Source organism: Medicago sativa, chromosome 6, assembly GCF_051527215.1.
Source record: "Medicago sativa cultivar Bolivia chromosome 6, Bolivia_mono, whole genome shotgun sequence".
NCBI classification, from domain to species: domain Eukaryota; kingdom Viridiplantae; phylum Streptophyta; class Magnoliopsida; order Fabales; family Fabaceae; genus Medicago; species Medicago sativa.
In genome coordinates, this window is record NC_140754.1 from 34,786,799 (window position 1) to 34,858,887 (window position 72,089).

The window sequence follows — 72,089 nt, forward strand, 5'->3', positions numbered from 1 at the left end:
TATTTGTGCTACTGCATGGGCCATATACATAAAAATGAAGGATTTTGTAGTAACAAATGTGATTTGATTTGCTATATCTGATTACACTTTTCGCAAATTTGTCACAACCAAAATCGTATAAATTAATTTTCAAAGTTTTTTTTTGTGGTGTCCGGGGTTCAAAACTCAGACTTTGCATATATTATGCATTGTCCTTATCAAAACATTAATTCACTAGTACAAAAAACACATATTAAGTCAAGGTTTTTAAGTGGGTAGGCATCCACCAGATTTAAAAACATGGGTCCATAGGAGAATTTGAACTTCAATATCTATTAAACCGTGTAACCCCATTTAAAATCTATTTTATATTAAAATTAAAATAAAACAAACACGTATATCAAAATTAGAAACCCCTAATTCATTCAAGCCTCTAATCCAAAATTCTCACCCAGAACTCACCAAATTTTTTTTACTACACCTCGTGAAACCCAAATTCTTCAATCGACCTTCACCCTCACCAATCTTTCAATCAGTTTACTCATTCCGATTCACGCGTCTGAAGCCCTCACCCGATTCACGCATAGTTGATTGAAAAGAGGGTTGATTTACGCATCAACCTTCAGTTCTCGTCATCGTTAATTGAAACGCGTCGTTCCTTCAATCAGGTTACTTGATTCACGCTTCTGAAGCCTCTATTATCGCTTACTGGAATGCATTCTCTCCCAGGTTACTCAGATCCACGCTATTTAATGTTAGTTACTTCGAAAATTTTGCATTGGGTTGTTAGTTTTTTATTTCATTTCTGATTTTTGTTCTAATTTTACAAAATTTCAGATTGTTAAAAATAGTGAGTTGCTGATTCCATTCTCAGAGGTTTCCTTCATCGATTCCGTTCAGGTTATTGTCGTTTGTGGAATTGATTTTTAGCTGAATTGATTTTTTTGTTTCATTTGCAATTTTTGCTATAATTTTGATTTGATAATTTTGAGTAGATTGTTGATTTTTGTTCCTCTTTTTTATTCAATAATTTTGAATAGATTGATGAATTTTTGTTTCTATTTCATTTGTGATTTTCTTCTAAAATTGTGTATTAATCTTTTACCAAATTCATGAAGAAAAGAGATAAAGTTAATTTGTTGATGTAAGCATTAATCCCTTTTCCCCTTTAAATTTGTTGTTAAAGGATTTCGGTTATTGATTACTTGTAACCGGTTCAGAATTTTAATTAGTATCAACAGTCTTTTGAATTTTGATCTTATATTACATATGCTGATGTAGGTGGTTATATTTTCCAAAACTAGTATCAAGCCCAAAAAGTAGAGTGTAAAAAGAGTTGTTGTAACTAGTAAGATTCAGTTTGTTGTTGTAGTTGTTGCTGTAATTTTCTGGAAATTTATGTTTGTGTTCAATTGTGTGTCTTAATTCTGATGGTCGAGTAATTATGTGTGAAACCATAAGAAGATTGCGTATTAAGGTTATTATGCAATGAATATTGCTTATATATTTGAGGAGTTGTGCATTTGATGTGGTATGTGTGTTAAGGCGTTGAGATGTTGTTATGTTGTTGTTATCCTTGCTTCTAGTTGACGGATGGTTTTTTTTTTATGATCAGCAGGTTTGTTATGCATCGTTATATAGAAATGTCCATTTGACGGGTGTTGAGGTTTTATTGCATCATCTTAACTCTACTTTTCGTTTGCAGAAGGCTTGAAATTTAGAGCTATTTTTTAGGATCTGAATTTAAGAAATACTTTACTCGCATTCTAGAGGATGATTTGAAGGTGATGTTGAGTATTTGAAGAAACAAAGTGGCCCTGCATCCACATAAATTAAATCTGCTGATGATGCTACTGCTTTTGTTGGTGACAACAAAGTTGTTATTGTAAGTGTTCAACCATTGTAGTTTAATCTTAGAATTTAATTCATATATACCGTAACATCTTTTATAATGCGATGCATGAAAATAAAACTCTTAATATTATCTTTCAATGTTTTCAGGTCGGAGTTTTCCCTAAATTTTCTGGTGAGGAGTACGATAACTTCATTGCATTAGCAGAGAAGTTGCGTTCTGACTATGACTTTGCTCACACTTTGAATGCCAAACACCTTCCAAATGGAGACTCATCAGTGTCTGGGCCTGTGGTTAGGTTATTTAAGCCATTTGACGAGCTCTTCGTGGACTCAAAGGTATTTCTGATTTCTGCAGCTTGACTGTTCCATGTTACATATTTTAGTTTTTTTGTTTGTTGTTTAAAATTGTTTCATGCTCGTATGATTTCAATGTAGAAGCTCTACAGAAATTCATTGAAGAATCCAGTACCCCAATTGTGACTGTCTTCAACAATGAGCCTAGCAATCACCCTTTTGTTGTCAAATTCGTTAACTCTCCCAACGCAAAGGTAATATGCTATTTAAGTTATTTTTATGATTCGTAGTTGTTATTAATTTATAGAAGCATGTTATTGATATATTTGCCTTTAGCTTACCATTTTGTGTCTCAAAGCATTTTACAAACCTTGCTTCCTTTGTCTCTGTTTTACACCTATATTATCCTGTGTCCCGTAAATCTAAATTAAAGTTATAAAATTGGCAGGCTATGTTGTTCATCAACTTTACTACCGAAGGTGCTGAATCTTTCGAGATGAAATGAGGGTACAACATGTTAAAGATAGATCCAAAATAGTGTTTATGTATACAGGAAAGTCACAAGTATATTCGATTTACTAAGATTAGCATGTATTTCATGCCAAGTCTATGTTGTTTCGCATGAACTTGAATGTATTGAGCTAACCTGCAGTACCTGGTCTGTTGGTGGCTATCCTGGTCCTCAGGTAATACCAGTTCTTATGTTTTATTTCAAATTTCTTAGGAATTTGCAAACTTCAAAATATGAATTTAATTAAAAGATTTCTTGATATATCAGGGTCCTTATTATTGTGGTGCCGGGGCAGATAAGTCATTTGGACGTGATATATTTGATGCTCATTACAAGGCTTGTTTATATGCTGGAATTAACATCAGTGGTACCAATGCAGAGGTTATGCCTGGCCAGGTAAATCTCCTTCTGTTCCTTTTGTATCATGCGTTATGATCTATGAAACATTGACCCAGGAACATACATCGGCCACGACATTAAGTATTTGAATAGAACGAAACGTGTTGGACACCGGACATACTTTATTATGAAGTGTCGGTGCTACATACCTTGTAATTATTTGAATTGTTTTTCTTATTATTCTTTTATGAATATTGCAGTGGGAGTATCAAGTTGGACCTAGTGTAGGTATTGAAGTTGTTGATCATATCTGGGCTTCAAGGTACATCCTTGAGGTAATTTCATTTAACCTACTTTTTGGTTTTACACACAAACACACACATATAACATAGAACTATATGATACAGAAAGGTTAAGCTTCAGAAACAATTAGTTAGCAACAAATGTCACAGTGTCTTAATTCTGTAGAGGCAATAATGGCTTATTTAAGACTTTTGTATGTTCTAATTGAATATACTACACTTTGTTTGTTCTGACAGAGAATTACTGAACAAGCTGGTGTTGTACTCAGCCTTGATCCAAAACCAATTGAGGTACTGTTATGCTTTGTTTGAAATTATTTCTTACCAATTGAGAAACTGTTATGTTTTGTTGGGTATTTGTTAATTTTAGATGCTTTCAGATCAAAGACTTAAAGTAAATCTTAATCTCTGTTCTTATGGTGTCCTTTTTTTTTGGCAGATGGAGAAGCTTAGTGACACACAGTGCCAACCTGAGTCACAACTTAAGTTCATAACCGAGGCTTGGTTACAGGTAAATGAATGAATATTTGGTTATACCTTTGTTCAAAGTTTTTGAAATCGTGTCATTCAGAGGATTCATATCGAATGCGTTGAATGAACTTATGCAATGTGGAGTGAAAAAAACATTTGATTTTTAATAGGACAATCTATTCTTATGCATTGCTGACAGAAACTTGGAATATTAGATTATATTCTTATGCATTGCTGACAGAAACTTGGAATATTAGATTAATAATGAAGGTTTTCTTTCACCCATATTAAAGCAATATGAATTTCAACTTATTTAGTCTCTATTGTCTATCTTCCTTATCTCCATCCGTGTAATTTAAACAATGATTATGTGATGATTTTGTTTTGCATGACTTATGTTGAATTGTTTTGTAATCAATTCCTGCCCTAAGATTAAACATTTTGCGTATATAACAGTACATAATTTATGTGATATGTTAAATGCTATTTTTCATTTTCTCTCTAGATTTTATCATTTGATATGATTGTTCACAATCAAAAAATTAGCTTCCGGGTTCATGACTCAAATCACTGTTTGATGACCTTAGTAATAAATTAGACTTTGACACTTGTTAGACTGTTGTGGAGTCATTTTTTTCATAAACCTGTCCCAAGGACAAATGAAGCTGTTCATTGAACTATTTTCTGAAGCTAAGTGAAGTGAGAATGTCTTTGACTGTTTTATACTAGATATCTGATCTCTCACTACATTCTGTTTCACGCTGCAGATAGTTGAGTGCAGGCGGGTATTGAAGTGGACATATGCATATGGATACTATTTAGCCGAGCATGAGCATGCTAAAAAGCAGTTCTTTGAGTACTTGCAAGGTTTATTATTTTGTTTTTTGTCGATTCCAGTTTAATTAGAATCTTATGCTTGAACATTAAGTCAAAACACTTACGGTGGCGATTGGCATGGCATTGTTGTATGGCATTGTCAATTCCAGTTTAATTAGAATCTTATGTTTGAAGAGTGTATGGCATTGTTGTATGGCATTTGCTACTGTAAGCTTTATATTTAAGAGTGTTATAAAGTGGTGTGAATTTATCTATATTAGTAGGAATTCAATTGGTGAATTGAAATTTATATGATGTCTCTATATTGTGAATTTATAAGCTGTATAAAAAAAAAAATTAAAATATAGAGAGAATTTAAATGGGGTGAACCGATTTAAATTCCAAGATTTTTGACTCTTGTTAGCCTTTTTTAAATGGGGTCAACCGATTTAAATTAAAAGATTTTAGATGGGTTCAACCGATTTAAATTAAACGATTTCAAATCGGGTAAAGGGGGCTGACTTAAAATCAGATACACTTTTTAAATCGGCCACCTATAAATCGGATGTTCACCCGATTTAAAAAGTCATATTCACCTGATTTAAAAAGTGTTTTCTGCACTAGTGATTGTTGAAGTTTTTGATCTCACCCCAAACTTTCTAAAGATATAATCTTATAAGTTGTGCTCTGCATATATTTTCAGCAGAGCTCTGCTCAGAGACCTAGTATGGAGGGTCTTCACTTTCGCACATTAGATTATGCACAAGGGGCGAGTTTGACCAGGCCATTTTCTGTAGAGGAAGTGAAGGCAGCAGTGTGGGATTGTGAGAGTTTTAAATGTCCAGGTCCAGATGGGGTTACTTTCGGTTTCATTAAAAAATTTTGGGACATGTTAAAGGATGATGTGATGCGCTTCTTGTCGGAGTTTCATAGGAATGGTAAGTTGACCAAAGGTATAAATAGCACTTTCATCGCTCTTATTCCTAAGGTAGACAACCCTCAACGTTTGAATGACTTTCGTCCGATCTCATTGGTGGGTAGTTTGTATAAGATTTTGGCCAAGGTTCTTGCTAACAGATTGCGTTCAGTTATTGGTTCTCTCATTTCAGACTCTCAGTCTGCCTTTATTAGAGGTCGACAAATTCTAGATGGTATTTTGGTGGCTAATGAAATTGTTGATGAGGCTCACCGACTCAAGAAGGAATTAATTCTTTTTAAGGTAGACTTTGAAAAAGCCTATGATTCTATTGATTGGGGTTACTTACATGAAGTGATGTTGAAAATGGGTTTTCCGACACTGTGTAGGAAATGGATAAATGAGTGCATCGGAACAGCCACAGCTTCGGTGTTGGTAAATGGGTCTCCAACAAATGAGTTCTCTTTGAGGCGGGGATTGAGACAGGGTGACCCTCTTTCGCCTTTTTTGTTTTTGTTAGCCGCGGAGGGTTTTCATGTGTTGATGGAATCTTTGTCAGCAAATAATCTGTTCACTGGTTATAGGGTGGGAAGTGGTGATGCAACAACTGTTTCTCATTTGCAATTCGCAGATGATACTCATTCTTGGAGAAAAATCTTGGGCTAATATTCGAGCAATGCGAGCAATCCTTTTTTTATTTGAAGCTTTGTCGGGATTGAAAGTGAATTGTAAGGTTGGATCTATTCCTTTTGTTTATTTGGGGCTGCCTATTGGTGATAATGCTCGTCGATTGTCCTATTGGGAACCAATTATTAACCGTATTAAATCTAGACTGACGGGTTGGAATTCGAAACATCTTTCTATGGGAGGTCGTTTGGTTTTGCTGAAGTTGGTCCTGTCGTCTCTGCCTGTCTATGCTCTTTCCTTTTTCAAGGCTCCTTCAGGTATTGTCTCCTCTATTGAATCTCTTTTTAATTGTTTTTTTTTGGGGGGGGGGGGGGGGGGGGGGGTGTTGACCACAGGAAAATATCTTGGGTGGACTGGAAAACTGTTTGCAGGAGTAAGGAGGTTGGTGGTTTGGGGGTCAGGAGTATTAGGGAGTTTAATATTGCATTGTTAGGGAAGTGGTGTTGGCGGATGTTGGAGGAGAAGGATACTTTATGGAAAGGGAAAGGGAATCACACACTCTTCTGGACGGATGTTTGGGTTGGTGGGGTGTCTTTTAGGGACAGGTTCAGCAGGTTATATGACCTGACGGTGTTTAAGGGGGAGTCGGTATTTGATATGAGTCAGTTAGGTTGGGGTGAGGAGGGTGGGGCGTGGAGATGGAGGCGTAGGTTGTTTGCGTGGGAGGAGGAGTTGGTGGGGGAACTCATTTTACTACTTCATAATGTTACCTTGCAGGTTAATATGGAGGATAGATGGCTTAGGACTTTGGACTCTTCCAAAACCTTTTCCGTCCGTAGTGCCTATAAATTCTTAACTGATCAGGTTCCTATTGCTACTTCGGAGCCCATCTCATCAGTATGGCATAAGGATGTACCTTTAAAAGTGGTGTTGTTTGCTTGGCGGTTGTTTAGGAATAGATTACCTACAAAGGATAATTTGTTTCGTCGCGGTGTGATTTATCAGAACTCCTTGGAGTGTGTCACAGGTTGCGGTTCAGTTGAATCATTCGATCATTTATGTTTACATTGTAATTGGTTCGGGTCTGTCTGGTATTTAATTTATGGGTGGCTGGGTATTTATGTGGCTGCCCCTCAGTCTTTGTCATATCATTTTACGCAATTTAGTTTCTTTGGTGGCGCATCAAAGGTTCGCCAATCAATTTTACAGGTTATTTGGTATGCTACTATGTGGGAAATCTGGAAAGAACGTAATAACAGGTTGTTTACAGACAATACTTGCTCGGTGATACAAGTGGTGGATAAGATTAAGTCCCTCACATTTATGTGGTTGAAGGTGAAATTTACTAATCTTCCCTTTAACTTTCATGGCTGGTGGCTTAGTCCGTTCACAATGTTGGGCATAAGCTAATTGTTATTTCGGTTATAGTTTTATTTTTGTACAGTTTTCTTGTAAATACTTTTGGACTTGGCTGTTTCTTTCTAGTACACCTTGTGCTAGGAAAGATTCATTGTTTTGAGTAGTATATTCCATTTTAGCTTTTCCAAAAAAAAATAATCTTATAAGTTGTGACACACCTAAAAACTATAGAAGAGAGAAAATCAATTAAACGTTACTTTCTTGCTTAACTTTCTCAACCAATGATAGAACTTATCATTCCTGTCTCATAAAGCTTGTAGGTGGATGTTTAATCGGATTAGATAGCAAAATTATTTGCACCAAAAAAAAAAAAGATAGCAAAATTATAATCGACTTTTTCCTGCAAACTCCAATCAAGTTAATCAAAAAGGTCAATGTTATCCCATGCAAAGTGCATAACTTTTAAAAATAATAAACTAGGGCATAAAACTATATAAATGGCTTTGCTGATAGTTTTTAAATTAGAAACTATTATGAACAAACAAAACAGAAGAAGAAAAAGATTCCTAGAGAGTAATGTTGAGGAATCCTATAACTATGACAAAGAGTGATGACGATTGATATTATATATATATGTAAATAAATAAATACGACGAGAAATGATGATAACAATAACGATATCTATATTATTATGATGATGATGAGAGTGATGATGTTTATCTATGATTGTTTTATCTTGGTTTTCGGGTGTCAAACATTGATTACGTTTGAACCTTTTGAACCTTTGATATCTTATTTTTTCTTGGGAAGGGAAAAAATAAGCAAAACCCTTGAGAATCGAGGTCCGGGAGTTGTTTTCGCTACGGGAAGGTGTTAGGCACCCATAACGACTATAGTATCCTATAGGAACCGTCTTTACTTTCTACGCGCGCGCTTTATTTTTAAATGCTATTTGAAAAATGATATTTACACCTAAAAGTTTACTAAGTGAAGAATTGGAGGGAGATGAAGATGTTTAAATTTTTATTTTATTTGAATTGAAGGAATATTGTTTCCTTGCCTACTTACCCTTTTAAGGGATCAAATCCACCGTAGTTCTCTTCCAAAAAAATATTTTTTGTTTTTGTTGGTTGATTTTAAGTTTAAAAATTGGAATTTTGAAGAATGAGAGAGAGAGAGAGAGAGAGAGGCCTCAAGGGCATAAGATTGTGAAATTGTGAGGTTGAATTAGTTATTTTGCAAAAGAAAGTCAAAGTATGGTTAAAATTCATTAAAGTTTTTGTTTAAGAAAATAGAAGGAAAATCAATGGGATTTTGATCTCAAAGTTTATTTAAAAAAATGATTTGAGTGATATTGTTCATATTTTTTTGGAAAAAAGAATTTTTCTAAATATCGCGACTCCTAAGCATACATCTAAACATACATTCCCTAAGCATACATCTAAAGTAACCATGTGTTGTGTGTGCTTGTGTCGGTGCTCGTGTCGGTGTACATCATTAGAGTCCATTGTCCTTTACATCATACCCTAGTTACATGCTATGGTCTTGCAAGAATTTAAAAGCATAAAGTAAAATACAAGGATTCCTAAGTATTACATTCTAATTTTTGCATGAATTTGAAAATAAAGATCAAGAATAGAAGATGGAGGATGAGATGCTTTATGGAATGCATGAAACATGAAGTAAAGTGGTTAGTAGCACAAGACATATAGACTAGAAATTATAAGCAAAAGAAACACTAAAACAAGCTTGACAAAAAGTAATGAGACTCTTAACCTAAAAGTGGCAAAGTATACCTAAAATTTAACATAACATCAAGGCAAGTATATGGCTTATAATTCCCGCATATCATGGCAATTTTTAAAGGTGTTATTTCAGCCATAACATGAGGATCACAAAGAAGTATCAAGTCAAGAGTTATGACATATTCATATGCATATTTTCACACGTATTTCCACACTAGACTATTCACATAACTTGCAAAACAAGAAACTAACATTTAAACCCACAACACAATGGAAACAAGCACACATTCAGAGGCAAGAACATCAAGCAATCATATGTCAAGTATCCATGTCACATAGCAAAGTATCATGACCAAAATATAGCAAGATCTCTCCAAAGTTTTTGCAATAACAAGAAATATCACACATATATTTTTCAGGTTTTTAAAATGTAACAACATCACAAAAATATCAAGAAAAAAGGCAAGAACATATAGAAATATATTTTAGAATTTTATTATGAATTTTGAAAGTACCAGAGGTGTAATTAACAAGAAACGGTGTGGAAATAGTAAAAAAAACACAAGAAACGAACACAGCAAGGAAACTAGGCCCAAGTCCAAAGTTACAGATGGATCTTGGACTATCCAGATGCCTCAGAGCCGTTGGATTGATCCGAGTCCATCAAAACCCTAGATCTAAGGGCTGAGAAAGCATGGCGCATGATAACCAGGTTCAGGCACACCTAAACAAACAAACTCAGGCATACGTACCATCACAGGATCAATCTGACGGTGGAAAAGGGATAAGGAAAGGGTTTGGAGGTGAACCAGACTGGTTCAGATGAACCAGTTCGGTTCATCCTCCTATAAAAGCATGAGGACCGGTCTAAAACTCATTTCCCTCACTCGTTTCTCTCTCTAGGGTTATCTTTAGAGAGAGAAGCTCTCCACTCTCCTTCCTTCTCCGTCGTCTTCTCCGGCGGGTTTCACCGCCGCCGGTGAAGATGTTGGCACTGGAATCCTCAAAACACTCCGATCTAAAGCTCATATCGCTCGTTTTTTAACCTTAAACACGAATTCACAAACAAAAACCACAAGAACCTTACAAAACGGCGTAGATCTAGCTTCGATCTTCTCGGTTTTCACTCTTTCAAAACTTTTTCGAACAAAACTTGAATTGAAACTTTTTTAAAAGCCTGGATCTACGTCGTTTTGCAGAGACAAACACACATGCAGGAAAAATTTCGAAAAAGAGGAAGAGATTGAAGTGTTACCTCTTCGTGAACTTGCAGTTTCGAATAGAGAAGCTTGGAATAGAGCTTCGTTCCTTGCTTCTGGTGAGTTCGTAGCTTCAAAGATCGAAAATAAACCAATCTTTTCACTCTTCTTCTTCTTCGCGACTTCCGTGAAAATCTGTGAATTTGTTGTTGTTTATGATGAGAATCGATGAGGATTGAGCGATTCAGTGATAATCTGAGGTGAATTTGAGAATCTGGAAAGTTAGGGTTTCAGTTAGGGATGAATATTCATCGAGTTCTTGATGAACTTTGCTGTTTGATCTATCTTCTTCTCTTCTTCAAACTTTCGTGATCGTATTGGCTCTCGTGTTTTGCGATTGAGCCGGTGCTCGAATTGCGAAAGGAAATGCTCAATGATGAAGATCTTAGATCTCTGAGAGCTTGATTCTCCAAAGAAAAGATTATGTTGCTTTTTCTGGCTATGTATTCATGTTAATTGATGCAGGAACGGTGGATTTGGATGATGAATTCAAGTTTCTGGAGGTTTAGGGTTTCGGTTAGGGATGAATGTTCTTGAAGTTTTTCTGGAATTTTTGTGTTTGATCTTGATTTTGCTGAGAGAGAAGCTGGATTTGTGTTTGTGATGTGTCAATGAATGAATGGTGTCCTCTGTGCAATTGATGAGTTGGCTCCTTTTATAGGTGCCAAGTGCGATATCCTGGCCTTTCATAATCTGCCACGTGTACTTGGACTCATAACAAATTCTTGGACTGATCTGCAATTTCTGCAATTAACCAAACTGTAAAACTAAAGAAAAAGCTAAAAGCAAAAATTTGAAACTTAAAGGACTAAAATGTAAAACTGGTTAGAGGACAAAACTGCAATTAAAAGAAAACTAAAAATGAAAAAGGACTAAAATGCAATTTTTAAGACTTGGAGGACCAATATGAAAATTAAAATAAAGTTGAATTAAAATTGGTAAATGGAAAATAACGTAAAGTGAAACGATTAAAAATAACAAAACGGACTAAAATGAACCAACTATTAAATGAGGTACTTTAAAGTAACCTCTCTGCCAAAATTTTGTGTGAAATGACTGAAATGCCCCTAGGGGCTAAACTGACTCAAAATGACTTCAAGTGTGATTTTTTTGAAATGGATTTTAACATGAGATTGAAACAAGGACTTATTCAAACCAATTGAAATGGCTCAAACAATTTTCAAGGACTAAAATGAGTTTGAATGCAGGAAATGACTAAAATGCCCTTTTTCATGAATTTTGCAAATAATATTGAAATAAAATGCAGAGAAATATGCAAGTGATCAGAGATAAATTCAAATGACTTGAAATGCAAGAAAAGAAGAATTGAGCTAGTATTTTTAGGTCCAAAATTAGGGTATAACAGCTGCCCCTATTTAAGTTTCTTTGTCCGGAGAGTCAAGAGACGAAGTCTTTGATTTGACGGGACGAAGATACTTAAATATTAACATTTGCACTGTTTTTGGACATAAAAATACGCTCTCAGATTTTCAGAATATGAATGCCATGCAACGTTTTGATTCTGAATGCAAGACAAACGAACTGGAGTCTACAGAGCATGTCATATCACTGGGGATCTAGGTAGACATTGACAGGGTAGACAAACCAGGGGACAAAAGATAGGTACAAGCTGTTCTTTGGATCGAACTAGCCACTTGACCATGGAATACAAACAGAGGGTGAGCACAAGCTGTTCTTTGGATCGAACTTGCTACTTGGCTGGGAATAGAAATACAAGACAGGTACAAGCTGTTCTTTGGATCGAACTTGCGGCTTGATCGGAAACATAGACATATGGGAAGATACAAGCTGTTCTTTGGATCGAACTTGTCGCTTGATTGAAAATTCAAACAGATAGGTAGGTACAAACTGTTCTTTGGATCGAACTTGCTATTTGACCTGGAAGCATAGACAAAAAGTTGATACAAGCTGTTCTTTGGATCGAACTTGCGGCTTGATCAATATTACAACATGTAAGTAGGTGCAAACTGTTCTTTGGATCGAACTTGATGTTTGACCGATAACAAAACATAAGCAGGGTACAAACTGTTCTTTGGATCGAACTTGTCGTTTGACCAGAAACATAGGCATATAAGCAGGTACAAGCTGTTCTTTGGATCGAACTAGCCACTTGACCGATAACAAGACATATAACAAGATGCAAATTGGAAGTTTGATTTGAAAAGATACAAATTGAGAGCAAGTTGACATTGATTTGATTTGAAAATAGACATGACCATTATTGTTGGCCCAAAAGCAAATTGGGAGTGGATTAACATTGACTTGAATTGAATTGAAAGTTGACATTGAAGGAGACATTGAAAGTTGAAAACAGTCAGAGACATAGACATTGAATTGGAGAGTTGAAATTTAGTTAAATTGGAGGTTGAAATTGAATTGAATTGAAAATTGAGATTGAATTGAAAGTTGAGATTGAACTGAATTGGAAGTGGAAATTAAGTTGAATTGAAAGTTAAGGTTGGAAATGCAACATGTATGTATGGTATAACAAGATTATTAAATGTATGAGCACATAAAATGCATGATTATGCATGTATGAATGCTTGAAATGCCTGATTGGTTTGTAGTTTGACAGTGAAGTTTCACAGAGATAGACAAAACTTTGGAAGATTGGGCACGTAGTGGCTCGTGCTATAACATATTCATACGGAAATCCTCTTTGGAGAGACCGTCGTTGAAAGACGTATCAAAACCATGGCTGAGGGCAATAGAAACTTGTGGAGGAGGGATCTTTGGAAGATTCTTGGATACAGGTCGCCGTTGTTAGGCGTGTCAGTGCTGGGTAAACGTTGGATGTTCGCATCTGTGGTCAATGCTTTTCATATCATTTCATTCTTTCTTTTCTTTTATTTTCAATCCTATTTTTGCTTGAACCGCCCTTTCGGGTTTTCGATTCACCGGGAATACATTCTTTTCATTGCCCAATTTTTGCCTGTATTGCCTTCATAGGTTGTCAATCAGCGGGGTGCTCATTTTTGCCTAAGCCGCCCTTCCGGGTTTTCAACTTAGCGAGCTTTTCATTTGTATTTTTTTCAATTTTTCCATTTTCATTCTGTTTTTTCATTATTGCCATTGACCACAGATCATCCTGGGGAACAACCTGCTTGTAACGTGTATTGAAATGGACATTGATATACATTTATTCATGCATGTTTCACTGGAATGTACCATATTGCTCATGTTCGCTTTCAAAATAGACGGAAAAGATTTTTCAATTTTCAAAAATGTTTGTTTCAGACGTTGATATTATCAAATAGAAAGGAAATATTTTGTATATAGCATTGAAAATAGAAAGAAAAATAGAGTTTCAAACAATAGCATAGGCTCAAATTGATGTAGAAGAGTGAGAGTCAGCCAAAGGCATGACTTCACGGATTTACAAAGCTTGGAAAATGGTAATTTTATTGGTTGGTGGTACATTGAACACGATGACCGCTACATTTCATACAAATTTGGAATTCACAAGTACAAAAGCTTCTGATGAAGACAAACATTGACAGCTGCAGATGCCCCAAGGAGTGATGATGGTTTGCCAGATATAGTTACTTGTCTTTTATTATCAATCTCATTTTTGCATGAACCGCCCTTTCCGGTTTTCGGCTCATCGAGACGCTCATTCTTGCCTGAGTTGCGTACAATCTCAGCGAGCTTTTTCATATTCATTTTTTTGTCCCTAACTTTTGCCTGGATCGCCCTTTCGGGTTTTCAATCCACCAGGAAGCGCATTTTTGCCTAGGCCGCCCTTTCGGGTTTTCGACCTACCACGCTGTTATTTTCTTTTTAGACAAAGTATTTCTTGACTATATCGGCATTAACAGGATTTGGGAGTTCGACACCATCCATGTGTGTAAGAATCAAAGCACCACCAGAGAAAGTCTTCTTGACAACATAAGGACCTTCATAGATAGGTGTCCACTTGCCCCTTGGGTCGGGTTGCTGATTTATTCTTCTTTTCAATACAAGTTCGCCCTCCTTGAATTCACGAGGTCAGACTTTCTTGTCAAACGCATTTTTCATCCGCACTTGATACAACTGTCCATGAGCCATAGCATCCATACGTTTCTCTTCAATCAAATTCAACTGATCATACCGACTTTGACACCATTCAGCCTCAATTAACTTTGCTTCCATGATCACTCGAAGAGATGGAATCTCCACTTCCAGAGGGAGAACTGCTTCCATACCATACACCAAAGAGAAAGGAGTTGCCACGGTTGAACTACGCACTGTAGTACGGTAACCATGCAAGGCAAACGGTAGCATCTCATGCCAGTCTTTGTAAGTAGTAACCATCTTCTGAACAATCTTCTTGATATTCTTGTTAGCGGCCTCAACTGCCCCATTCATCTGGGGCCTATAAGGAGAAGAGTTGTGATGTTCGATTTTGAATTCTTCACATAAAGCTTGCATCATGCTATTGTTCAGATTGGAACCATTGTCAGTGATGATTTTGTTAGGAACACCATTTCGACAGATGATGTTATTCTTGATAAACTTCACTACCACTTGCTTGGTCACATTTGCATAGGAAGCAGCTTCAACCCACTTGGTGAAATAGTCAATTGCCACTAGAATGAAACGATGTCCATTGGAAGCCTTTGGTTCAATTCTTCCGATCATGTCAATGCCCCACATAGAGAAAGGCCATGGGGAAGAGATAACGTTGAGGGCATGTGGAGGCACATGAATCTTGTCAGCATAAATTTGACATTTGTGGCATCTCTTAGCATGTCTGTGGCAGTCACGCTCTATAGTTATCCAGTAATAGCCGGCTCTTAACAGTTTTCTTGACATGGTGTGACCTGTAGCATGGGTCTCAAAGGTACCGTCATGTACATCATGCATCAATTTCTCAGCTTCTTGTTTATCAACACATCTCAACAAGACCATGTCATAGTTCCTCTTGTATAGGATTTCCCCGTCCAGAAGGAATCTGCTAGCCCATCTTCTCAAGGTCTTTTTATCCCTGTTGGAAGCACCAGGTGGATATTCATGATTCTGCAAGAACTGTTTGATGTTATAATACCAAGGTTTTCTATCATTCACACCTTTATCAGCTTGATCTGGCATATTTTCAATAGTAAACACATGAGCGGGTCTATCAAGACGTTGTACTTTGATTACGGGCACGTCATTCCAATGGTTCACACGAAACATGGAAGACAAAGTAGCAATAGCGTCAGCCATCTGGTTTTCATCCCGAGGGATATGGTGCAGCTCAACCTTGGTGAAGTATGTTAACAGACGTCTTGCATAGTCACGGTAAGGGATCAGCTTCTCATGATGAGTTTCCCATTCACCCTTTATCTGATTAATAACAAGTGCAGAATCTCCATAGACATCAAGGTGCTTAATTCTCATATCAATGGCTTCTTCAATGCCCAAGATGCATGCTTCATATTCAGCTATGTTGTTCGTGCATTCAAAAGTTATTCGTGCGGTGAAAGGGATGTGGTGCCCCTGTGGAGTTACAATAATGGCTCCAATCCCTTTACCATAAGCATTGACAGCACCATCAAATACCAATCCCCATTTGCTATTGGGATTCGGCCCTTCATTGATCAGTGGTTCTTCACAGTCCTTTGCTTTCAGATACATAATCTCTTCATCAGGGAAATCAAACTTAATTGGCTGGTAATCATCGAGAGGTTGACAAGCAAGATGCTCAGCAAGGATACTTCCTTTGATTGCCTTCTGAGCTTTGTACACAATATCATATTCAGACAACAACATTTGCCAACGCGCAATCTTTCCAGTAACAGCAGGCTTCTCAAAGATGTATTTGATTGGATCCATTCGGGATATCAACCAAGTTGTATGATTCACCATATAATGACGCGGGCGTTTGGCAGCCCAGGCTAAAGCACAACAAGTCTTTTCAAGCATTGTATACCGAGTCTCACAGTCGGTGAACTTCTTGCTCAGATAGTAGATAGCATGTTCTTTCTTTCCAGTATCGTCTTGTTGACCGAGAACACACCCCACGGAATCATCTAACACTGACAGGTACATAATCAAAGGCCTTCCTTCCACTGGTGGGACAAGGATAGGTGGTTCCAACAAGTATTCTTTAATGCTATCAAAAGCTTCCTGACATTCATCATTCCATACAACAGGCTGATTCTTTCTGAGCAATTTGAAAATTGGTCCACAGGTAGTAGTCGTGTGAGATATGAATCTTGAAATATAATTCAGACGTCCGAGGAAACTTCTGACTTGCTTTTCAGTTTGAGGGGCCGGCATCTCTCTGATGGCTCAAACTTTGTCAGGATCAACTTCAATGCCTCTTTGGCTGACAATGAAGCCTAGCAACTTCCCAGATCTTACACCAAATGTGCACTTGTTAGGGTTCAACCGCAGCTTGTACTTTCTTAATCTTTCAAACATCTTTTTCAAATATACAACATGCTGCTCTTCGTCACTTGACTTCACAATCATATCATCAACATATACTTCAATCTCTTTGTGAATCATATCATGAAACAGAGTAGTCATACCCCTCTGATAGGTAGCACCAGCATTTATCAAGCCAAACGGCATCACTTTATAACAGAACGTTCCCCACGGAGTGATGAAGGACGTCTTTTCTCTATCTTCAGGTGACATTCGTATCTGGTTATAGCCAGAGAAACCATCCATAAAGGAGAACACTTTGGATTGAGCAGTACTGTCAACAAGCACATCAATATGAGGCAATGGGAAGTTATCTTTCGGACTGGCTTTATTCAAATCTCTGTAATCAACACACATTCGAACTTTCCCATCTTTCTTCGGTACTGGTACAATGTTGGCAATCCACTCAGGATATTCAGTTGTCATGAGGAAACCCGCATCAATTTGCTTCTGCACCTCAGCTTTGATCTTAAGAGCCATGTCTGGACGAGACCTTCTCAATTTCTGTTTGACAGGAGGGCACTCAGGTCTTGTCGGTATCCGATGTTCCACAATCTTGGGATCTAGACCCGGCATATCTTGATAGGACCATGCAAAGACATCTGGATAATCATGGAGAAGCTGAGTAATTTTCTTTTTCACCTTTGGCTCAAGTGCAGCACCAATCTTGATCTCTCGCTTGTTCTCTTCAGTACCCAGGTTGACAAGCTCAATCTCTTCTTGGTGAGGCTGAATGGCTCTTCTTTCTTGCTCAAGCAGTCGAGTGATCTCATATGGTATCTCTTCATCATCTTCCTCATCTTTAGCTTCATACATAGGGAATTCAAAATTTGGAGGAACCATAGGGTCACTGTTCAACGGGTTTATTATGGTTCAATCTGCATAATATGATTGGGATGATTTTAGAAAAAATGTTTTTTATGCAGATTTTTGAAATTAATAAGAAAATACAGATGTTTTGGTTTTTTCTGGCATTACCATTATTTCCAAGAAAAAGGCACTAAAAAGTAAAAAAAAACAAAGAGTCGTGAGAAAGACGACAACTTTTATTGATAACGGCAATGCCGAAACAAACATGCCCTTACAATGATATCACTTTCGCCTTGGGCAGAGCGAAAGGATTGTTATTTTGAAAACAAAGAAAAGCATGAGCAACAAGACACATTACATGGAAGCATGCATGACTAAAGGAACATCAATGGCCTACCAATTTCTCACGGTGCCTCCTGGTACAACAAATGTAGGCCCATGACTACTTTCAGCAGCATATTCAGCAATAGCATTAATGAACCCAGCACTATAGAAAGTTCCTGTTGAAACGCCTGAGGTCGGGGAGAACCCAAGGCCCTCCTTATGCTTGTTTTCCAAAATCTGTATCACTTTGCCCCAGCCAGCAGCCTGCCCTTCTTGAACAGCTTTCTGGGCGTCTTTTAATGAAGCCATACTAGCATTAGCTCTCCGGGGCTCTGCACCTTCAACAGTCAAGCCTTGAAATGACGTCCCTTCAGCGGACCCTGCTTCAACACAAGAGAAAGATGACACTTGGCTAACCAGATATGCTTCTTCACCATGTACAGTGACAAGCTTAACATTCCTCACAAACTTGAGCTTCTGGTCCAGAGTAGAAGTTACTGCCCCAGCATCTTGAATCCACGGTCTTCCGAGGAGACAACTGTAAGAAGCATTGATGTCCATGACCTGGAAAGTGATCTGAAACGTCTCAGGACCAATGGTGATTGGCAGATCTACCTCTCCAAGAACATCCTTACGAGATCCATCGAAAGCCTTAACCAAATAGCTACTTCCCCTTAGAGAGAGTCCATGATGACTCAACTGTCTCAGTGTAGACTCAGACATTACGTTTAAGGATGATCCAGTGTCCACCAGCACATTGGATATCATGTCAGACTTACAGTGTACTGAGATATGTAAAGCCAAGTTGTGGTGTTTCCCTGCTTCGGGGAGCTCATCGTCACCAAACCCCAGGTTATTGCAAGCAGTAATGTTACCCACTATTCCATTGAACTGATCCACGGGGACTTCATGATCAACATATGCCTGTTCCAGTACCTTCATTAACACTTTCCTGTGGGCTTCTGAGCTTAGGAGCAGAGACAAGATGGATATTTTTGACGGAGTTTGCAGCAGCTGGTCTACAATCTTATAATCGCTCTTTTTAATAAGCCTCAAAATTTCATCCAGATTAGACTCCTCAATAGATTGGCCTGATGGGCCGGCGTTCCTGTCAGCAGGAGGAGCAACTAGTGGAGTTATTGTAGCAACAGGTGTAACCACCTTCTTTTGGAACAAGGGTGGACGGACTTTTCCGCTTCTCAGAGTTGTAACTTCTCCAGCAACGTTATCGACCGTAGCTGGTGATACCAGAGGCACTTCCACCCCATTCTCAATCATAGTTGCATCATACTTGTAAGGGATTGCCTTCGTAGAGGCATAAGATACCGGACCAGGTAACCTGATCACTAAGGGTTCAACATTCCTTGTCTGAGATGCACTTTCAGCCAGAGAATCATGGAACACTGGCACAATCACACAAACGTCACTGGCAATCAAGTGTTTATCATCCATTAGGCTCTGTATATCATCTTGCACCACACAACAACCCATGGGATTTTGAAGACATTTTGAACAAGAAGCGTGATCGTGATTAAACAAGGAAGCCTGGCAAAGTTTGACATGTAGTGGCACCAAAGGAGTGGCAACATTACGGACATCTAAAGCGGGAGCCTCTCTAGGAACACTATCTCCATCGAAAGCCTCGATCATATTAACGGCAGCATGGTTTGGAAGTGGATTGTCGAGAACATGAGGAACACTATTTTCAAAAGTTAACCGTCCTCTGTCTATCAGGTCCTTTACAACATACTTCAGAGCATAGCAACCTTCAACATCATGGCCTTGAGCGCCCTGATGGAATTCACATGTGAGATCCTGTCGGAACCTGGGAGGCAATGGTGTAGGCGGAGGCTTGCCTGGTCTGGTGACGCAGTGGCCCTTAGCAAGTAGAGTTGGGAGCAGATCAACATACCACACTGGTATTGGTGGAAAATAAGTCTTGGGTCGAGGACCCTGTTGTTGCTGCTGTTGCTGTTGAGCAGGAGGTTGCTGTTGTACTTATTGAGCAATGGCATTAACAGGCACTGGTGGTTGACCCGGTGGCAGAGGATATTGCTGGTAGAATGGCGGGAAGAAAGGATGTTGAGAGTACTGCATGTATTGGTAGGGCAGGGGTAACTGAGCAGCAGCTGTAGACTGGTTACCAGATACCATCCCTACTTCGGATTCTTTCTTCTTATGGTGGCCATTACCATACTTCTTAGGTGCACTAGCTGAAGACTCACCCTTTTCAAGAACAATGATACCCTCTCTGACAGCCTCCTCTAGACGAGTTCCCATAGTAACCATGTCGGAGAAATTATTCGGAGCAGAGACTATCATTCTTTCGACATATTCCTTCTTCAAAGTTTTCAGGAATGTTTGTGTCAGTTCTTCCTCATCAAGTCGAGGAGAAACACGGGCAGCTGCCCCTCTCCACCTCTGAGCATATTCATGGAAGGTTTCATCTGACTTCTGAGACAAAGACTTAAGAGAATCCCTATTTGGCTTCAAGCGGGTGTTAAACTCATAATGATTTTCAAAAGCAGCAGCAAGTTCCTCAAAAGTATGGATATTGTCTTTGCTTAAACCAGTGTACCAGTCTGCTGCATCTTCCATCAAGCTATCCTGGAAGCAGTGGATCATCAGCGCATCATTATCTGCGTAGTTGGCCATCTTTCGGACGTACCGAATGACATGGCTATGCGGACAAGAAGTTCCACTGTATTTGTCAAAATCTAGTACTTTGAATTTCTTGGGAACCTCAAATCGGGATACCAAGCATAGATCACGAGCCTTAGCAGAAACACCGTTCCCACGGCTAGCTTTGACCTCACGGAGTTCTCCAGCTAACTCCCTTAACTGTTGTCTCATAGCCTCCATTATAGGGTCTTGTCCACGCGGAGTATCAACATCAATTACCTGTTGCACAGTGTGTACAACAGGATCGGTAACAACAGTAGTCATTTAAGACATAGAGATAGGTGTAGAGGCAAAAGTTGTCACGGGAATCTGTCCTTGATTGCCAACACCAGAAATACCAGCCGCAGTATTAGGAGCATAGAAAGCTGAGAGTCCATAAGGGCGTCCATTGGGCATAACAAACCGAGCATCAGACATCACAGTAGACAGTGGGATAGATCGAATCACTTCAGTAGAAGCTGGAACAGATGTGGCTGGTTGTTCTTGTGCAGCCATCATGGTAGACATAGCATCATGAGCCTTAGCCAAGTCTTCTTTCATAGCAGCCAATTCGGCACGAAGCTGAGCATTTTCTTCTTCAAAGTTAGCCATGTTTCTCCTCTTGTACAATCTTGTTTGATGAACTCTATCTGGTTGGTAAACCTTGCGAGCACGAGCCACTTGTCAGACTGCGGCAGAAGAACCAGGAGGCAATGAGCACGAGAGTAGTCTTTTGTGACCAATGAATGCATATGATGCATGAGATGTGTTAATGCATATGCAAAAAGACTCTTTTTGTGTTATCGAAGGGTTTTAGACAAATTAGAAATTTGTAAACATTACTAAACAATTGAAACATCAAAAACAATCAAACATCATAGAGTCTTACAAGATGATTCCCTTTGAAATACTAAGCCAAGGGACAGACTTTGAAATGTAAAACATCAATAACAACTGGAAATAACAGTAGGAAATAGAAATCCTCAAGCATAGGAAATAGAAGCATCATCCTCAGACTCAGACTCATAGCTGCAGTATCGAGCATAGAAGTTACGGGCACCCCTAGCCCTCTTGGAGTCCCTCATAAGCAACTTATCCTTTTCTTCAATTTCCTTCCTAGCTTTAACCAACTCTTTCTTCAGTGTCATCACCTCATGAGTCTTCTGTTCATCTTTTCCATCCAAAGTCATGATCAAGTTCTCAGCCTCGTAGTATCTAGTCTTCCACTGATGCTTCTCCCGACTCTCCATAGCTAGATGCTCCTGATACATCTCCTGAGTAGGTGGGAGTAGAGGCAAAGGCATGGCTGGAATAGATGCAGACACATATCTCATGGGGGGATAAGGCATACCAATCTTCTCAGCTTGGTTTATCACCCACTGGGTATAGGCCTCGTGAGCAACACCGGACCTTACACCCATATGCTTCACCTCTTTCTTCCGAAGCTTGGACCAAGCCTCTATGAAATCCTCTCTTATTCCTGTGGGTGCATTGGAGTAATGGAAGAAGTAAGGAGATGTAGCAAGATTGATGGGCTTTTCTTTCATCGGGAACCCAAATTGCCGCAAGGCGAGCTCCGGGTTATAGTTGATTCCACCCCGGGTACCAAGAAGAGGTACATTAAGAAACTTTCGACCACCAAAGATAATTTCTTTGACTCTAGAAGCTGGAGTGAGCCAAACCACTTCATTAGGAGTGAGAGCCATGATCCTCTGTGAAATAGTCCAATTCTCTGGATTATCATGGAAAGACTTCGGAAGGTGCGAAATAAACCACCTATAGAGGAGAGGTACACAACAAAGAATGTATCCACGACCCTTGCCGGATCGATCGTGAATAGCATGGTATGTGTCAGCTAGCAAAGTAGGAACCGGATTCTTGGAGTGGAAGATCATAATAGCATTCATGTCCACGAAGTCATCAAGATTTGGAAAGAGAATAAGCCCATAGATGAGGAGTGCAAGAATAGCCTCGAGAGTATCCTGACAAGTGGTCTTGAGGTTGGCTTTTTCAAGTAGATATTTCGAAGTGAACCCTCGGATGTGAGCCTTGGTGACAAAATTCTTGGAGACATCGGTGGTCTTGAGATAGAGATCTTTAGCAACAACCAATGGAGTAGGAGGATTCTCAAGTCCCGCGAAGGGTACCCCCTTAGCAATAGATAGATCCATCAAGCAAGAATAAGCCTCGAGTGTGGGCACTAACTGAAAGTCGGGAAAAGTGAAGCACTGATAGTCCCGATCATAGAATTGCACTAGAGTGTGCACAAGCTTCTCATCCACATTAGTCTGGAGAAGAGTAAGTAAAGCCCCGTAACGATGTCGGAAACCAGTCGGATCCTCGACCTTGAGTGCCAAATCTCTCAAACTAGCCAAATCCACTTCCTTGAACTTGTAGGATTTAGTCTTTCCCATTCCTACAATGTTTACAAATTCAATTGGTCTAAGCCCTTCGATAAATGCATGGAAAAAGAGTTTATACATGTATGCATGTATGCATGATTATGTTCAAGTATGGAGAAAACATGGTGGGTTGAAATTCAAAGTCAAGGAGTCATGGGTGGACACGGTGTCCGGTGAAACTAGGGCTTTGGATAATAGTAACCGGGTTCTAAAAAGGTTCCCAAGTCGCAACCTCTCCGACGTATATCATGGTGCCACGAGACAAACACTCGCTCCATGATTATCCGTAAGAAGGTCTAACTTGAGTGTAGTATTGCGTGACGACTAAAACTCGAGACAACACTCGGTTTAGCCTCCGCACTACATCCTAGAAAACGGCCATGGATGGGTTCGGTTATCTACGGTTCACAGCGTCATAGAACAATTAGAAGTAAAGTGCCTAAACGCAACAACACGCGCCGACAACATCACCCCCAAAATGCCTCAGCTATGTGGGATTGATTGCATAATCCAATACACGAGGCAACCCTCGGAATGAATTGTCGATTATATCCCTCCTAAATCCTAAGTTCACTCAGCCCGGGTATAGGACTTTTGATATTCTCACCCCACACGTTTGCAAGAATTGAAACATTTATTCACATAAGGAAGCAAGTAAAAGAAGCAAGTAAAAACGAACGCGCAAACGTGGAAATAAAGACTAGGCGTAACTCTCGAATCTACCCAGTGAAGTCGCCAGCTGTTTTATCTTGGTTTTCGGGTGTCAAACATTGATTACGTTTGAACCTTTTGAACCTTTGATATCTTATTTTTTCTTGGGAAGGGAAAAAATAAGCAAAACCCTTGAGAATCGAGGTCCGGGAGTTGTTTTCGCTACGGGAAGGTGTTAGGCACCCATAACGACTATAGTATCCTATAGGAACCGTCTTTACTTTCTACGCGCGCGCTTTATTTTTAAATGCTATTTGAAAAATGATATTTACACCTAAAAGTTTACTAAGTGAAGAATTGGAGGGAGAAGAAGATGTTTGAATTTTTATTTTATTTGAATTGAAGGAATATTGTTTCCTTGCCTACGTACCCTTTTAAGGGATCAAATCCACCGTAGTTCTCTTCCAAAAAAATGTTTTTTGTTTTTGTTGGTTGATATTAAGTTTAAAAATTGGAATTTTGAAGAATGAGAGAGAGAGAGGCCTCAAGGGCATAAGATTGTGAAATTGTGAGGTTGAATTAGTTATTTTGCAAAAGAAAGTCAAAGTATGGTTAAAATTCATTAAAGTTTTTGTTTAAGAAAATAGAAGGAAAATCAATGGGATTTTGATCCCAAAGTTTATTTAAAAAATGATTTGAGTGATATTGTATATATTTTTTTGGAAAAAAGAATTTTTCTAAGTATCGCGACTCCTAAGCATACATCTAAACATACATTCCCTAAGCATACATCTAAAGTAACCATGTGTTGTGTGTGCTTGTGTCGGTGCTCGTGTCGGTGTACATCATTAGAGTCCATTGTCCTTTACATCATACCCTAGTTACATGCTATGGTCTTGCAAGAATTTAAAAGCATAAAGTAAAATACAAGGATTCCTAAGTATTACATTCTAATTTTTGCATGAATTTGAAAATAAAGATCAAGAATAGAAGATGGAGGATGAGATGCTTTATGGAATGCATGAAACATGAAGTAAAGTGGTTAGTAGCACAAGACATATAGACTAGAAATTATAAGCAAAAGAAACACTAAAACAAGCTTGACAAAAAGTAATGAGACTCTTAACCTAAAAGTGGCAAAGTATACCTAAAATTTAACATAACATCAAGGCAAGTATATGGCTTATAATTCCCGCATATCATGGCAATTTTTAAAGGTGTTATTTCAGCCATAACATGAGGATCACAAAGAAGTATCAAGTCAAGAGTTATGACATATTCATATGCATATTTTCACACGTATTTCCACACTAGACTATTCACATAACTTGCAAAACAAGAAACTAACATTTAAACCCACAACACAATGGAAACAAGCACACATTCAGAGGCAAGAACATCAAGCAATCATATGTCAAGTATCCATGTCACATAGCAAAGTATCATGACCAAAATATAGCAAGATCTCTCCAAAGTTTTTGCAATAACAAGAAATATCACACATATATTTTTCAGGTTTTTAAAATGTAACAACATCACAAAAATATCAAGAAAAAAGGCAAGAACATATAGAAATATATTTTTAGAATTTTATTATGAATTTTGAAAGTACCAGAGGTGTAATTAACAAGAAACGGTGTGGAAATAGTAAAAAAAAAAAACACAAGAAACGAACACAGCAAGGAAACTAGGCCCAAGTCCAAAGTTACAGATGGATCTTGGACTATCCAGATGCCTCAGAGGCGTTGGATTGATCCGAGTCCATCAAAACCCTAGATCTAAGGGCTGAGAAAGCATGGCGCATGATAACCAGGTTCAGGCACACCTAAACAAACAAACTCAGGCATACGTACCATCACAGGATCAATCTGACGGTGGAAAAGGGATAAGGAAAGGGTTTGGAGGTGAACCAGACTGGTTCAGATGAACCGGTTCGGTTCATCCTCCTATAAAAGCATGAGGACCGGTCTAAAACTCATTTCCCTCACTCGTTTCTCTCTCTAGGGTTATCTTTAGAGAGAGAAGCTCTCCACTCTCCTTCCTTCTCCGTCGTCTTCTCCGGCGGGTTTCACCGCCGCCGGTGAAGATGTTGGCACTGGAATCCTCAAAACACTCTGATCTAAAGCTCATATCGCTCGTTTTTTAACCTTAAACACGAATTCACAAACAAAAACCACAAGAACCTTACAAAACGGCGTAGATCTAGCTTCGATCTTCTCGGTTTTCACTCTTTCAAAACTTTTTCGAACAAAACTTGAATTGAAACTTTTTTAAAAGCCTGGATCTACGTCGTTTTGCAGAGACAAACACACATGCAGGAAAAATTTCGAAAAAGAGGAAGAGATTGAAGTGTTACCTCTTCGTGAACTTGCAGTTTCGAACAGAGAAGCTTGGAATAGAGCGTCGTTCCTTGCTTCTGGTGAGTTCGTAGCTTCAAAGATCGAAAATAAACCAATCTTTTCACTCTTCTTCTTCTTCGCGACTTCCGTGAAATTCTGTGAATTTGTTGTTGTTTATGATGAGAATCGATGAGGATTGAGCGATTCAGTGATAATCTGAGGTGAATTTGAGAATCTAGAAAGTTAGGGTTTCAGTTAGGGATGAATATTCATCGAGTTCTTGATGAACTTTGTTGTTTGATCTATCTTCTTCTCTTCTTCAAACTTTCGCGATCGTATTGGCTCTCGTGTTTTGCGATTGAGCCGGTGCTCGAATTGCGAAAGGAAATGCTCAATGATGAAGATCTTAGATCTCTGAGAGCTTGATTCTCCAAAGAAAAGATTATGTTGCTTTTTCTGGCTATGTATTCATGTTAATTGATGCAGGAACGGTGGATTTGGATGATGAATTCGAGTTTCTGGAGGTTTAGGGTTTCGGTTAGGGATGAATGTTCTTGAAGTTTTTCTGGAATTTTTGTGTTTGATCTTGATTTTGCTGAGAGAGAAACTGGATTTGTGTTTGTGATGTGTCAATGAATGAATGGTGTCCTCTGTGCAATTGATGAGTTGGCTCCTTTTATAGGTGCCAAGTGTGATATCCTGGCCTGTCATAATCTGCCACGTGTACTTGGACTCATAACAAATTCTGGGACTGATCTGCAATTTCTGCAATTAAAGGACCAAACTGCAAAACTAAAGAAAAAGCTAAAAGCAAAAATTTGAAACTTAAAGGACTAAAATGTAAAACTGGTTAGAGGACAAAACTGCAATTAAAAGAAAACTAAAAATGAAAAAGGACTAAAATGCAATTTTTAAGACTTGGAGGACCAATATGAAAATTAAAATAAAGTTGAATTAAAATTGGTAAATGGAAAATAACGTAAAGTGAAACGATTAAAAATAACAAAACGGACTAAAATGAACCAACTATTAAATGAGGTACTTTAAAGTAACCTCTCTCAGCCAAAATTTTGTGTGAAATGACCAAAATGCCCCTAGGGACTAAAATGACTCAAAATGTCTCAGATGCAATTTTAAAATGGTTTTTTTTTAACAGGGAATTAAAGCAAGAGTTTATACAAGCAAATTAAAAGACTCAGAAACAATCTTTAGAGATTAAACAGAGTTTTAACACAGGAAATGACTGAAATGCCCCTAGGGGCTAAACTGACTCAAAATGACTTCAAATGTGATTTTTTTGAAATGGATTTTAACATGAGATTGAAACAAGGACTTATTCAAACCAATTGAAATGGCTCAAACAATTTTCAAGGACTAAAATGAGTTTGAATGCAGGAAATGACTAAAATGCCCTTTTTTCATGAATTTTGCAAATAATATTGAAATAAAATGCAGAGAAATATGCAAGTGATCAGAGACAAATTCAAATGACTTGAAATGCAAGAAAAGAAGAATTGAGCTAGTATTTTTAGGTCCAAAATTAGGGTATAACAATGATGATGATGAGACTGGTGATGATTTCTATGTTCGCATTACAGTCGTGCAAATTAGGGGGAGTCTTGCATTAATATGTGAATTATTTGAATATTTGTATACGTGTGTTACTTGTCGAATTTATTTCTTTGCATTCATACATTGTCTAAGACTAATGGAATGCAGAATTGAATTTGATAATGCAAGATCATGTGAGACACACATAGGATCATATGGCCCACCCTACTTTTCTAAAATTTTAGTCTATTTTTCTGAGATGCTAAAATTTTAGCCCTACTTTGCACATGCTACAGTTATCTACTTTTACTATTTTTTTGTTTTGCTTTGCTTTCAATTGAGTATTTGATTTATTTTAAGATGTAGTTAAAAAAAATTTATCTGGTAGTGAAAAGAAAGAAGAAAAAAAATGAAATGAAGAGCTAATAAAATAATAAAAAACTAAAAATTTTATGCAAAGGGCCATTTTTCGTACTATGCCTAAGGCCCGTAAAATGCTAGGAACGGCCCTGTTAAACCTCGAACCCATACATACACCGGTTTAATGTCTTGTACGGTTTTAATTACCTTGGCATTATCATATCGATAATAGGATAAGATAAAAGTTAGAGTGGTGGTAGTACCATAAATGAATGGTCGTAGTACCACAGTATAGTTACACAGTACCGTACTTAAGTATGGTTTCAATATTAAATTTTGAAAGGTCCCAATAATTCTAGAACGGGTACTACCGTGGAGTAAGACTCCGAGACAACTGTAGTTTGGCTGTTATATCTTGGAGGCGATATGATTGATGGTTCGCTTGCATAAATTTTGGACAGTGCCACAAAATATTTTAAGAGAGTGATATGGTCGTGACTCAATCCAATAATAACTGGATATTTTGTTTTGAAATAGACGTTTGAAATCAAAATATCTGGAACAAAAACTAAAAGATACATACATAGTAATTTCATCTTTTTTTATTCTTCAGCAAAAGCAATTTCAAAAGGAAATTAATTTTTTATTATTAAACTTATAAAATACATCCAAATTTTATTTAGACCATTCAATTGAGAAAGGGTCACAACAAGGAAATAAACATCCAAATTTTTCATAGAAAACTAAATCAACAAAAATTATGACATTGAGAGTCTCATTTGCTACTTTGCACACTTACATACTACCTCCGTCCCTAAATTTTTACCAACATACCTTTCTTTATTTTATCTTTTTCTTCAATCTACATTAAATATTATATTGTAAACTTAAACTAACCGTCTCTCTTAAAGGATACAATTGTGAAAATAATAGTAATTACAAACAATTTTATTACCATTATCAATTTTCTTAATTCCCGTCATTTTTTTAAAAGGCCCATATAATTAGGGACGGAGGTAGTATTATATTAATTGAGAATTTAAAAACAAAACAAAGGGATGCTTTTTAAATGATATTTATCAAAGCTGAAGACAAAAACAAGCACCTGAAGTAAGCCAATCTGAGGTAATTTTGTAATCATCACGGGATATGTGATCAAATGGTTGAATTCTTCCTCTGTAAATATTATTTAAATAAAGTAAAATTTAAAAGATGTCAGGAAATTATTTTATTTACAAGACAACTTTTAATTTTTCTTTTGGCTAAAGCCTATATTTTCTTGAACTATGGATTTTTTAAAAACGGTGTTCAAATTCTATGAACTTTCATGTTAGCTATAGTTTGTATGACAATTGTACTGATTCTTAAAATTCCTTTTAGTATATAATTGGCTTCTCATTGTTTCAATTTAATGGCTTAATTAATATGTACATGCTTACAACCTTTGTCAATGTTTATGGCTTGAAATCCCGTTGATGCAAAATCAGCAAGGAGAATTAGTATTACTTCACTAATGATTGATTCTCCTTTTGGAGGATGTATCTCGAATATGTGACAATGTGAACCTTTGGCTCATTTCCATTTTTTTATTGCTTCTGTAGAAAAGCATGTTCCTGGCAGCTTTGAAAAAGCAAGACTTCGGTTTGCTCATGCAGAAACTGTATTGTGAGGTAAGAACTAGTTTTCTGCTGTTAGGCTGAGTCTGTTTATGTTTTGTGGTTTTGCGGTGGCTGTCCTGTTTCAGCCCTGGTGCTTTTCGCATGCTTTTATGCTGCTGCTATGGGGATTTGTATCACTGATTTTTTACTTCAGCTGCAGTTTTCTTTGGAGCTTGGTGTGAGCTTCCAGTAGCTTCGATTCATTTGTTTTGTTTCAAGCAGGGCATCGATACATATACTCCTCTCCTAGTCTCAATAAACATGAGAGGTATTCAAATTTTTGTGTTTTTATATTGTAAAAGCATATCATTGTTGATCTTGTCCCTATCGTTGGATTTCATTTGAAGTTTGAGCCTAATATGCAGTACCATCTATATCTTAAAATATGTTTTGTTGATTACTTATTTTCGTGTTAGATTGCTTTCTCTTCATAACAATGAACATACTCATTTTTTTTTTGGTAGATTACGTGCTCATTTATTTAATCTAGATCATATGAAAGGGGTGATGTTAAATGCCAACATGTTTAGTAGTCATGCCCCAATCTTTCATATAATGCTGAATTTATAAAATGAAAATATAAGTAGAGTCTAAAACATGTTTTCTTAATTGTACATGTTCAAGTAATGATTACTGCAATTGATTCAGTTGATGTTTTGGGCCATAGTGAGGTTATTGGCAAGGAGGAAAAATAGAAGGCCGTTGATAAGACTTTGCAAATTATAGGTTCTAAAGCTAGTGAATTGATTTCTTCTAGTAAGCTTGTCCATGTCATGTTAATAGCTTATTTTGTTAGATGAACAATATTTCTCTTATTTTTTATGTTTACATGACGAGACATTGTGGTCCAGAATTATTTTGTAATTTGACATGTACTAGTAAGCACACATTAAGTTTTAGTAAATTAATATTATTGTTTTATAGTAAATTAATATTATTGTTTTATACCTTCATTGATCATATGATATTTCATATTATATTCAGTACCATAATCGTGTATAAAAAAAAATTAAAATATAGAGAGAATTTAAATGGGGTGAACCGATTTAAATTCAAAGATTTTTGACTCTTGTTAGCCTTTTTTAAATGGTATCAACCGATTTAAATTAAAAGATTTTAGATGGGTTCAACCGATTTAAATTAAACGATTTTAAATCGGGTAAAGGGGACTGACTTAAAATCAAATACACTTTTTAAATCGGCCACCTATAAATCGGATGTTCACCCGATTTAAAAAGTCATATTCACCCGATTTAAAAAGAGTTTTCTGCACTAGTGAAATTTAGAAATCATCTACCAATCATCGCAACTAAAGTCTGCCTCCTTTGGTTTCAGTTAAGTAAAGTCTGAGCATACTCACTCCAAAGGGTTCAAAGCATACTTTCCTCATCAACATACAACTCATTCTTCTTTCTTAATCTGCAAAAAAAAAAACGAAAATGATCTCTTTAATCTTAACATCTTACTCAAATCACAGAACTAACTTGGAACATCGCGTTTAGAAACACACCTCTGCTACATGTGGACCGGTTATCTTAGATCCATAATTTATCCGCTTGACATAGCCATTCATATAAGTAACCTTTCATTAAATAAACACTTAGGATTTGCCTTTAAATTGGGATCCTACCGGAAACCAGGTTTGCCCTGCAGTGCTCACTTGCATTATAAACATCTTATCGTGTAAACACATAGTTCATACATCATCTTACTTGCTATAACTTGAGACACATGCCTCTTACTTACATTATTCATCTAGACGATTCCACGATTCTCTTATCTCTTTTCAGAGCCTTAGGAAATCTTCAGATCTAATTGCAATCTTATCGCGCCCAAATTAATGGGTAACTCATATAGCTTGACATGGAGAAGTGAAATCAAAAGCATCGATTCATCTGGCAATCTAACAACCAGTGTTACGGTTCACATGCTCTTGAAACTTTCTACTAAGTCCATTTGCACTTGCATTGAACACTCTTAACACAACCCCATGCATACGATATGACATTGGTACCATACAGAAGGGCGGATCTGGGATTATATTATTAGTGTGGCTAATTTTTAATTTTTTTAAAGAAGTATTACTAAAATTTTGATGAAATAAATTATACATAATAACATTTTTATTCATCGTAACAAATTGTCAATCATTTTGTTCCTTGTGTAGTAAAGTTGTTTATATTTTAGTGAATTTAACTTTTTAATTATAATTTAAATGACATCATAAAAATGGTAAAATAATTTAAATGATTGTTAAATTCGGAGTAAAAAATCTCAACCCAAAAATGGGTCTCCCCTTCATATTTTTTTTATAGATTAGATAATGCATGACATAAGTTGCAAAATCATAATATATATATTATTTTTTTTATAGATTAGATAATGCATGACATAAGTTGCAAAATCATAATATATATATTCATATATTTTTTTTTGAAGGAAATATATATATATTCATATATATTTTATGTTGTTTATATTATTATCTGACAAATTTAAAAAAATTGCAAAGGAGGAGAGTTGAGCTTGAAAAAATTAAGAAAAAATGCAGAGTTTGAGAGTTGAACCTGGGTCATAGCACTCAAAAACTCAAAACCCACGCCACCAGGCCAAAGGTGTATATTTTGAAAAAGACGAGTCTTTATATTTTGAAAAAGATTTTTACAACTCTCCCCAAACTTGTCCAAAATAAGTTGGTCCTGAAGTTCGTACGTCTTAAGTGAGTTTACTTACTTACGACGTATCTCTTCAGTTTTGATAACGTAAAATTTCATGTTTTAAACTATGCATCGTTCCCAAGTTCCTTAATACCAATTTTAGCTTTAAAAGTTACAAAACCATGGCTTGACCTATCTTATCAAGTATCGTTTTCACTCAACAAGTGTTGCATACGGGGGTATAAATCTCATTGTACAAAACTCATGAGTTGCGTCTCCTTCGTGATAACATGCTTAACTTCGAAGGTGGATTCTTCCCTTCTAACTGATATACATACTTCAGACAAACATTAATGCATAGCATATACCATAGAAGATCCTTGACCCACTTGACGTTAACTTGTTCCTCTTCACTAGGAACACTAAACTTGGATCTTCAAAATATCTTGCTCGAACATTGCTTGAGTGTTACCATGTTTTCCGAATACCGGTCATCATACTTGATAACTCGATCATTACTTTGAGTCACAACAGAAGACCTTCTGAATCTTACATGTATTCAATATCACCTGTTGAAGTAACCTGATTAATTCATATGTAGCAACTCTAGTCTTTCACATCTTACCTAGGTGAAGATACATCCTTTATACTTTTACCTTAATCATCACTGACTGTATAAGCATCAATACTTACTTATCATATCGGGGACTCCTCGTTCATCTTATGATGCTCCTTGCAAAACCCGTGTTACCAACCGATCATTCTTCATGAAGACTCATACATACGTAAATTCCATGTTTTCGTGATTACCAATTAACTTCCGTGGCGCTACTCTGATTCCCACCGGTTGGCTTAAACCCTTACTCTAATCCATTAGAGCGAGTGAAACTTTACTTGGGGGTAGACCTTACGTTCTTGCTGGTTAGGTTTATCTGCTGAGGTATACATATCATACTTAAACTTGTTTTCGAGCAATCTCGATTTCTCATGACAACTCATCTTGTACTTGAACATACCTTCCTTAAACTTCTAACCTTGTACCTTCGCATTCTCGCATACTATATTTTGCTTAATCATACCAATGCTTGCTCGTTGATTTTTCTTTAAAGAAAACTTTATAAACTAGCGCACGGTCATTGGCGTTGATGATTTTCTACTATATATAGATACTAAGTTTAGGCCCCGGTCGCTACTCTATAATCATAGAACGAGTTGATAACACATAAGTGCCATCAATCTAGATTCTAATGAGTCTAGCCCGCTCTACGCGTGTCGTAACAAACCGGTTCCTAGAAAATCTCTTGTGAATTTCAAAAAGTCAACCTCAGTTGCCCATACGCGTAAATCTTTCTAAAATTGTTTAAACTTTATGATTCATCATCATAACAAGCCTTAGCAACTCAATTAAGCAAAACATAGGTTCGAGAAATACTTTTAATTCTACAAAATCCAAAAACCTTGTAATTTCACATAACTTTGCACCACTTTAACTTCTTACTTCATGTCTTCACATCCATGACATCTATTCAAAATACTGGAACCTCTAAACTCTTGGTCTGAGCTCTTTCTTGACTCTTTACACATTAACTTCCAAAGTTACCTTAAACCGTATCGATTTAGTTAATGATTGCCCATGCCTTTTCCTGTGAAAACCTTATGATGTGATATGCATTCGTTACTTGATGTTATAAAGGTTTTCATCACTTAAAAGATTGTGAAAACAACTCCCCAATAGTTACTGCAGACCCTAGAACCAAACTGACAGTTTTCGGAAAAGCAGAAATTTTGCCCGAGGTTCGCTATTGGTGAGTTTCTTCAGCTCAATGTTTTTCAAAACATATTTTACATAAAATTCTTATTTCTCAAGCAACATTAATGCTCATCATTCTTTCCTAACATCGTAAAATATTCTATAACATATACATGGCAACCATCAACCTATTTCGATACCATTCTCGGCACGTCAGAAATTAACGCCTTAGCCCTAATAACATAAAACTTTCACTTGAATACTTAACTTCTCCCACTAGTCTGAATCGACCTGCTCTAATACCAAATGTAACACCCATACTAGACGTATCTAGAAAGTCTAGCATGTGTGTTAGTTTAGTACTGGTTACATTAAAAACTTACAACATAAAAACTTCGAATGAATATATTATACAACAAAACGCGTTGGACATTATCAAAACAACAATTCTTGTCTAAGATAAGATAAATGCATTCTTGTAATCCGTAATCACCATGCTGCGAGTACGAACGAGCTCTTGCTGAAATATCCATCCGGCTACTACCTTGACGTCCAACCTGTTTCTAAGTGTCGGTGTTGTACATATAAACCTACCTTAGTCACTCCCTCACTAATCTCTCTACACTCCTATATATAATCTTTTTTCTCACAAAGGGTTACCAACTTCAAACACTTTCGTTAGTCGTTTCTTCTTCTTTTCCATTTTCAACAACAATCCTTGTGTACCTTCTGCGACCTAATTCAGTCCAATCCTTTCAAGTTCCAATGTAGCCAGAAGATTCTATGAGATTTCGATTTAACTAATCATATTTCTATATAATTTTAGTGAAGTGTTTTAATTTCATTTCATTAGATCTGATCTATTCATTTTCAATAAAGATCTTTCAGATCTGATCTACTCATTTTCAACAAATATCTTTCATGCACCTATTTTTCTTCATGAAACAATGAATCAGGAGGCAACTCGACGCAACATCATTGCATCTGATATAGATCTGATACTGCACATATTGTTGAGGTTCTATTTAATTTCATTAACATCTCCTATGGATTTTAGTACATTTATTCTTTTACTATTAAATCGAGTGTGATTTCTTTGATTAATTATATTAGAAGATCTATGAGATAATGGTAACATAGTTAAATATTATCATGTGAAGCTTTCTACTATTCATTGTCTTGAAAGCTTGTAGGTCAATTTTAATTTGTAGAAAGCTTGAGATCTTTGAGATCTTCTGTCACAACATTACACCAGTCAGGTTTTTAATACAATTATTTGAGAAACATTTTCAGTGGATAAATGGTAAAGAGTTCTGCAACTAACTGGTGAACAAGACTTGTTCGAAAGAATGAATGTGATAGATAAATTCGAAGATCGTCGTGGCAGTTCAAAGATACTTCTTGCTTCAATCAGAGCTTGTGGTGAAGGTATCAGTTTAACAGCGCGCAGCTTCAAGAGTGATATTTTTGGATTTTGACTGGACTCCTTCAAAAAAAAAGCACGCTATTGCGTTCGCTTTTTGACCTGGTCAGGTGAAAATGATTTATGTGTATCACTTGTTGATGACTGGATCCATGGAGGAAGATAAGTATAGAAGAACTATTTGGAAACAGTGGGTTTTCTTGTATGATTTTTAGTGAGGAGCTTGTCGAAGATCCTTCGAAATGGCAAGCTGAGAAAATTGAAGATGATATACTCAGGGAGATGGTTGAACATGACAAGTCTAAACTTATTCATACTTGGAAAGAGAGGGTCTTCATTTGGTTACAATTGCATGCTTCCCTTTGGTGCTGCATACAAGAGTGTCATGATCTTAGTTCTTTGGATGGATAATGGTAGTTTGGTTGTGTTCAATGCTTTCTAAATTATAAAATATGTACATCGAAAAATTATCAACCTTTGTTATTGTAATTACTGTGATTTTCTTGATTAATCATGTAACTAAGTCTTAATCCATGAATAGATAGTAAGGCATTTATTTTTTTATTTTTTAATATATAAGCTATATTATATCAGTTTATTATTTAATTTATGATCTTTATTTTATGAGTCAATCGTAGTCGCTAACTTTTTATTTATTTCTTTTGTGACAATACTCTTTTCTAAAGAGAAATGATATTTATTATTTAATTTATAATCTTTATTGAATAAGTTTATTATTAAATAGTATAGGATGGGAGTTCATCTGGGTGCCAACCTAGTTGGGATGTCATTGCTTCTCCTTGATGTCTGTCCTCTCTCCAAGTTTACCAGAAAACAAAAATAATATTTGTACAAACATTTTGTGATGATTTTTAGACAACTCTGTCTCATACCCACATATGTTCTTACTGTCTCTCGCTTTTTACTAATAAGAAGAGAAAAAAGAAGATTGTCATAAAAGTTGTCACCAAATTGTTTACAAATACCATTACTAATTTTTACATTGTCTTTTTCGATAAAACTATTGTACAAAGATGCCAATTTTTACAACACTAAAAGACTCTTATTTGACAATAGTAATATAACCTCTCTTTTTTTTACTAAATAACCTTATTTTTCATTGTTAATCAGATATAACCTTTTTTTTTATACCCTTCTTTTCATTAAATACAGTCAAAATGTGACTTTCTTATCTTTAAAAATAGTCAAAATGCCACCAATATTTTTCTAAAAACACCATTTATGGTTATATCCTTCCCAATATAACCTTCTTTTCTATTATTTGTCAAAATATACCATTTAGCTTTATTAAAAAATAAGCTATTTTTTATCTATATTTGGAGCATAGTACATAAAATTAATATTTAGTTTTAGGCATTAAATTATTTTCTTTCATAACTCTAATATTAGACTGAAAAATATTTTTTTAGAGAATTAGACTGAAAGACTTAAATTGTCGTTGTATTTTTTGTATAATAAGGAAAAATTTCTTTCACAAAAAAATACGGAAGATTATAGGTAATGTTGCTTTAACTAGCCTAGACCTCATCTCAGAAATGTAAATATATAATATTAAAAATAATAATAATCAAATACTACATTCCTCTAAAAAAAATAATCACATTATATTTGGTGAAATAGAGTGGTAAAAAGTAAAAATGGTAAACAATACGAGTTTTTGACTCACAAATTCTTAGTTCGAGCTTTTGTTAGTTCCTTAAAAAAAGTAAATATAAATTAACATGTACATTTCAAATATTTTTAGCTTTTGGCTGAACATTCAACCTAATTTATATATTTTATTTTTAAAATTACTGGATATGTTAAAAGATAAATGAAAAAATAAATAAATAAACAGAGCTAGATCTATCTAGATGTTTCTAAGTGTCGGTGTTGTACATATAAACCTACCTTAGTCACTCCCTCACTAATCTCTCTACACTCCTATATATAATCTTTTTTCTCACAAAGGTTTACCAACTTCAAACACTTTCGTTAGCCATTTCTTCTTCTTTTCCATTTTAAACAACAATCCTTGTGTACCTTCTGCGACCTAATTCAGTCCAATCCTTTCAAGTTCCAATGTAGCCAGAAGATTCTATGAGATTTTGATTTAACTAATCATATTTCTCTATAATTTTAGTGAAGTGTTTTAATTTCAATTCATTAGATCTGATCTATTCATTTTCAATAAAGATCTTTCAGATCTGATCTACTCATTTTCAACAAATATCTTTCATGCACCTATTTTTCTTCATGAAACAATGAATCAGGAGGCAACTCGACGCACCATCATTGCATCTGATATAGATCTGATACTGCACATATTGTTGAGGTTCTATTTAATTTCATTAACATCTCCTATGGATTTTAGTACTTTTATTCTTTTACTATTAAATCGAGTGTGATTTCTTTGATTAATTATATTAGAAGATCTATGAGATAATGGTAACATAGTTAAATATTATCATGTGAAGCTTTCTACTATTCATTGTCTTGAAAGCTTGTAGGTCAATTTTAATTTGTAGAAAGCTTGAGATCTTTGAGATCTTCTGTCACAACGTTACACCAGTCAGGTTTTTAATACAATTATTTGAGAAACATTTTCAGTGGAAAAATGGTAAAGAGTTCTGCAACTAACTGGTGAACAAGACTTGTTCGAAAGAATGAATGTGATAGATAAATTCGAAGATCGTCGTGGCAGTTCAAAGATACTTCTTGCTTCAATCAGAGCTTGTGCTGAAGGTATCAGTTTAACAGCAGCTTCAAGAGTGATATTTTTGGATTTTGACTTGACTCCTTCAAAAACAAAGCACGCTATTGCGCTCGCTTTTTGACCTGGTCAGGTGAAAATGGTTTATGTGAATCACTTGTTGATGACTGGATCCGTGGAGGAAGATAAGTATAGAAGAACTATTTGGAAACAGTGGGTTTGCTTGTATGATTTTTAGTGAGGAGCTTGTCGAAGATCCTTCGAAATGGCAAGCTGAGAAAATTGAAGATGATATACTCAGGGAGATGGTTGAACATGACAAGTCTAAACTTATTCATACTTGGAAAGAGAGGGTCTTCATTTGGTTACAATTGCATGCTTCCCTTTGGTGCTGCATACAAGAGTGTCATGATCTTAGTTCTTTGGATGGATAATGGTAGTTTGGTTGTGTTCAATGCTTTCTAAATTATAAAATATGTACATCGAAAAATTATCAACCTTTGTTATTGTAATTACTGTGATTTTCTTGATTAATCATGTAACTAAGTCTTAATCCATGAATAGATAGTAAGGCATTTATTTTTTTATTTTTTAATATATAAGCTATATTATATCAGTTTATTATTTAATTTATGATCTTTATTTTATGAGTCAATCGTAGTCGCTAACTTTTTATTTATTTCTTTTGTGACAATACTCTTTTCTAAAGAGAAATGATATTTATTATTTAATTTATAATCTTTATTGAATAAGTTTATTATTAAATAGTATAGGATGGGAGTTCATCTGGGTGCCAACCTAGTTGGGATGTCATTGCTTCTCCTTGATGTCTGTCCTCTCTCCGAGTTTACCAGAAAACAAAAATAATATTTGTACAAACATTTTGTGATGATTTTTAGACAACTCTGTCTCATACCCACATATGTTCTTACTGTCTCTCGCTTTTTACTAATAAGAAGAGAAAAAAGAAGATTGTCATAAAAGTTGTCACCAAATTGTTTACAAATACCATTACTAATTTTTACATTGTCTTTTTCGATAAAACTATTGTACAAAGATGCCAATTTTTACAACACTAAAAGACTCTTATTTGACAATAGTAATATAACCTCTTTTTTTTTTACTAAATAACCTTATTTTTCATTGTTAATCAGATATAACCTTTTTTTTTATACCCTTCTTTTCATTAAATACAGTCGAAATGTGACTTTCTTATCTTTAAAAATAGTCAAAATGCCACCAATATTTTTCTAAAAACACCATTTATGGTTATATCCTTCCCAATATAACCTTCTTTTCTATTATTTGTCAAAATATACCATTTAGCTTTATTAAAAAATAAGCTATTTTTTATCTATATTTGGAGCATAGTACATAAAATTAATATTTAGTTTTAGGCATTAAATTATTTTCTTTCATAACTCTAATATTAGACTGAAAAATATTTTTTTAGAGAATTAGACTGAAAGACTTAAATTGTCGTTGTATTTTTTGTATAATAAGGAAAAATTTCTTTCACAAAAAAATACGGAAGATTATAGATAATGTTGCTTTAACTAGCCTAGACCTCATCTCAGAAATGTAAATATATAATATTAAAAATAATAATAATCAAATACTACATTCCTCTAAAAAAAAATAATCACATTATATTTGGTGAAATAGAGTGGTAAAAAGTAAAAATGGTAAATAATACGAGTTTTTGACTCACAAATTCTTAGTTCGAGCTTTTGTTAGTTCCTTAAAAAAAGTAAATATAAATTAACATGTACATTTCAAATATTTTTAGCTTTTGGCTGAACATTCAACCTAATTTATATATTTTATTTTTAAAATTACTGGATATGTTAAAAGATAAATGAAAAAATAAATAAATAAACAGAGCTAGATCTATCTAGATGTTTCTAAGTGTCGGTGTTGTACATATAAACCTACCTTAGTCACTCCCTCACTAATCTCTCTACACTCCTATATATAATCTTTTTTCTCACAAAGGTTTACCAACTTCAAACACTTTCGTTAGCCATTTCTTCTTCTTTTCCATTTTAAACAACAATCCTTGTGTACCTTCTGCGACCTAATTCAGTCCAATCCTTTCAAGTTCCAATGTAGCCAGAAGATTCTATGAGATTTTGATTTAACTAATCATATTTCTCTATAATTTTAGTGAAGTGTTTTAATTTCAATTCATTAGATCTGATCTATTCATTTTCAATAAAGATCTTTCAGATCTGATCTACTCATTTTCAACAAATATCTTTCATGCACCTATTTTTCTTCATGAAACAATGAATCAGGAGGCAACTCGACGCACCATCATTGCATCTGATATAGATCTGATACTGCACATATTGTTGAGGTTCTATTTAATTTCATTAACATCTCCTATGGATTTTAGTACTTTTATTCTTTTACTATTAAATCGAGTGTGATTTCTTTGATTAATTATATTAGAAGATCTATGAGATAATGGTAACATAGTTAAATATTATCATGTGAAGCTTTCTACTATTCATTGTCTGGAAAGCTTGTAGGTCAATTTTAATTTGTAGAAAGCTTGAGATCTTTGAGATCTTCTGTCACAACGTTACACCAGTCAGGTTTTTAATACAATTATTTGAGAAACATTTTCAGTGGAAAAATGGTAAAGAGTTCTGCAACTAACTGGTGAACAAGACTTGTTCGAAAGAATGAATGTGATAGATAAATTCGAAGATCGTCGTGGCAGTTCAAAGATACTTCTTGCTTCAATCAGAGCTTGTGCTGAAGGTATCAGTTTAACAGCAGCTTCAAGAGTGATATTTTTGGATTTTGACTTGACTCCTTCAAAAACAAAGCACGCTATTGCGCTCGCTTTTTGACCTGGTCAGGTGAAAATGGTTTATGTGTATCACTTGTTGATGACTGGATCCATGGAGGAAGATAAGTATAGAAGAACTATTTGGAAACAGTGGGTTTGCTTGTATGATTTTTAGTGAGGAGCTTGTCGAAGATCCTTCGAAATGGCAAGCTGAGAAAATTGAAGATGATATACTCAGGGAGATGGTTGAACATGACAAGTCTAAACTTATTCATACTTGGAAAGAGAGGGTCTTCATTTGGTTACAATTGCATGCTTCCCTTTGGTGCTGCATACAAGAGTGTCATGATCTTAGTTCTTTGAATGGATAATGGTAGTTTGGTTGTGTTCAATGCTTTCTAAATTATAAAATATGTACATCGAAAAATTATCAACCTTTGTTATTGTAATTACTGTGATTTTCTTGATTAATCATGTAACTAAGTCTTAATCCATGAATAGATAGTAAGGCATTTATTTTTTTATTTTTTAATATATAAGCTATATTATATCAGTTTATTATTTAATTTATGATCTTTATTTTATGAGTCAATCGTAGTCGCTAACTTTTTATTTATTTCTTTTGTGACAATACTCTTTTCTAAAGAGAAATGATATTTATTATTTAATTTATAATCTTTATTGAATAAGTTTATTATTAAATAGTATAGGATGGGAGTTCATCTGGGTGCCAACCTAGTTGGGATGTCATTGCTTCTCCTTGATGTCTGTCCTCTCTCCGAGTTTACCAGAAAACAAAAATAATATTTGTACAAACATTTTGTGATGATTTTTAGACAACTCTGTCTCATACCCACATATGTTCTTACTGTCTCTCGCTTTTTACTAATAAGAAGAGAAAAAAGAAGATTGTCATAAAAGTTGTCACCAAATATTTTACAAATACCATTACTAATTTTTACATTGTCTTTTTCGATAAAACTATTGTACAAAGATGCCAATTTTTACAACACTAAAAGACTCTTATTTGACAATAGTAATATAACCTCTTTTTTTTTTTTTACTAAATAACCTTATTTTTCATTGTTAATCAGATATAACCTTTTTTTTTATACCCTTCTTTTCATTAAATACAGTCAAAATGTGACTTTCTTATCTTTAAAAATAGTCAAAATGCCACCAATATTTTTCTAAAAACACCATTTATGGTTATATCCTTCCCAATATAACCTTCTTTTCTATTATTTGTCAAAATATACCATTTAGCTTTATTAAAAAATAAGCTATTTTTTATCTATATTTGGAGCATAGTACATAAAATTAATATTTAGTTTTAGGCATTAAATTATTTTCTTTCATAACTCTAATATTAGACTGAAAAATATTTTTTTAGAGAATTAGACTGAAAGACTTAAATTGTCGTTGTATTTTTTGTATAATAAGGAAAAATTTCTTTCACAAAAAAATACGGAAGATTATAGATAATGTTGCTTTAACTAGCCTAGACCTCATCTCAGAAATGTAAATATATAATATTAAAAATAATAATAATCAAATACTACATTCCTCTAAAAAAAAATAATCACATTATATTTGGTGAAATAGAGTGGTAAAAAGTAAAAATGGTAAACAATACGAGTTTTTGACTCGCAAATTCTTAGTTCGAGCTTCTGTTAGTTCCTTAAAAAAAGTAAATATAAATTAACATGTACATTTCAAATATTTTTAGCTTTTGGCTGAACATTCAACCTAATTTATATATTTTATTTTTAAAATTACTGGATATGTTAAAAGATAAATGAAAAAATAAATAAATAAACACAGCTAGATCTATCTAGATGTTTCTAAGTGTCGGTGTTGTACATATAAACCTACCTTAGTCACTCCCTCACTAATCTCTCTACACTCCTATATATAATCTTTTTTCTCACAAAGGTTTACCAACTTCAAACACTTTCGTTAGCCATTTCTTCTTCTTTTCCATTTTAAACAACAATCCTTGTGTACCTTCTGCGACCTAATTCAGTCCAATCCTTTCAAGTTCCAATGTAGCCAGAAGATTCTATGAGATTTTGATTTAACTAATCATATTTCTCTATAATTTTAGTGAAGTGTTTTAATTTCAATTCATTAGATCTGATCTATTCATTTTCAATAAAGATCTTTCAGATCTGATCTACTCATTTTCAACAAATATCTTTCATGCACCTATTTTTCTTCATGAAACAATGAATCAGGAGGCAACTCGACGCACCATCATTGCATCTGATATAGATCTGATACTGCACATATTGTTGAGGTTCTATTTAATTTCATTAACATCTCCTATGGATTTTAGTACTTTTATTCTTTTACTATTAAATCGAGTGTGATTTCTTTGATTAATTATATTAGAAGATCTATGAGATAATGGTAACATAGTTAAATATTATCATGTGAAGCTTTCTACTATTCATTGTCTTGAAAGCTTGTAGGTCAATTTTAATTTGTAGAAAGCTTGAGATCTTTGAGATCTTCTGTCACAACGTTACACCAGTCAGGTTTTTAATACAATTATTTGAGAAACATTTTCAGTGGAAAAATGGTAAAGAGTTCTGCAACTAACTGGTGAACAAGACTTGTTCGAAAGAATGAATGTGATAGATAAATTCGAAGATCGTCGTGGCAGTTCAAAGATACTTCTTGCTTCAATCAGAGCTTGTGCTGAAGGTATCAGTTTAACAGCAGCTTCAAGAGTGATATTTTTGGATTTTGACTTGACTCCTTCAAAAACAAAGCACGCTATTGCGCTCGCTTTTTGACCTGGTCAGGTGAAAATGGTTTATGTGTATCACTTGTTGATGACTGGATCCATGGAGGAAGATAAGTATAGAAGAACTATTTGGAAACAGTGGGTTTGCTTGTATGATTTTTAGTGAGGAGCTTGTCGAAGATCCTTCGAAATGGCAAGCTGAGAAAATTGAAGATGATATACTCAGGGAGATGGTTGAACATGACAAGTCTAAACTTATTCATACTTGGAAAGAGAGGGTCTTCATTTGGTTACAATTGCATGCTTCCCTTTGGTGCTGCATACAAGAGTGCCATGATCTTAGTTGTTTGGATGGATAATGGTAGTTTGGTTGTGTTCAATGCTTTCTAAATTATAAAATATGTACATCGAAAAATTATCAACCTTTGTTATTGTAATTACAGTGATTTTCTTGATTAATCATGTAACTAAGTCGTAATCCATGAATAGATAGTAAGGCATTTATTTTTTTATTTTTTAATATATAAGCTATATTATATCAGTTTATTATTTAATATATGATCTTTATTTTATGAGTCAATCGTAGTCGCTAACTTTTTATTTATTTCTTTTGTGGCAATACTCTTTTCTAAAGAGAAATGATATTTATTATTTAATTTATAATCTTTATTGAATAAGTTTATTATTAAATAGTATAGGATGGGAGTTCATCTGGGTGCCAACCTAGTTGGGATGTCATTGCTTCTCCTTGATGTCTGTCCTCTCTCCGGGTTTACCAGAAAACAAAAATAATATTTGTACAAACATTTTGTGATGATTTTTAGACAACTCTGTCTCATACCCACATATGTTCTTACTGTCTCTCTCGCTTTTTACTAATAAGAAGAGAAAAAAGAAGATTGTCATAAAAGTTGTCACCAAATTATTTACAAATACCATTACTAATTTTTAAATTGTCTTTTTCGATAAAACTATTGTACAAAGATGCCAATTTTTACAACACTAAAAGACTCTTATTTGACAATAGTAATATAACCTCTTTTTTTTTTACTAAATAACCCTATTTTTCATTGTTAATCAGATATAACCTTTTTTTTGTACCCTTCTTTTCATTAAATACAGTCAAAATGTGACTTTCTTATCTTTAAAAATGGTCAAAATGCCACCATTATTTTTCTAAAAACACCATTTATGGTTATATCCTTCCCAATATAACCTTCTTTTCTATTATTTGTCAAAATATACCATTTAGCTTTATTAAAAAATAAGCTATTTTTTATCTATATTTAGAGCATAGTACATAAAATTAATATTTAGTTTTAGGCATTAAATTATTTTCTTTCATAACCCTAATATTAGACTGAAAAATATTTTTTTAGAGAATTAGACTGAAAGACTTAAATTGTCGTTGTGATTTTTTGTATAATAAGGAAAAATTTCTTTCACAAAAAAATACGGAAGATTATAGATAATGTTGCTTTAACTAGCCTAGACCTCATCTCAGAAATGTAAATATATAATATTAAAAATAATAATAATCAAATACTATATTCCTCTAAAAAAAAAAAATAATCACATTATATTTGGTGAAATAGAGTGGTAAAAAGTAAAAATGGTAAACAATACGAGTTTTTGACTCACAAATTCTTAGTTCGAGCTTTTGTTAGTTCCTTAAAAAAAAGTAAATATAAATCAACATGTACATTTCAAATATTTTTAGCTTTTGGCTGAAAATTAAACCTAATTTATATATTTTATTTTTAAAATTACTGGATATGTTAAAAGATAAATGAAAAAATAAATAAATAAACAGAGCTAGATCTATCTAGATGTTTCTAAGTGTTGGTGTTGTACATATAAACCTACCTTAGTCACTCCCTCACTAATCTCTCTACACTCCTATATATAATCTTTTTTCTCACAAAGGTTTACCAACTTTAAACACTTTCGTTAGCCGTTTCTTCTTTTCCATTTTCAACAACAATCCTTGTGTACCTTCTGCGACCTAATTCTGTCCAATCCTTTCAAGTTCCAATCTAGCCAGAAGATTCTATGAGATTTTGATTTAACTAATCATATTTCTCTATAATTTTAGTGAAGTGTTTTAATTTCATTTCATTAGATCTGATCTATTCATTTTCAATAAAGATCTTTCAGATCTAATCTACTCATTTTCAACAAATATCTTTCATGCACCTATTTTTCTTCATGAAACAATGAATCAGGAGGCAACTCGACGCAGCATCATTGCATCTGATATAGATCAGATACTGCACATATTGTTGAGGTTCTATTTAATTTCATTAACATCTCCTATGGATTTTAGTACATTTATTCTTTTACTATTAAATCGAGTGTGATTTCTTTGATTAATTATATTAGAAGATCTATGAGATAATGGTAACATAGTTAAATATTATCATGTGAAGCTTTCTACTATTCATTGTCTTGAAAGCTTGTAGGTCAATTTTAATTTGTAGAAAGCTTGAGATCTTTGAGATCTTCTGTCACAACGTTACACCAGTCAGGTTTTTAATACAATTATTTGAGAAACATTTTCAGTGGAAAAATGGTAAAGAGTTCTGCAACTAACTGGTGAACAAGACTTGTTCGAAATAATGAATGTGATAGATAAATTCGAAGATCGTCGTGGCAGTTCAAAGATACTTCTTGCTTCAATCAGAGCTTGTGCTGAAGGTATCAGTTTAACAGCAGCTTCAAGAGTGATATTTTTGGATTTTGACTTGACTCCTTCAAAAACAAAGCACGCTATTGCGCTCGCTTTTTGACCTGGTCAGGTGAAAATGGTTTATGTGTATCACTTGTTGATGACTGGATCCATGGAGGAAGATAAGTATAGAAGAACTATTTGGAAACAGTGGGTTTGCTTGTATGATTTTTAGTGAGGAGCTTGTCGAAGATCCTTCGAAATGGCAAGCTGAGAAAATTGAAGATGATATACTCAGGGAGATGGTTGAACATGACAAGTCTAAACTTATTCATACTTGGAAAGAGAGGGTCTTCATTTGGTTACAATTGCATGCTTCCCTTTGGTGCTGCATACAAGAGTGCCATGATCTTAGTTGTTTGGATGGATAATGGTAGTTTGGTTGTGTTCAATGCTTTCTAAATTATAAAATATGTACATCGAAAAATTATCAACCTTTGTTATTGTAATTACAGTGATTTTCTTGATTAATCATGTAACTAAGTCGTAATCCATGAATAGATAGTAAGGCATTTATTTTTTTATTTTTTAATATATAAGCTATATTATATCAGTTTATTATTTAATATATGATCTTTATTTTATGAGTCAATCGTAGTCGCTAACTTTTTATTTATTTCTTTTGTGGCAATACTCTTTTCTAAAGAGAAATGATATTTATTATTTAATTTATAATCTTTATTGAATAAGTTTATTATTAAATAGTATAGGATGGGAGTTCATCTGGGTGCCAACCTAGTTGGGATGTCATTGCTTCTCCTTGATGTCTGTCCTCTCTCCGGGTTTACCAGAAAACAAAAATAATATTTGTACAAACATTTTGTGATGATTTTTAGACAACTCTGTCTCATACCCACATATGTTCTTACTGTCTCTCTCGCTTTTTACTAATAAGAAGAGAAAAAAGAAGATTGTCATAAAAGTTGTCACCAAATTATTTACAAATACCATTACTAATTTTTAAATTGTCTTTTTCGATAAAACTATTGTACAAAGATGCCAATTTTTACAACACTAAAAGACTCTTATTTGACAATAGTAATATAACCTCTTTTTTTTTTACTAAATAACCCTATTTTTCATTGTTAATCAGATATAACCTTTTTTTTGTACCCTTCTTTTCATTAAATACAGTCAAAATGTGACTTTCTTATCTTTAAAAATGGTCAAAATGCCACCATTATTTTTCTAAAAACACCATTTATGGTTATATCCTTCCCAATATAACCTTCTTTTCTATTATTTGTCAAAATATACCATTTAGCTTTATTAAAAAATAAGCTATTTTTTATCTATATTTAGAGCATAGTACATAAAATTAATATTTAGTTTTAGGCATTAAATTATTTTCTTTCATAACCCTAATATTAGACTGAAAAATATTTTTTTAGAGAATTAGACTGAAAGACTTAAATTGTCGTTGTGATTTTTTGTATAATAAGGAAAAATTTCTTTCACAAAAAAATACGGAAGATTATAGATAATGTTGCTTTAACTAGCCTAGACCTCATCTCAGAAATGTAAATATATAATATTAAAAATAATAATAATCAAATACTATATTCCTCTAAAAAAAAAAAATAATCACATTATATTTGGTGAAATAGAGTGGTAAAAAGTAAAAATGGTAAACAATACGAGTTTTTGACTCACAAATTCTTAGTTCGAGCTTTTGTTAGTTCCTTAAAAAAAAGTAAATATAAATCAACATGTACATTTCAAATATTTTTAGCTTTTGGCTGAAAATTAAACCTAATTTATATATTTTATTTTTAAAATTACTGGATATGTTAAAAGATAAATGAAAAAATAAATAAATAAACAGAGCTAGATCTATCTAGATGTTTCTAAGTGTTGGTGTTGTACATATAAACCTACCTTAGTCACTCCCTCACTAATCTCTCTACACTCCTATATATAATCTTTTTTCTCACAAAGGTTTACCAACTTTAAACACTTTCGTTAGCCGTTTCTTCTTTTCCATTTTCAACAACAATCCTTGTGTACCTTCTGCGACCTAATTCTGTCCAATCCTTTCAAGTTCCAATCTAGCCAGAAGATTCTATGAGATTTTGATTTAACTAATCATATTTCTCTATAATTTTAGTGAAGTGTTTTAATTTCATTTCATTAGATCTGATCTATTCATTTTCAATAAAGATCTTTCAGATCTAATCTACTCATTTTCAACAAATATCTTTCATGCACCTATTTTTCTTCATGAAACAATGAATCAGGAGGCAACTCGACGCAGCATCATTGCATCTGATATAGATCAGATACTGCACATATTGTTGAGGTTCTATTTAATTTCATTAACATCTCCTATGGATTTTAGTACATTTATTCTTTTACTATTAAATCGAGTGTGATTTCTTTGATTAATTATATTAGAAGATCTATGAGATAATGGTAACATAGTTAAATATTATCATGTGAAGCTTTCTACTATTCATTGTCTTGAAAGCTTGTAGGTCAATTTTAATTTGTAGAAAGCTTGAGATCTTTGAGATCTTCTGTCACAACTTTACACCAGTCAGGTTTTTAATACAATTATTTGAGAAACATTTTCAGTGGAAAAATGGTAAAGAGTTTTGCAACTAACTGGTGAACAAGACTTGTTCGAAAGAATGAATGTGATAGATAAATTCGAAGATCGCAGTGGCAGTTCAAAGATACTTCTTGCTTCAATCAGAGCTTGTGCTGAAGGTATCAGTTTAACAGCAGCTTCAAGAGTGATATTTTTGGATTTTGACTGGACTCCTTCAAAAACAAAGCACGCTATTGCGCTCGCTTTTTGACCTGGTCAGGTGATATTGGTTTATGTGTATCACTTGTTGATGACTGGATCCATGGAGGAAGATAAGTATAGAAGAACTATTTGGAAACAGTGGGTTTTCTTGTATGATTTTTAGTGAGGAGCTTGTCGAAGATCCTTCGAAATGGCAAGCTGAGAAAATTGAAGATGATATACTCAGGGAGATGGTTGAACATGACAAGTCTAAACTTATTCATACTTGGAAAGAGAGGGTCTTCATTTGGTTACAATTGCATGCTTCCCTTTGGTGCTGCATACAAGAGTGCCATGATCTTAGTTGTTTGGATGGATAATGGTAGTTTGGTTGTTTTCAATGCTTTCTAAATTATAAAATATGTACATCGAAAAATTATCATCCTTTGTTATTGTAATTACTGTGATTTTCTTGATTAATCATGTAACTAAGTCTTAATCCATGAATAGATCGTAAGACATTTATTTTTTTATTTTTAAATATATAAGCTATATTATATAAGTTTATTATTTAATTTATGATCTTTATTTTATGAGTCAATCGTAGTCGCTAACTTTTTATTTATTTCTTTTGTGACAATACTCTTTTCTAAAGAGAAATGATATTTATTATTTAATTTATAATCTTTATTGAATAAGTTTATTATTAAATAGTATAGGATGGGAGTTCATCTGGGTGCCAACCTAGTTGGGATGTCATTGCTTCTCCTTGATGTCTGTCCTCTCTCCGGGTTTACTAGGAAAAAAAATGATATTTGTACAACCATTTTGTGATGATTTTTAGACAACTCTGTCTCATACCCACATATGTTCTTACTGTCTCTCTCGCTTTTTACCAATAAGAAGAGAAAAAAGGCACGCTAGGCTTGATATCTTGTAGAAATCCTCCAATATAATGAGAAAGTCTTCGATTCCTGCAAAGTTAAAGGTCAACCAAATGTTGACCATACTAAATGAGCCTCTTGAATTTACAGGCTAACAGTAATATGTAAAAGTTTGTCTACAAAATAGTTAATATTCTCCCTACAAGAAGGTGATAATGTAACTAATATAAGTTCTTTGTTTTTTTTTTTTTTTTAACGGCTAAATTATACTGATACTCGCTTCTACATATACAAAGCGTACAAGAGAGTAAAAACCTAAATACACAATAAGTAATATACAAAAGGTGTTACACAGAAACCCAAAGCCCTAGAGGCACACAAAAATCATTCGAACAAAGAATGGATAAACAGAAACAAAAGTGAAATACAAAAGAGAGCCCCTTTGCTAACATAAACTCCAAAACCGAAATTACCTAGCAGGGAAAAAACACCGTCCCGTATGCCACGTACCAACTCCAACAAGCCAAATTAAGTGATTTCATTCAAATGGTTAATGAGCTTCATCTGAATATGAATTGTTTTAGAGAATTCAAATTGAAAGACACATTTTTTATCAAACTTTAATCATCTTTCAATGATTAAACTAATTCAATGTTATAAAGTTATTATTCTTTTTTTTAAATAAAAATAATATTTCAACAAATATTGTTTAGTTGCGTCCAAAAAAAATTAATTGAGGACATGGTACCAGTATGCTACCAAATTACAACTTGTTAAGAATTTACCTTAATTTCATTCTATAAAAGTTAAATTAATAGTTATATACATACACCATAAGCAAAAAAAAAAAGTATTATGCATGCCGATTTAAAACCCTTTGCATTTGGCATTATGAACGTAAGGTTAAATTACACCATGAGTCCTTTAAGTTTGAGGTTTGTAATAGATTGGTCCTTTAAGTTATTTTGGTCACACATAAGTTCTTTAAGTTTGAGGTTTGTAATAGATTGGTCATTTAAGTTATTTTGGTCACACATAAGTATTTTAAGTTTGTAAACGTTTTCAATTTAGTCATTATGTTAACCAAACGATCGACGATATGGCAGAACGACTAAATAAAAAATGTTTACAGACTTAACTTATGTGTGATCAAAATAAGTTAAAGAACATGATAAGCAATTTAAAAACGCCTGATATAATTTAGCATGAATGTAATTAACAGCTAAATTCAATTGACGTTAATATGTTTCCATATTTCTATGTGATTGATTTTAATTGAATTAGTATTACCTTAAACATGATAAGCAATGGTAATTAGACTATATAAGTGCGATAAATCATTATCTTATTATTGATAATTCAAGATCCAAACACCATATTTTAACACAAAGTTAAAATAAAGCCAAAAACCTAGAAGAAAATGATACAAATTTAAATTACTATTATTTTTCTTAATGATGACATTTGGGCTCAAATGCAAGAGGATCAACGGTGTAGCGAATTAAGGAAACACCCTTAGACACTATTCGTTTCACAGATTTAGGATGAGCACCAGTGAGTCCACCATGAAGATTAGAGGGTTTTAGTCCATTTGGTGCACTGTCCAAAACAACTTTGCAATGGCCAGATGCATAGCTAGAGATATTCTTTGAGCTTCCAATATAGAAATAACCTTCCTTATCAGTTTTGGCTTTAAGGACGAAATTGTATTTAGCATTGTGGCATTGAAACTTCACGACAGCACCTTCAATTTTCAAAATACCCTAACAATGTCAATTATCTTTTGGAAAAAAATAATACATAATGTTGGAGAAAGTGTTGGTCGTAACTCTAAATAAATATTATAATTTGGACAAAAACTAATAAGAAGATAGAAAATATAACAATTAAATAAAATATATTTGTATAGTAATTAAATAATGCGACATTTAGTCGGGAAAAAAATGGTTATTGTGTGTGTGAGTATAGCAGTGAAAAAAATAAAAACATATACGGACATAGATCTATGGTTGTAATAATATTTTTAGATCTATATGCATTGTATACGTTGATCCTAACGACACATAAAAAGTTAGGCCGAAAGAAAGTGAAAAAAAAAATATACTAAAGTTGAAAGAATATATGAGTTATATATTTGATTCTTCAAGCAGGATAGTTCAAGAAAAGACAATGCTCAATGTAACAAAAGATAGTCTAATTAAATTTAAAAATTAAAACTTACTTTGTAAAATAAAAAGACAGTAAAAGTAAAATCGCGTTTAAGCTTAAAGTTGAGAAACAAACCAAAAAGTGGTGTAGCGCCCTTTAGGGTGTCAAAACCAGCATGGTGGCATGATTTGACATAAACAACTCCTTCAACGGCTATCAAGTTTCTTGTAACACGAGGTGTGTGAGCAGGAGCATGAGCGGGAGGGTGTCGATGGTGGTGAAGGGTTGGGGGTTTTGCAGGACGATGTAGAGGAGTGGGAACATGGTAGGGGGAAGGGGCTGGTGAGTGATGTTGATGCTGGTGGTGGTGGTGGTGATGAGTTGGGGGTTTAGCAGGATGAGGTGGAGGTAAAGGTGCATGGGATGGTGAGTGGTGGTGGTGGTGAGGTGCATGGGTTGGGGGTTTAGCCAACGGTTTATGCACCGGTGACTTTGTTGGGGGATGAAGTGGTATTGTTGGTTTGTGATGAAGAGTTTCAAGCTCTTCCGCAAACACAACGAAAGAGGTTATTTGGAGTAAGAGAAAAATCAATGCTAGAATAATTTTGGCCATTTTTCAGTGTTAATTAGGAAAAGCAACCTTGAAAGAGGGGAAGAAGAGGTGATGTGGTGTGTTGGGAGACTGTAAGGGTTGATCTATTTATAGGAGCTAATGTGGTGTAGTAAACATTGTTTTTTTTATTTCTATTTTTTAGTTAATGTCCAAATTCATTAAGATTTAATTGAATTTAAGAGGCAAATAAAATTGTTTCTTGATTTATTCTTGTTAGTTCAAGGAATAAGGAGAAATTTGTATAGCCATTCAGGCGAATACGGTATGGTGTTTTATATACTTTTTTGCTTCCAATTAAATCCTAAAAAATAAATAAATTTAGTGACACTTTTTTTTTTGTGTTAACATTTCTTTACTAGGAAAAGGGACCTAGTAATAAAGTTCATTTGTATTGTAAATAAAGTCTATTCAGAGTCCCCGTGAGCATTGCTTAGTTGGTAGGGACATGCATTGTTATATGTAGAAGCCGAGGTTCGAACCCCTGAGACCCCACTTATTCATCTTGAAAAAGATAAATTCTAACCACTAGGTTACTTGACCAAAAAAATAAAGTATAGTCAGGAACTATTAATCGTTTTTGTTTTGGAAAATTTTAGTATATACTAAATGTTATATTAGTATTTTCTCTCTTTTCAAAATTCGAACCGTGAACCTTTTTAAATCATTTAATCACTTAACTCAACTAAGTGAGCTACCTATCATCGAACTCAAATTTTACCAATCGATTCATTATATTATAAGGTGAAGTTCGTTAACCACTTGAGTCTAATGGCTTGATAAAATTGATGACTTTTGTTTATAATAGACAAATTTCATTAATTTTTCAAACAATTAAGTATAAATCGATTATTTATTGCTATTAATTTATAATTTAATAATTGTTGTAATCTGTAAATGTTTGACATCCAAATATAGTAGGAAATAACGTAGCTAAGTGATAACATAAGAACAAATGGTTCGGAGGAATTATGGCACAGTAATATAATTTTTGATCAGATTTTACCTACTTGTAGAACTCTAGGTTACTAATCTCTCTCCTAAGAACTCAAGGGTTAACAAAAAAATAACGATAACATGTAAATTCAAATAGAATTTATTTTTACTAAATGTAAATTCAAAATAGATGGACACCATGGAAAATGTGTTCAACAATATCAAATCAAATAAATTAATAAATTGAAATTCAAAATTGTATATATGAAATTAGTAACCTAGAGATTAGTAACCTCAAAAATTAATTTATGTTCTTATGTTCAATTTATGTTCGATTGATAATCTCAAAAAATAAACTTCAAATTTCATTTTCTTTTTTAGGTAAGTTCAAATGTCATTTGAAACAATTGTAAAATAATCGTCAAGATTTAAACTTACTAATAGTAATTTTACACTAAAAAATTGATAATTTTCTCTTTTATATTATTCTTTTAAACCTTTTTTTTCCAGTGGAGTACATTCCTTCTAAATTTTCTTTAAAAAAAAAAATTCCTTTTAAAGTTAATTGTATACCATTTTTTTTAAGGATGTATACCAAATGTTTTTTTTTTTTTTGACAAAATGTATCAGGGGCGGACCTGAACAGGTCCTGGTGTGGCAAGTGCCACACCAAACCAATCTAATTTTTTTAGGTGCAGGTAAGAAAGGAAAAGTCTTTGTAGGTGCAGGTTTGTGTTTGCTGATATCTGCCATCAGCTGCTTTAAGCAGTAGACCTTGTCTGTGAGTTTAGTTCGGCTACTGGTGCTGTTTTGGGGCTGCTGGTGGGATGGGTAGTCGCGTTTAGCGCTTTTGCTGCAGCAGCTTGGGTGCTGTGGCTTTTGGTGTATGACCAGTTGCGGCTGTTATTGCTGGTTCTGGTGCTTTAGTTCCTTCTCTTGTTGTATGGGGGGTTCCAGCAACACAACCACTCTTGTTCATTTAGTTCCTTTACATGTGTTTGTTGTTATGGGCTTGGGCCTCATATTTGCATATGTTATTGAAAATTAATCTTCTCATTATGAAAATTGCTCATTTACACCCCAAATTTACTCTAATAACCCTGATTCAAGTTATTTGGCACTCGTTGCAAGCGGTAGTTAACTCATGCTCGGTATTTAATTATTATTTGATAAAAAGTTGTGCCTCACCAATATTGGGAGTCCAGGTCCACCCCTGAAATGTATACCATATGTTATATACCAAAAAATATGATATATGATTAGTTACGAAATATCAACAAAGGAGAGTTATAGAACATATGAATTTAGTGCCAAAGCACAATTCTAATTTTAGCTGTCAGAGATATTTGATATGTATGATGCTGATTAAAATTTAGGATTTATCACTTCTCAACACTTGATGTGAGATACACGGTTAAACTCTTTAGAATAAGCAAAATCAATTTTCTACCATAGCCAAGTTGTCTTTTAACCGTAATTGATTTCATATTTCTTTTGCAAAAATCTTCAAACTTTTTCATCACAAAACCAATTTTTAAAATAATTAAACATTATAATGTGTGATGAATACCATTGCCAAAAAAAAGTGTGTTTAATGTCTTTATTTCGATTTTTTAGTTAGGCCCAAATTCATTGAGCTTTATTTGAATTTAAGGAGAAAAAAAATTGTTTCTTTATATATATGATAGTTACTGCAAGATATAAGGAACAATTTTTTAAGGCATTCATGGGAATACTGAAATGTAGGAAACTAGTTTTGTGAACCTTCCAGTTCATAAGATTATCAGACCTTATAATTTAGAGATCGATTAAAAGATAAAAAAAAAAAAGTATGATTAATATTGTTAGTCTTCAGGACTGTTCCTAGCGTTTTACAGGTCTTAGTCATATTATGAAAAAAATGGTCCCTTACATAATATATCATAAACTTTTTCAGCTCTTCGATGTGATTTTAGAAAATGACCCCTTACATAATACATCATAAATTTTTATAGCTCTATGTTGTGATTTTATTAACTTTTCAATTTTATTTTAGGGCTTTTCAATTTATTTGTTTTCTCTTTTCACTATTAGATAAATGTTTTTTGGGCAACATTTTAAAATCAATAGTACTCAATAGAAACCAACCGAAATTCTCATTAGCTTAACTCAGTTGGTAGGGATATTGCATTTTATATGCAAGGATCGGGGTTCGAACCCCGGTCACTCCACTTCTCCACAATTAAATTGATTGTGTGAGCTCTAACCACTAGGCTACTTGACCAAAAAAAAAAACCAACCGAAATTTTAACACCTAGTAGAGACTTAATTTTTAGCACTTGAGAATAATAGCTGCAAAAAAATAAAAGAATATCAACACTTAATTAATTAAATTTTAGCCTTTTGGATGTACAATTCTCCAATATTAAACCCATAACAACAATAATACTTGATACAAAACAAGTGTTAATGATGAGATCAAGAGTTCACTGAGCATGTGGAAGGAAACCTATAAGAAATTCACATGACAATAAGCTTTCGTGGGCTGATTATTGCTGGATAAAAAAACCATTAAAAGTCCAATTTTCTCTATTTTAATAAGTAATTTTCGTTTTTATTTTTAGGTGGATTTTTATGTGGACTTTTGTATTCTCATAGCCTCTTCAAATGCTTCAAAGTAGTGCTCTAAGTTATTATAGTGGCTAGTGGAAATTTTAATCATGCTAGTGCCTATTTTTTAGGTAATAAACATGCACTTATCATTGTATTAGATAAATGCATGGTAGTGAAAATTTATCTCTAGTATTCCAAGCCTAGGCTATAAATAAGAAGTTCATGTAATTCTCAAATCATAATTTGAAGATTAATATATTTGAGTTTTCTATTGTGAGAACTTTTCCTTTGTTCTTGGGTCAAGAACTTTTATAGTGTTGGTTCTACCGGCAGGTCGCGGTTAGGGTCTCACTTTGTTTGATAACTTTGTATCTACCGGCAGGTCGCGGTTAGGGTCAAGTTCCTTATTCGATAACTGTGGTTCTACCGGCAGGTCGCGGTTAGAGTCAAGTTACCTGTTTTGAAGACGGTCCTATTGGGCACGTATCAGTTGGTATCTGAGCTTCGGCTCTTGAAATCAGGTGTTATCTATCTTAGATTATCTTTTTTTTATCTTAAAAAAAATACCAAAAAAGGAGTTCCACAGTTGTTATTGTTTTATACCGTGACATCTTTTACTCTATTTCCTTGAGTCTTTCTTTATTTTCTTAATTGTATGTGGCATTAATATCACTTTGTATTCCAAATAAAAAAAAAATAAAAAACACTACAAAAAAGAAGAAGAAGCAGCAGCTTTACGGAAAAAAAGACTTAAAATAAAAAAAAATTAAATAAATTGGGTAAACAGCAAAGGTATTGATCCATTCCTTTCAAATCTTTGAAGCCTTATTACTATTTTATTTTCATTCACCGATCCATTTCCTTGTTTGTTCTTTGCTTGATTGTTCCTTGCTGATCTTTCTTCGAAGTTATCATACAACCTTTGTTGTGTCTTGTTATTCCAAGAAGAAAAAAAAATCAAAAGTTACAATTTTTATTTTCTTAGTGCTATTTTATGGAAGCCAATCAAAAGAAAAATATTTTCTTTACCAGATGTCTTGTGAATGATAAAGTTTGTGGCTTGTACATTGATAGAAAATATTGGATCAATATGGCAAGTTGTGGAGAAGTGGGAACTTCCAATACTTGAGCATCCAAAACCATACATACTTTATAGTCTCGAGGATCCGGAGTTTAAAGATATGGCTGATATTCTCGTGACGAAACAAGTACGAGTGTCATTCATACTTAAAGAATATGAAGATGTGGTTCTTTGTGATGTTGTGTCTTCCAAAACGATGGATTTGTTACTTGGGCTTCCGTGGCAGCAAAAACATCGAGCAAAGTATGATCGACACACCAAAGCATATACATTTTCAATTAAAACTCGTCAAATCAATCTGATACATGATCAAGTGGATCAATATCAAATCTTGAAAAGAGAGATCGAGAAATAAATCGATGAGAGTTTGGTCGATGAGGAAAAGCAAGAGAGTGTGGTTGAGGAAAAAAAAAGCAATAACAAAAAAGAGAGAGAAGAAATTCATGAGGAGAAAAAAGTAAAGGTGAAAGAAGATTGTAAGGAAAATGAAGAGAATAAGGTGGATAAGGTGAATGAAAAGAGAGAGAAAAATGTTGAAAATTTTTGACCTACTATTACACTTGTACCTTCATCTAGATTGTTTTGTGTGGTTAAATGTTGGAATTCTTCTAATTTTTTTCAATATACTAACTTTTCTTCTCTAAGTCATGAAGGCAATCAAGTGAATGAAGAAAAACTTCCTCAAAGTGTAGGAAACAATTATGAGATTTGGAAACATGCTTATGTCCAAGAATCAAAAGGAAAACAATTTCCACATAACGCACTTCCATTTTCTACTGGTCTGGATTTGAGGGAAAATCCTCTTGAAGAGGGGGAGAATGATGAGATCAAGAGTTCACTGAGCATGTGGAAGGAAACTTATAAGAAATTCACATGACAATAAGCTTTCGTGGGTTGATTATTGCTGAATAAAACAACCATTAAAAGTCCAATTTTCTCTATTTTAATAAGTAATTTTCGTTTTTATTTTTAGGTGGATTTTTATATGGTCTTTTGTATTCTCATAGCCTCATCAAATGCTTCAAAGTAGTGCTATAAGTTATTATAGTGGCTAGTGGGAATATTAATCATGCTAGTGCCTATTTTTTAGATAATAAACATGCACTTATCATTGTATATGATAAATGCATGGTAGTGAAAATTTATTTCTAGTATTCCAAGCCTAGGCTATAAATAAGAAGTTCATGTAATTCTCAAATCATTAATATATTTGAGTTTTCTCTTGTGAGAACTTTTCCTTTGTTCTTGGGTCAATAACTTTTATAGTGTTTGTTCTACTGGCATGTCGCGGTTAGGGTCTCACTTTGTTTGATAACTTTGTATCTACCGGCAGGTCGCGATTAGGGTCAAGTTCCTTATTTGATAATTGTGGTTCTACCGGCAGGTCGCGGTTAGAGTCAAGTTACCTATTTTCAAGACGGTCATATCGGTCACGTATCAGTTAAACTTTTTATAGGAATCAAAAATGCATATTGTATATCTTACAAGTGCATCATTCCTTTTTTAATATGTTACAAGTATCTCTCTCAAGTTCATTGTGATGATACAATATTAGTGTTAGACCGTTGTTAATAGTGTGTCTCCAATGGGGAATTTTAAGCACACTTAATCATTTATATCAATAATTTTATCACACTTAAGATAAGGAATTGCTTCATTGAAATTAATGAGACATGGGTTAATTTCGACGGTTGATATCTCAGCTATGCTAGCACACCAAAACATCGTGTGTTAAATGCACCTCTTCCTATCTATCATCGATAAAAAAGAAAAGAAAAACAAAACAAACAAAAATTTATCACACTTATTATTATTTTTTTCCAACAATTAAACTATAAATTGAAAATTGTTTAAAAAAACTATAAATTGAAAATATATTATACCATACACAACATAGCACGCATTTTGAATGGAAACCCACATGCAATCTTGAAACCATAATCCTTGAATAAATTTAAGTTGGCGTCAAGTTTAATCTCTCCTTTTCCCCCACCTCTTGGCCAAGCCTCATTCCCACTCCCTCATTTGAGAAGTTTTCAAGATTCTAGTACCACGAGTCCTTGCATGCATGTGTTTGATGATGATTAAGGTCTTAAATGGTTATTAGAAGCAAGGAATTAAAGAAAAGAGGAACTTGAGTAATGTGTTCAGGAATTTGAAACTCAAAGTTGAGGTATAAGCTATTTTGAGAAGCTAAATTTTAGCTTAGCACTGTTTATGTTGCTGAGTGTTAAATTGGTACGGACATTTTTGCCTGTATCTTGTTCTGTGTAACCTGGAAGTGAATAATTATTGAATTTTTACATTCTACATTCAATTCCCTTCAATTCGGGTATAGATTTCGTATGATTCGGATTAGAAACGAATTCAGAAAATGCATTTGAACTTTGGTAAATTCTACAGGAAAATGCTTACGTGTTTTGTCATGATTTTTGCGGTAATAAGTTGAAGTGGGAGATTAATGTGGATTTTGTTGTGCTTTGGGTTCTAGAATCAAGATTTTGACAACGGACCAAAAGCTAGGATTTTTGTTTGGCTTGGACTGGAGCTTTTCGAAGATTTCAGAAAATTCTGGTGAGTTCCCTAAATAGAACCCCACCTATGGGTGTTGTATAACTTTGTGAGAAAACCTATCATATTAGATTAATTATTTAAATTACTAACCCCTTTTTGTGTTAGGCTTGATTTTCTATGTCAATACTCACTCATATGTTGTTTTATTGAGCTAAAGTGTATTATGAAATTAACATATGCATATATTTGGATATGAACAAATTGAGTCAAACTTGTTTTCTATAGATTGTTGTATTGTCACGCTCCCCGAGACGAGCCGGAGCTCGCTAGAGCGAGCGTGATGAGTTTCGTTTCTGACTTAGCTCGTTGTGGCGAGATGCTAGCTCGCCGAGCGAGCCTCCCAGCTGTGGACTCGTCCCGCGAACAGTCTTGTACAACAATATAATTCTAAAAATACACTTTTCATATCCCGGGACCTATCTGCAAATTTCAGAATGACTATTTTATAAAAGAAAGTTACAAATATAAGTGAGTCTAGATTTAAGTAATCATTGCGTAACACATGAGTTTAATTCATATATGTATACATGAAAATACTCGGGTAGATTCTAACCCTTAGAAACGGAAAATTAGTAGAGACTCTACTTAGATAGTCGAGAATAGTTATGTTACTGATGTAACCAGAGGCATATTAGATATATGATATAAAATATATTTTCAGATACAGATACATATATATACATACATATATATATATATATATATATATATATATATATATATATATATATATATATATAGGGGCATATCAAGTGAGAATAGGTATTTTATGTGAGAATGATAGGAATGAATAAGAGCCATTATATCAAAAGAGGCTACTAAGATTATAACATACTCCTTAAGTAAGTCATGTGCCAAATTTCTCTCCACCACTAGGCTTTCGTTCTTATTTCTTCACGTTAACCTTTCTTCTTCCTTTCTCCTTCAACAAAGTGTTCTTCTGCTCCCCACCATCCACCACCAAAGGATGGCTGCCACCCCCTTCCACCACCAATTGCGGCGGCGCATAGAACAGACCACAAGGTCACGACGTCTCTCTCTCTCTCTCTCTCTCTCTCTCTCTCTCTCTCTCTCTCTCTCTCTACGTATCTTTCATCATGAATAAATACAGATATGAAGAATACACAGACTTCAAAATCATGTTAGTTAAACCTTCTTCCAACACGTTCCAATCTTCATGTTAATTAAACCAGATCTAGATTAAAACGAAGTGTGCCTAAATTCAGTACAACTTCAATGGTGGTGGAGTTAAAATTGAAATTGAAATTAAAATTAAAACTAAAATTGTGTTTTACAGGTTCAAAAAGATCAAATTAAAGCATATGTTTTTAATCTGAAAGTGTACCATAGATTTGAGAAAGATTATGAATTGGAGAAGATGAATTTTAGGTGTGAAATGGATCGGAGAAGATGAAAAGTGAGTGAAATAAAACTGATGGATACAGTAGGTGTGGGTACATGTGTTATTTAACAGGAGTATTTTAATATCTTCCATCTATTTTTAATCTAATGGCTCTTATTCATTCCTATCATTCTCACATGAAATACCTATTCTCACTTCATATGCCCTATATATATATATATATATATATATATATGTCGATAAGTTGTGGCTTATGCAAGCTCCAGACTATGTATGGATAGGTCAGCCCGTCAAGGAGCCTTCATGACAATTCGTACATATGTATACATTCTCCATATACATATACAGATAATATTATAATAATAAGTTGTGTCCCTCAGCAGGCTCTAGGTTCCACTGGCTGGGTTTATCGTAGATGGTAAACCAATGTAGTCAGAGGTCTTCTGGTGATTATTCTTAGATAGGAGTTTCACCAGATATCAGTGGGATGGCGACCAGGGTTACTTCACTCGGGACCCATTCCATAAATTCAATTCAGATAATAATGTTTGTTCAACGCTAACCTTCTAACAGTAATATGAAAACAGAATGCAAATATGTTTATGCATCAGAGCAGACTTATGATAGAGCACCGTAATAATCCAAGTTTTCTCCCGATCGTTCAATTATGTAAAACATAACTGTATAAACCTAAACGGGTTGAGTTTAGTCACATGGCGATCGTAGGTTTTCCCAAATATTTCCTACAGCCTAGGATAGGTCGAACTCACTGAGACATTCTGTCTCATCCCAATCATTTTATTTATTTTACAGATCAGCAAGTTGCTCGTAGCAAGAGGTAGCAGATATGTTGCCAAATGGTTCATCGTTAAATGCTCGTACATACCAGTTGCAGATTATTTTTCATGTATTCAAATATGTATTCAATATATGTATCATCTTATTGTTGACAATTGATTGGGATGACAATTGATTTTCCATGCATTTATTACTATAAATAATTATTATTGTTGTAGTATGAAAAAAAATCACTTTTCAAGAAAAACATAATTAATATGATAGTTTATGTTGAAGAAATTGTGGTATATTTTGTTGGAACAAAATGTGTTTAACAATGAACCTTAAAGAGTTTTGATGATAACAAGGTATTAAAAATTGTAAATTGGACTAACTAATATTTGTTCAAGTGTACAGGACCATAGTTAAATTTTTTACATCATTAATTGGTACTGAGAAACAAATAAAGAGCAAAAGGAATCAACAAAATTGAAGCTTAGACGCTCCTGAAGGCAATATGCTCCTGAAGATAAAAAGCGCTCCTGAAGAGAGAAAAGCGCTCCTGACGGAATAGTGCTTCTGAAGAAAGAAAAGTGATCCTGAAGACTAGTGCTCCTGAAGACCAGAAGTCCTGAAGCGCCATGTCATCATCAGAAGCTGCCTCATCAGAAGTCATTTCACCAGAAGCTGAAGATTAACTGGATTTGCAAAAATTCAACGATTCAAGAGTTGTTTCATGGATCGAAATTCATCAAAGGACAGCAGAAGATTAGTGGAACTTTGCAACGGTCATTTCAAAGGTGTTTGAAGGCATGTGCTTGCAATTTGGACGAAAGCGTTGATATTGTACTATTGTACAAACTGTACAACCACCTTCTCCACTACTCTGTTTTGTGTCCACGTTACAAGACAAGAAAACATCTCCAGAATACGGCTTCGCCTGCAAAGATGTTCCTTTGGATCAGGAATGGATTTCAAATTGGTTCTTCATTGGACAACAACCAAATCAGGCAAAAGATCATTGGTGAAAGATCAAGCTTCAACAACGACTCTTTGATGTGCTGGCAATTTCACAACGTCTCTTTCACACCTCTATATAAAGGAGTGAAGACTTAGAGATTTGGCAATGCTGAACGAAAGACTCACAACATTTTTACAAGTGTCAAACCTCTGCTGAAATTGTTCTGCATTCACTTAGAATTTCTGTTCCTCAAGTTTCATCTTAGAAATTCTTAAGTTATTGAGTCTGTATCTGATTTGTATTGTGAGCACCTCTGATTGTATATCAAGTGTTCAACCCCAAACAATTTTCTGTGTAATCTTGTTTGTCTAGAAGTCTCTTGCAGTTGTGCTTGAGCATAGAAGTCTCTTGATTGTGTTCTTGAGCATAGGAAGACTCTTGCAAAGTGTGCTTGAGCAAAGGAAGTCTCTTGGTTTGTGCTTGAGCAATTGTAATCAGATATTACATTCTAGTGAAATCTCCTTGGAAGTGCAAGGGGGACTGGACTACTTCCAGATTGTGGAAGGAACCAGTATAATTGCTTTGTGTTTTTCTTCTTCTCTCTCCGTTTTATTCCGCTGCGTTCAGATTATGTTTATCACTTCAGAACCTGTTTCACTTAGCTTCTGATCAGTGTGTTCAGTTTTTTAGGAGAAACGAAGAATTTTTCAAAACACAATTCAACCCCCCCCCCCCCCCCCCCCCCCCCCCCCCCTCCTTGTGTTTTTCTCACCTTATGCTATGCAATTTTGCATAGGTTAGAAAAACTCATCTTAATATTATATATTTTTGGATCTGTTGTCTGTAAATATATGGGAGATGGATACGTTTGATTAAATGACTTTCCAGATATATTCAATTTTGTTAAGGATCTTGCTAGCCAGTGCCCATAGTGCAATGGTTAAGGAATCTACAGATAGAAATTTTGTTTGGAAATATAAGATGTTACTTTTGATAAAGTAATGATTATACAATTTTTTCATGAAAACTTACTTGTTTTCAATACTTAACCATTTCTCTTGGGACACTGGTTAACATCCTCCTTATGAACATCAACATCATTTTGACATTATGCTTCCAAAGTTGAAGCAATTGGGTGGCAATCCTTTAGATATGAAGCAAATGATGATATGGATGAATCCTTATGGAAATGTGGATTGTTGTCAAATATTTGAAAACTAGCTTACGTCACTTGTCAGACTCACCTGACTATGATTTTTTTTTTGGTGGAATTGGATATAGCATACCATTTTTTTTGGGTACGAAAGAGAGCCTAAGGCCCAAAAGAAAGAGAGAAAAAAATTATGCTCTTTACCCAAACGTTTTTGCTCATTCCCAAGTGAAAAGTCAAAAATACTCATGCGCGAGTTAACTCACGCTAGTGTTAAATTTGCATGACTTAACTCACGCAGCGTGAGTTAAGTCACGCGGTTGAAAATTCATACTAAACCTCCTACGTGAGTTAAGTCACATTGGTTTTCTTATTTTTTATTTAGCTTCTTCAGTAGTGTTGTCATTTATAATGATATGCTTACTTTCAAATGAAGTGACATTTCTTTATTGGTATTTGCGCTATTCAGCTTCAGAATATACGTGAGTTAAGTCACGCGGTTGAAAATTCATACTAAACCTCCTACGTGAGTTAAGTCACATTGGTTTTCTTATTTTTTATTTAGCTTCTTCAGTAGTGTTGTCATTTATAATGATATTGTTGGAACACTAGTTAATTCTAGTGAAGAAAATTGGAAAGAAAAACACTATGAAAAAACTAGTGTGTGGGTGTGACTTAAAAATGTCCCACATTGAAGGGTCACCCCAACTAGTAAGTGTTTATATATGGGAAAAGTGACCTCTAAGGGTGTGCCCTTGGGGTACCCAATTTTGTGAACGGGTGAACGCTTAAAAAAATTGATATATATTTTTTTGTCACTTTAAAATGTTAAATTAATTAATTAATTAATTAATTTTTCATTATACGAAAGCGTTACGCGTAACAAATTGATGTGTTACATTCCGACCCGATCCAAACCCGTATCCAGAAGCTTCCGGATATTTCCAATTAAGAAAACACGTTTGCTTGAGGATTAAGCAAACTTAATCCCCAAGTCACGCGTAAAACGCGTTTGCTTAAGGATTAAGCAAACTTAATCCCCAAGTAACTCTGCCTATAAAAGGAGAGCTCGCCCCACTCATTCTTCACACCAAAATCTCACAGTTGATGCTTCCTGTGCGGTTTTCTCTCTTCTCCCTTTCGATTTTAACAAATCGTTCTTCTTCTTCTACTCCTTTCTGTCCCTTCGGTATTAAGAGTGTTCTTAAGACCATAGTCCCTTGGTCTTAGGTTCATATTCCCTTCGATAATATATGATTCTTCGGAATATAGAGTGCTATTAAGATCATATTAAAGAATGATCTTAACAGTATATATATTATTTTAATAATTTTAAGGAGAAATGGTGGTATCACCATATTTGAGTGGTCGTAGTGCCATATTCATGTTTTGGAGAAGTTAGAATGGTGGTAACACCATATTTGAGTGGTCTCAGCACCATAATAGAATGGTAATAATACCATATTAATTTGAACGGTTTCGAATAGAGCGGTTACGTACCGTATCGAGTGGCTTCGATCAAACGATTGAGCCATATTTTGAGGGTGTAATTCTCGAACGATTTATCTACAGTGCAGTAGTTAATCGAACAGTTGTAGCTGGGCTTGTTTTATCCTGGAGGCGGCGTGGTTGATAGTCTACCTTGCACAACTTTGGGTAGTGCCACGAAACGTCTTAAAGAGAGCGACCTGGTCGTGACTCAACCTAGTAACAACTTCGGTAGATGATAGAATTTGGAGATTCAAATTTAACAGTTTGGAAATCCAAAAACAACAATTTTAAGACGTTTCGATCTGCTATGTCTACCGAAGAAGTTACATATTGAGGTTAAGTTGTCCCTAGATACATTAAGGATAAATCAAGCTATAGATTTACATCTTTCGAATGAAACGATGAAAACAATAATTTGTTACAAAACAAATTATTAGTTACTAAAAAATTTTGTTTGATGAAAACAATAATTTGTTACAAAACAAATTATTTGTTACAGAACCAAACAAGTTTAGTTTGTTACAAAACATAAAAAATTGTTTGGAGCAGAAAATAAAATAATGCAAGGTTGTTATTTTGTTATGGTGAATTCTAAAAGTGTTTTGTTTTCTTTTAAACATTGATATCACGTACTGGTTTTCAAATCTTTAACAAGAATTGATAAACATATGCATCGATCGTTTTACATAATCCAAACTTGTAAATATGCAATAAGGAAAATAAATGGAATTGTGAAATTCTATTTATGTTTAAGAAAGAATCTGAATTTCAGATTTCTATTGAATAAGACTGAGTTGACTCAGACTTAAAGAGAGACTTGTGTACCATGCACTCTTGTGGAAAAAGATTGCACTTTGATGGTATGTTAAAAATTAAATTCTCCTTCTATGTTATTAGTTGTGTGATTTTAAATATTTGACATATCAAAATTGATCACGAACAAGTGTTTAATTTTAAACTTGAGTAACTTGGACTTAATTCCAAAGTTATATAATTAAACAATTTTATTTATTGCAGTCAAGATATATGAACCAAAAGTTCATATAAATCAGAATTTAGAGAATTGAATCTCTAAACATAATAAATTATGATATGTGTTAATTTGATGACACATAAATTAGAAATGATAAAATGATATTTTTATCATATTTATTGATGACTGTGAATTTTGGAAAATAAAATTGATGTGCTTGAATGTTCAATTTTTATAACGAAAATTGAAATTTATAGAGTACCCAAGTCTAAGAACAAAAATTCTAATTAAGAAATTTTTGAAGAAAAGACAATCCAACTTGTCTTATTTTTTGAACTTGGGATTGTCTGGACTATATTTAGATCCTGGACCCCAAGAGAGTTGAACTCACTAGTAGAGCCTATGAATATGTATTCATCGGGTATGCGATAAATAACGAAACATATAGGTTTTATGACCTAAATGTTAAAGTGATCATAGAATTTAAAAGATGCCGAATTCTATGTAAATATTTACCCCTTTAACTAAAGAATAGTGGGGGCACTAGTGGGGGCTCTAATGGGAGCACGACATTAGTGGGGGCAAAATAAATTTCCCTTTAAAAATTAAGAACTAGTGGGGGCACTATATCTAATCACATTCATGTAATTAGAAATAGTTATGAAAACATCATACAAGATGTTATAGAACCTCAAGGAGGTAAGAAAGCTAAAATTGCTAAAGAGTATGAACTTGGTTTATACATTGGAAGAAGATTCATTAAGCCTTAAAGAAGTTATATCCTCATTGGATGCATAATAATGGCAAAAGCAATAAACGATGAAATGAATTTTCTAGAGTCTAACAAAACATGACACTTGGTTGACTTGTCTCATAGTTGCAAAACCAATCGGTTGTATTTGGATTTTGAAAAAAAAAAAGAACTAAAACCTGATGGTACGGTTGATGAATACAAGGCTTTCCTTGTAGTCAAAGGTTTTAAACAGAGAGAAAAATATAGACTTCTTCGACATTTATTCACCAGTCACGAAAATCATATCCATAAGAGTACTAGTCCCTTTAGCCGCCGTTTATAACTCGATAGTACTCCAAATGGATGTGAAAGTTGCCTTTTTATGGTGAACTAGAAGAACAAGTCTATATGAAACAACCTGAAAAATTTTGCAATTCATGGACAAGAAAACAAGGTCTGTAAGTTAGATAATTATTTGAATGGTCTAAAATAAACTCCTGAGGAATAGCATGAAAAATTTGACATTCTAATGTTATCGAATGAGTATAAAGTGAATGAAAGTGACAAATAATATTTGCACGATCATATGTCTCTATGAAGACGACTTGCTCATATTTGATTTAAAGATTCATGTTATGAATTATGTGAAATCATTGTTTATCAACAACATTGATAAGAAAGACCTAAACAAAAAAAAAAATTGAAGTAATTCTTGGTTTCAAGATTACTAGATCAGAAAAGATAACTTTTTTGATAAATCTCACAAAGTTGAGAAGATCTTAAAGAAATGTAATTATTTCACCGTAAACTTGCAATCACATATTATGATCCAAGTGTAAGAACACTTGAGATGGAGCTAGAAAAAAGAATATACGAGCATCATTGGCAGCACTTAGCTATGCCACTGAATGTATTAGATCCGACATTGTCGATGTCGTGAAACTCTTGTGCAAGTTTACTAGTAGACGGATGGAAAGCATTGCCATGCTATAGAAAGAGTCATGAGAAGACTATGACTCTAAGATTACTTCACTAGGAGTAACATATTGTACTTAAATGGTACAAGATATAAATTGAACATCTTTCAGATGAATATTTAGCGACTAGTGTTTGCACATTGAGCATCACTAGAGGAGTTGTTTGTTAAAACAAATGATATTGACTCAGTCCACTATGGAATGAATCTGAGATGAGAACACTAGATAAAACTAGTGAAGAAGCAAGTTGGCTAAGATCCTTGCTAGTTGAGATCCCTCTATGGGAAAAACCGTTACCTGCTGTGTTAATTCATTGTGATAGTACCGCGGCTATTGCAAAGATTAAGAATCGTTATTACAATGGTAAGAGACGACAGATAAGGCGAAAACATAGCACGATTAGAGAGTGTATCTCTAAATGGAGCGGTTAGAGTTGATTTTGTACGTACGAATGAAAACTTAGCTGATCCTTTGACGAAAGGACTTAATAGAGAGAAAGTCCAAGAAACATCCAGTAGGATGGGACTAATGCCTATAGCCCACAAGTGATGGTAACCCGACCTAAATGACTGGAGATCCCAAGAAATAGGTTCAATGGGTAAAAACAAGTCATGAAGTGGTAGAACATGCTATGAGATAAAGAATATAGAAAGCATGATCCTGCAGCGAAAGAAGGATGAGGTAATAGTAACTCTTAATGAGATCTATACTCTATGTTGAGTGGGGTACACAGCTACAGGAGTACTCTTGATAGACTCACCTATACGAATGTGGAACTTAGGCCGATCCTATGGAATTTCGAGGCAGAATTCCTAGAGCATTCGTTAAAACCGGGATACACGTGCAGGGCCTTAAAACGCACGGGCTTTTAGAATACACCTATGAAAAGGTTTGTGTGTGGATTCTATGTCTGAGATAGAGTTCAATGCTGTTAGCAACTCTTGTTAAATCAGAATATCTTCCACTATGTTAAGGTTCAAGTTGTTGGCGACACCTTTGTATATTAGCAAATCTCATGGAAACGTTTTACGTTATTTCTCGAAACCATTTTGAAGTCAAGTGGGGGATTGTTGGAACACTAGTTAATTCTAGTGAAGAAAATTGGAAAGAAAAACACTATGAAAAAACTAGTGTGTGGGTGTGACTTAAAAATGTCCCACATTGAAGGGTCACCCCAACTAGTAAGTGTTTATATATGGGAAAAGTGACCTCTAAGGGTGTGCCCTTAGGGTACCCAATTTTGTGAACGGGTGAACGCTTAAAAAAATTGATATATATTTTTTTTGTCACTTTAAAATGTTAAATTAATTAATTAATTAATTAATTTTTCATTATACGAAAGCGTTACGCGTAACAAATTGATGTGTTACATTCCGACCCGATCCAAACCCGTATCCAGAAGCTTCCGGATATTTCCAATTAAGAAAACACGTTTGCTTGAGGATTAAGCAAACTTAATCCCCAAGTCACGCGTAAAACGCGTTTGCTTAAGGATTAAGCAAACTTAATCCCCAAGTAACTCTGCCTATAAAAGGAGAGCTCGCCCCACTCATTCTTCACACCAAAATCTCACAGTTGATGCTTCCTGTGCGGTTTTCTCTCTTCTCCCTTTCGATTTTAACAAATCGTTCTTCTTCTTTTACTCCTTTCTGTCCCTTCGGTATTAAGAGTGTTCTTAAGACCATAGTCCCTTGGTCTTAGGTTCATATTCCCTTCGATAATATATGATTCTTCGGAATATAGAGTGCTATTAAGATCATATTAAAGAATGATCTTAACAGTATATATATTATTTTAATAATTTTAAGGAGAAATGGTGGTATCACCATATTTGAGTGGTCGTAGTGCCATATTCATGTTTTGGAGAAGTTAGAATGGTGGTAACACCATATTTGAGTGGTCTCAGCACCATAATAGAATGGTAATAATACCATATTAATTTGAACGGTTTCGAATAGAGCGGTTACGTACCGTATCGAGTGGCTTCGATCAAACGATTGAGCCATATTTTGAGGGTGTAATTCTCGAACGATTTATCTACAGTGCAGTAGTTAATCGAACAGTTGTAGCTGGGCTTGTTTTATCCTGGAGGCGGCGTGGTTGATAGTCTACCTTGCACAACTTTGGGTAGTGCCACGAAACGTCTTAAAGAGAGCGACCTGGTCGTGACTCAACCTAGTAACAAATTCGGTAGATGATAGAATTTGGAGATTCAAATTTAACAGTTTGGAAATCCAAAAACAACAGATATGCTAACTTTCAAATGAAGTGACATTTCTTTATTGGTATTTGCGCTATTCAGCTTCAGAATATATGGCTAGAGGTATTTTATTATGATAGGGTTGCTTCAGAATATATTAAAAAATGTATAACCAATGTATAAGGCTAGAGATATTTTATTATGATAGGGTTGCTTTAGAATATATTAAAAAATGTACAACCAATGTGTAAGAGAAAGAATATTGCCGACACTCATAATGGTGCTTTTAAGGAAGCTAAATAAAAGTAAGAAAACCAGCGTGAGTTAACTCACGCTGGAGTTCAGTGTGTGTTTTTCAACGTGAGTTAACTCATGCAACGTGTGTTAACTCACACAACATGTGTTAACTTACGTTGACATTTGCACTATAGTGGGTCAACATGCGTAGGAGTATATTCGTCTTTTCATTTGGGAATGAGTAAAACCGTTTGGATAAAGAGTAGAATTCAAAAAAAAAAAAAAACTAAATTACATGCAGATTCCTAGGCATGCAAGCCCAAGAAACATCATCATAAATGAGTCTTTGAAGTTCACTAGGTGGATACTCCAAAACAACCAAATTTCAAGAATCCAAGGACAAGCTCAAATTTGTCAGCCAATCAGCGCATCTGCTGCCTTCCCGCCAAGTGTGAATAACCTGAATATGCCAATCTCGCTGAAGGATCTCCTGAATACGTTGAACCAGAGAAGAGATGGTTCCATTGATCTTGCAATTGTTAGTAACCATATCAATTGTTAGCATACCATTAATAGCAATGACATAGTGATAAATGGCGACACTTTGTTGATTGACTCTTAATTTATTCGAACTTAGACTCTTAGATTCATTCGAAGCTATGAGAGAAACCCTAAGTCATTGAGATCATCCGGCTCTTTCAAATAATGAAGGTTTTTTTTTTTTTTTGTGGGAAAATAATGAAGGTTTGTATGTGTGACTAAATAATTAGGACTTGTGGTTGTAACAATACAAAAATCACTCTTGACGAAAATCGACAAGCAGATTAGCATGTGAACACGAACACCCCATGTAAACAATGACTTGAAATAGTAAAAAAAAGGTTTTTTCCAATGCATACTTTATCAATTTGAAGATAGACAAAGTGTATCACATTAAATTTACAAGGGTTGGCAAAGATGATATACCACGAAATATGTATCCTTTCATTTTACGGGCTGGTATCTTCCAAGATGAAGTTAAATTTTCAATATATTTTTAAGTTAGTTTTGCGATGAAACTAAGTTTTTCATTTCTTTTAACACAGGTTGTGTTCCCGTTTAAATTGTTATAGGTTATTAAAGTTTCATATTTTTTTAATAGATTCCTTTGCATGTATATCACAATAGTTTTTGGATCAAAGACCTTACATTTCTAATTGTGAATAA

At 34.3% G+C, this 72,089-nt stretch overlaps 2 protein-coding genes, 1 long non-coding RNA gene and 1 pseudogene across 3 annotated transcripts; 2 read left to right on the plus strand and 2 right to left on the minus strand.

Annotated features, from left to right (window-relative positions):
• Positions 1-412: 412 nt before the first annotated feature.
• Positions 413-4,843, plus strand: LOC146914754 (putative E3 ubiquitin-protein ligase ARI7). Its single transcript, XM_085717499.1, has 10 exons — positions 413-708; positions 817-879; positions 1,685-1,864; positions 1,981-2,381; positions 2,576-2,813; positions 2,906-3,034; positions 3,238-3,312; positions 3,517-3,570; positions 3,719-3,790; positions 4,518-4,843. Exons 6-10 carry the CDS (start codon positions 3,023-3,025, stop codon positions 4,650-4,652), a joined length of 348 nt encoding a protein of 115 aa, XP_085573625.1. The 5' UTR covers positions 413-708; positions 817-879; positions 1,685-1,864; positions 1,981-2,381; positions 2,576-2,813; positions 2,906-3,022; the 3' UTR covers positions 4,653-4,843.
• Positions 2,067-2,643, minus strand: LOC146914755 (uncharacterized; annotated as a pseudogene).
• A 24,309-nt stretch (positions 4,844-29,152) lies between the features above and the next one.
• On the plus strand, positions 29,153-30,570 carry LOC146914756 (uncharacterized). Its single transcript, XR_015014383.1, has 2 exons — positions 29,153-29,654; positions 29,797-30,570. It is a non-coding gene; the product is annotated as an uncharacterized LOC146914756 (long non-coding RNA).
• A 20,961-nt stretch (positions 30,571-51,531) lies between these two features.
• On the minus strand, positions 51,532-52,953 carry LOC146914757 (uncharacterized). Its single transcript, XM_085716168.1, has 2 exons — positions 52,364-52,953; positions 51,532-51,824 (listed from the first exon to the last, which is right to left on the minus strand). The coding sequence occupies exons 1-2, from the start codon at positions 52,839-52,841 to the stop codon at positions 51,532-51,534; spliced, it is 771 nt and encodes a 256-aa protein (XP_085572294.1). The 5' UTR covers positions 52,842-52,953.
• Positions 52,954-72,089: the final 19,136 nt, after the last annotated feature.

What these genes read in the sequence shown, in the direction of transcription:
- LOC146914754 (XM_085717499.1), top strand. An exon ending in TTGATCCAAAACCAATTGAG is followed by an intron (nt 3,571 to 3,718) that starts GTACTGTTATGC and finishes TTTTTTTGGCAG; the next exon opens with ATGGAGAAGCTTAGTGACAC. An exon ending in TAACCGAGGCTTGGTTACAG is followed by an intron (nt 3,791 to 4,517) that starts GTAAATGAATGA and finishes TTCACGCTGCAG; the next exon opens with ATAGTTGAGTGCAGGCGGGT.
- LOC146914757 (XM_085716168.1), bottom strand. Translation starts at nt 52,841, where the DNA reads ATGGCCAAAATTATTCTAGCATTGATTTTTCTCTTACTCCAAATAACC. An exon ending in GGGCGCTACACCACTTTTTG is followed by an intron (nt 51,825 to 52,363) that starts GTTTGTTTCTCA and finishes TGAAAATTGAAG; the next exon opens with GTGCTGTCGTGAAGTTTCAA.